The sequence below is a fragment of the Pithys albifrons genome, chromosome 6, assembly GCF_047495875.1.
Source record: "Pithys albifrons albifrons isolate INPA30051 chromosome 6, PitAlb_v1, whole genome shotgun sequence".
Classification (NCBI taxonomy): Eukaryota; Metazoa; Chordata; class Aves; order Passeriformes; family Thamnophilidae; genus Pithys; species Pithys albifrons.
Window position 1 is genome coordinate 58,220,005 of NC_092463.1, and position 71,409 is coordinate 58,291,413.

Here is a 71,409-nt window from a genome sequence, read left to right on the forward strand (position 1 = left end):
TGCCAAGTGGCTTTAATAGCAGGATGTTTAAAAAGATTGGGAAGGATTGTGGGCAGTAATAGAGATAATTACCAAGGAGAGATAAATGAATCTTCAATCTCAAACCAACTTGGCTTTATCATTGGGTCAGGAGAGAAGAACCACAAAAATTCCCTGTCTAAGACTAAATATGTTATAATAGTTTGGGATTTAGGGAAGTTGGCAGCTGTCAAGATTTTTTGAAAAAAACATCTTTTGAGGCTTAATACAGGTTTGCAATTCCATATAAAGGCATGAAATCCCCTTTTCACTCCAGGGATTTGGCATCATGAAATAAAAAATTTGGAGGTGAATTTTTGGGAGAGGAGCAGACAACTAGAGACATCCTGAACTGAGAGTTTTGCAGGTGGCACCAAGCTAGAAAAACTGCATATAAGGGGGCTGAGTGTGTACCCCAGCAGGTAAGGAGTGTTTTGCAGGCCATGGGGCACCTGCAAGGGGCACAGGTGCCCCCTAGGATGCCCCTCAGATGCCTCTGGACCACCCCACAACTGCTCCTTAGCCCCTGGAGTGGCTGGGAGAGGACAACACATGCCAGACCAGCTTCCCTTTCTGCTTTGGAAATAGCAGAGAAAGCATATCGAGGACATATTCAAGTGTATTTATTTATTTATTCATTCACCAGGGAGGGGAGGAGGTTGGAAGCCAACCATTTTAATGAGAAATTATCTTACCTTACCAGGCAGAAAAAGGTATTGCATGACACAGCAACTTTTCCGGTCAATCTTTTTAAAAATAAGTTGCCAAATAAAGAGTGTTGAAAAAAGAAAAACAAGGAGGTACTTCAGACAGGTCTTTCCTTAGGATCTGGGGGACTGGAGTGGAGTTTCAGCTTTTCTCCCTCTCTAACACCCTCTTTTTCCTTGCCTGGTGCCAGACAGTGCCTCAGGCTGCAGGACCCTTTCTGCTCTCTGTGGTCCAAGCTACCTGAGGTGACTTCTGCAAACACTCATGGGGCTTTTAAAAGAATTGGAAAAGGCATTTTAGAGAGAGAAGACTTATTTTTCAGCAAAGGCCTTACCCAACCGGGAAGTGGCAAGGACTTCTGGGATGTAATCAGTCAATGTGGAGCACTCATGGGGCTTTCATGAGAGTGGAAAAGGCCTTTTAGTGAATTATAACTTATTTTTCAGCTCAACGTAGGGCTTTTCCCAGTTATCCTCTTACTGGTCTACTTTTCTCCTTTCTGAAGCCTGTATTCTCAGCTATGGGATATAACATGGAGGAAACCCAGAAGAACTGTACAGGGAGAAGTCTGACAAAATGATTTCTCTTGTTATGATCTGAAAAGGAAACAGTGACCCATTTTTCCAAAAGCAATATTGAAAAAAGCAGAGGAATGTGACACAAGCAATTCAAAATGAGACATCTTTGGATTAAAGAGTCACTATTTCAAACCACCCAACTACTTCCCATGTTTGCAATTGCCCCCAAGAGGTGGATGAAAGCCACGAAAGAGGTGCATGCTTTGGTATGACAAATTCTCCTGTGTAAGCAGAGTCTAGAGGGAGTGTTGTTCTTGCAAGGTTTACAAAAACAAAACAAAACAAACAAAAAAAAAAAGGAAAAGAAAAAAGAGAGAGATCAAAACAAGCTGTGAGATAAAACTGGGGCAAAACCATCCCAAATGGAAAACTAAAATCCCATGCCAGCGAGCACAGCTGTGTCACCCCAAAGGAGAGCCTTCTTACTGGTATGGGAATTGTAGCCCATTCCCAGCTTAGGGATCTGTGTTTTCAGGCTCTCAGTCCGTCTTTGGGGAAGGGGTGCAGCCCCCCAGCCAGCAGGCCATCAGCTACCCTCACTGCTGCCTCAGGCTCCTGTTCACAGCCTGCTTGCCTTTCACATCGACATGCTCGCACTTGGCGGTATTATTCGGAGCTGTGGCTCTGATGATCGTATTTATATGGCTGACACCCAGACCTACTTGCCTATTCCTGTGGATTCCCGTGAAGTGCTGTCATGCCTTATTACCTGTCTATCTGCCTTCAAGCCTGGGTGACTTTTAATTTTTTGAAGCTTAATGCTGGGAAAACAGAATCGTTTCAGATTGGTTCAGTTCACCTCCTGCATGTATGGATTTATGGTATATAGTACTGTGGCACACACATCTTAGGAGATGGTTTCACTGCAATGGCCTTATTTTATCTGAAATAAACATTTTCAGGAGTATATCAGCAAGAGAAGGGAAAATACTTTTCTCAGATTTAGGAAACTTCCACAGCCTTTGCTCCGTGTTACTTGCCAGGCTGAGGAGCCCTTGTTCATGCCTCGGTCTAATCCAGAGTTGTGTATCAGAGCTCAGTGATAATTGGAAACTCTTCTCACTCCAGCATTTTCAGCTGTTGTAAAAGTCTGCAGCTAATGTCATAACAAGAATTAAACTGTCTCATCATATTACACCCATCTTAGCTGACTTCACTGCCTATTAAGGTGACAGCGCATTGATTTAAAATTTGTGTTAATTGTTTACCCCTTCTTGCAGAGGCTTTCTTGGGGGTTTTGTAGCAACCTGCAGGCTTTCTGTAGCTGTGGATTATCTTTCTGTTCAGCTTTCTATGGACTTAGAAAGATATCCTTTGCCTGGATCATACCATGTAATACCTCAGCCCATGGATTTCTTTGGCACATATATTCCCTGCATGGGTCATTTTGAAAACAAGCTAGTGGAGAAGGCATAGCTGGCCTTGCCATTAGAAGACTTTAAGAGGCTTTTTTTGTCCCCTCTCTGATATTTATTTGTATTTACTGCTTTCAGATTTTCTGGCTATTGATAGCAGGGGTGGTCTTTTAGATAATGGTATCACTCTGTCTACAAAATCTTTTTCTTTATGAGTTTAACAGAGAAAGGACTACCCAGCAAAACAGACCTTACAGCCCATCATCCTCAGGCTTCCACTTGTGGGTTGAATAAATTGATCCTTGTGTAAGCCCCTGGTAAAAAACTTTTTACCTAGAGCTGAGCATGAAAATTGGTTTGTGCCATATGTTGTCTCTCTGGCACAAAATGAGTATCACTCAATGGGAATGTGGTATGTTCTGTGATTGCAAGGCTGGAAAATAGGAGACATTCTCTCTTTTCCATGATCTAGTTCTCCAAATCCATAAGCGGTGCATTTTTTCACAGATATTTGGAAAAAAATAATCCCTTATTCTCTCTGAGACTATGAGTTTTTTTCACCCCCTTCACTGCAGTCTGAAATACTTCTCACCTTCTGCCCCACTTTGTTCTGCTTTCTCTCACTGGAACAGATATTGTATGGAAAACAGGAAGATGGAAACTTGCCTTAACCAAAAAATTGATTTAAGGGAAAAAGGTAAGTAACCAAGAAAATAATAAATATTTATTTGAGATCAAAATCCTGTTGACATCACCAACTACTTTTTGTCCCAGACATCAGGGACTTTGGAGCAGACCTGAGGCTCATTCTTGGAACATGACCTTAGCCAGTGGACATCTTCCTATGGAGACTCACTCTGCCTTCCCCTGGCAAGAAGTGCTAATCACATAACCAGCCCTTCCCTCAGCCCATCTCCCACTGGGTCCTTTTTGTGCTTTTTAGTTTGAAGAAATGAGCTTGTGCATGAGCTGCAACCAGATTTTACAGTTCTCCAGGGGCCAGTACATTTTACACAGTTTATAGCTTATTAGCATGATTGTGAATTGCAAAACTATTGCTGGTTTATTTGAGTTCCCAGCATTTATTCTCGGGGAAAACCAGAGTCTCCCAGCTGTCATTAGAGAGACCGCTTCATTAGAAAACAACATTCACTATTTATATTTTGAGCAGAAAGTGCCACTCACTTGTATGAATAAAGCATGTGCTTTCCCAGGCCCTACTGGCTGTTCCCTGCACATCAGTGGCCTCGGCCAGCCTCGGCACCCACACGTGGCAGCGCCTTGAAAACCGAGAGGGATGTGCTGTACCGGCTCCAGCAACAAGTGCGGGGTGGGATGGCCCCGAGGGCCGCGGGTGCTCTCCCATTAAAGCAGCGCCTGTGAGGTTGTCTATATTTAACGTGAACTTTTCTACCTTGGAACCACAGTGCTCGGTGCATGATAACCGCGCTTTAAAAGCCTTTTGTTTTGCTCCTGTTTTGATGAACTTCTTTCCCTTTGATGTTCATCTGAGGTTTAATAGTGATAAAACAAGCACAATGGTTAGATTGTGGAAGGGGAAAAGGTGCTGGGAGAGCACAATGCAGCACATTATCCGCTGGCTCCCCTGTGCCATTCCTTTGGCAGGCGGCAGCGAGAGTGAACCAGGGTGACAGCCTGGGCGTCCTGCTGACTCCCGCTGCAGTGACACCAAAACCGGGCTCATAGCAGAGGATCAGACACAACCAGGCCCCAGGAAGGGCTCACTGCTGCCGGCATCCAGCCCACAGTGCCTGTGTGCAGCTGTGACTGTGCAGGGATGTAGTGCAGGGTCAGTCCCAGTCTGGGGCATCCTCCCCAAAGCCTCCCCCAACCCCAGGGAGCAATGGCCAGCCTCAGTATGTGGCACTCTGTGAGCAGGATGCATCCCAGCTCCCTCACTCTGCATCAACATCCCTTATCACCATCCATGTCAGCATTTCCCACACCTCCTGTGCCTCTAGCACAGGAAGGTGAAAGTTTGAGGAAATCCCCTGCAAAGTACTGGGATGCTCCCAGCACGGGGTAGAACTCCAGCACCAATGCCAGCCACTTCTCAAACTGCCAGCACCCCTGTCTCCAACAGGTTTTCAAGAGCCAGATGGTACTTTCTGTTGTTTGGGGTCTGGCTCCCAGGGCCAGGCTCTTCTGTGGACAGCTTGGTTTTCCTTCAGATATACATTTCCAGTTCATCTGACTGGAAAGGAAATCCCCAAAAGGAGGAGACAGAGGGGACCCCTAAATATTTTATTTTTATAGTGTTTCCACAATTTTCTGAAAGGCACTGATGAACCATTTCATGGCAAGATGTGGCAGCAGGGCCAGCAGCCACCATGTGGCCCATTCAGACAGCATCGTGTCCACAGACCAGTGCTCACCTAAGCCCATTTCTCCCTGCCCATACCTTCTGTGGGTGTGAATCAGCACCCTCATGGCCTAAGTCTCTACAAATTATTTGTGCATTTTAATTCCTGGCACCACCCTCTTGTTCCCTGTCCAGTGACATCTCCCAACAGCCAAGGCTGGTGCTGCCTGCACAGCTGTCACCTTGCAGAGGTGCCCTGCGGTGCCCAGGAACTCCCATAGAAAGGGCGATGCCCAGGATGCACCCCCATGCCCACAGGGGCTGGCAGACCAAGGTGACCTGGTGACACCTCTGTGACTCAGGTATCGCTCCTTTCCCCTCCCAGCCCCAGCCCTGCCCCTGGGCACTGCTGTTCTCAGCCACGTCACAGCTCATGCCCTCTCTGGTCACATCCTGGGACATTGCAACGCGGGGCACATCTTGGAACACACCTGCCCTGGTCCCACCCTGTCCCCATGAGGCTGGAGTGCAAATTATGCACCCTGCAAGGCTGGGCACACCCCCAGAGCCTCCTTGCATCCCAGACCCCACTTCAGCTACCACAACCCCAATGCCCTGACAGTAGGCACAGCATATATTTGGGATATTTTAGTGAAACACCAACACAGTAAGTCATTTTCTGTGAAGCTCCTCAAACCACTTGGTAGCCCCCAGCACCTTTCCCCAGGGATGGCTGAGGGGGCTCCTGCTGTTCAAGTGCAGTTCTGTGGGGACTTGCAAGGACATGTGTCTGTCCTGTCCAAGCCATCCCACTGTCTGCAGACAATCCCTGTGCAAAATAAGGACAGAGTCCTAATGAACTCATTATAATCTCATTTCTCCTTAGATGGCCTCTGCCACCAACAGCAGTCTCTTAATAGGGTTTTTTTAAAGAATATTGTACATAGACCTTCTGCAAATATAATTTCTTACCTGAGAACAGGTTTGAGGCTTTTCAAGAATTCTTTCAGTTGCCATGTTTGGAAATTGCTCATTTTCTGTATTTTTGCTTAGATTTTTAACCTTATCTTATGACATCTGCATTCGCTGCTGGTCTGACCTACTTAGTGAAGTCAAAGATACTGGAGATTAAACTGAACAATCCACTTCCATGCATACTTATAATTTCAGGGTCCTGACAGAATTTGTTAGTTTCTAATAAAAATTCCTTGCTATTCAAATTGTAGTTGTAAATTTGCATTAAAAAAAAATCTTGTTTGCAAAATAAAATCTTTTTTTTTTTTTGCCTGAGAAGGCAACAACTGCAAGCTCAAATAACTTAACTGCACCTGAAATGTACACAACAATTTTTACCAACATTGCATATAACCAGTGTTAATGCCTGCCAGTGTAGACCCTGGTGTGCCACAGTTCCAGTAAAATTTAGCTTAACTGCAGTGAAAAAATTCTTTTTTTTCTCAGGAATGTTTTTCACTGCATCCCCAATTCAAACCCAGAAAGCAAACAAGTTGTAGCAGACTTTCTCTTGCAAAATGAATTTGTCAAGCTCTGCTGCATTTTGCTGAGGTGTAAGAAACAGAAATAAAAGCAATCCTAAAGTTAAGAAGCTGGTTTCAGGACAGAGACCAGTGGGGATTTCTGTGCATATATTCACTATTCTTAGGGCTGGAGGTGTGGATAGGTTTTCTTGTTTCCAGAGGAAATCATTCACGAGTTAAAACTTTCCAAGAGGGATTCTCTTTCCTATTGCACTGTGCATCTCATATTTTGACAATATTCTGCAGAAACAAGTGAAAATAGAGGATTTTAGGATAGCATCTGGGCTCTTCCTTTTCTCCATTACTCTTTTATATAATTTTTAACATATATATATTATATATATATATACCCACGCACACACATATATACACATATATCTATACACACACACACACATATAGAGATATAGAGATATAGATGTATATAGATAGATATAGATATAGATGATATAGATATAGATATATAGATATAGATAGCTATAGCTATAGGTACAACTATAGCTATAGCTATATAGATATAGATATAGATATAGATTATATATATGCCAAGCTTTCATATCCCATGAAAGTTGTCAGTGTTTAGCAGCTTTCAGGAGCAGGCATGCAAAGCCTAATCCAGAGCCTCTTCCCATCCCAGGGTAGGGGCACAAACCCTCTAGAAATTGGGCACAATGCCTCTGAAAATCAGGCACGAGTGTTTTCAAGCAGTTAGCGAGCATTGAAGGTTTACAAACACCTTCTTGCCTTGATACAAATGCTTTGAGTGCAACACTGTGTTTTCCTGGTGTTTGATGCCCTGGATTGTGCTTGGCAGAGTACAGCTGTGCTATTTAACGCTGCATTTTTCTAGCTTTTAATCCACATTATGAACCTCTCGCCAAAGAGCCTTTCAAAATAACTGTGACCATGGCATTAATGTTTGGAAAGCAGTTGCTGCCAGTGTAATATTTTTCTGTATTTTTACCATTTATGCACAAGCTGGAAAGCATTTTTTGCTGCACTGAAGCAGCCTATGTAAACTGCTGTTATTATTCAGCAGGTTTATGCTGCTGTGTGGGAACTTGCACGTCCAGTTTTCAGTGACCCCTTCAGACACAGGCACAGACCTGCTCTGCTATGATACCAGCCCTGAATATACTTGAGGATATTTGTGGATATGCTTTGCTGGGCAATAAAATTTAATTAAAAATGTGCAAAATTAGTGTGTGCAATGTTTTATTCCTAGAGGTAAAACCCACTTCAGCGTTCTACTGAGTGAGCGATTTTTGCTCAAAAATGCATTTCTGCAGTTTTTTCAATGAATTTCCTCAGGTGATTGATTTATAGGTGGCTGAATCACAGTAAAATAGAGTGCACACAATCATCATAAATTAGTAGTATTAAGCAAGTGCCAGATACTCAGAGATTCTTTAGTGCTTCCGAGTGTCTCACATCAGTGAAATAAAACTGTTTCATGTAACATGAGGCAAAAATTGTTTGCTAAACATCCTATCCAACCTAACTGTGTTCAGTTTATTTCTAAGCTCTGTAAAACAAGGACTGCTTTGCTCCCATGTTACCATCACCGTGCCTCAGATGTGCAACACAAAGGTTTTTGTTAACCAAAGATCGGTTACATTCATAGATGTTGCTTCAAAATTAAGGCACAGACCCCCTGAGCCTGCAAAAATTCAGATGGAGCCTCACCTCTGTGTTTAGCAAGGAAGCTCAGAACCCAGATGAAACCCCTTGCAAAAGCATGTGAAAAATACTTTTAGGAGCAGGGTCTGTAGAAGCCCCCTCAAGGGGGCAAACACAGCAAACACTGTCTCTCAGGGACAAATTACAAAGAAATTGCCTTAAAGCCTGGCTGGGCCCTCCTTGAGCTGTCGGAGGCAGCTGCAGGTTTCGTCCCACACTCTCAGGCTGAGACGGGTGGGCAGCACCTCCTGTCCCAAACAAACCGAGCTGGATCTGTGTGACCTGTGAAGAGGTGCCAGTCTGGAGCACAGGCAGGTGGGCTGTGGGTGACTTAGAGCTCGTGGGTGGCTCTGCATTTATTCCCCGAGTCTTCTCCTCTGAAGGATTCGGGTTTTGGAGAGTTTTCTGCGTTACAGAGATCTTGCCTTAGTTGCAGGGAAAGGGCAAATCACACGAACTGGAGCTTGCTTATGTAGCTGTCCCCTCCTGCTAAACAGCATTTTTCTGTCTGTATTTGACTGCATTTTTCTACCCCATCTCCTTCTGTACTACATAATCTGTCAATATTAAGTTTGATTACATTACACTTTACTCACTATTTATTCTTCCTCACTGACGGTTCCTCCCTTTACCATGGCTTTTTTCAGTGCTTTGGGTTGATTCAAACTGAAACAGCCAAAGTGCTATTTAAAAGTAGTGAATTTGGTTTGTTTACTATAAAGCGCACTATACGTATGAGTGTCATTCTCTGGGTATTTTTCAGGAAAATATAACACTCCTTTAATTTTATATCCTTTTTTTATCTTGCTTCAGGCATAGTCTCTAAGAGATGTGCATGTAACACAGATGCTTAATTTACTCCTCCAAATATGCAAAGAATATGGCTATGTGTAATAGACATCACTAAGAGCGTGGCTGAAGACCGGGGTGGGGGAAAAACAATAAAGCTGCTGTAAATTCTTATTATCTAAGAATTTCAACACCTATTGATGTGTCTAGTTTTCCATTGCACCCACATGAACTTCAGAGCCTGGGACACACTTATTCATAGATACAAGCTGTGTGTGTGTGCACTAACAGTACAGCAGGTTTGGAAACAACCATCTGAGGATGTTATGGTTGTTAGTCAAAATCAGACAGTAAGAGGGAGATTTGTGTTTGAATAGGGGGATTCAGAACGTGAGTCATAGAGAAATCATGCAGGATACAAGGGACTTCATGAAAAAAAACCTTAGAAAAACACACTATTGTCTGGATAACCTGACATAAAAGTGCAAAATCTGCAATATCTGAATCATATCTCTTTCCTGTTACCTGCAGATTGTGGCTCGAGTAAGTGACATTTACGTAAAACACTGAGCAGCAGAGAGGGAAAGGGAAGGGCAGTGGCTGAACTTCTATCAGCCTCAGAGAGACTAAGCTTTCGCCTGCACATCTTTAGTCTCTGATTTCCATGTCTAGGTGTAAATCTGTCTTTGAGCTATGATGCACACTTCTGCCAGACATAGTTAGTATTAATCACATATTATTTAGATCAATACAGATCTCTGATGCATGTAGCACTTTCTTGCTTCTCTGTATCATCTCTTTGTAATTAACAATATTAGATCCAAAGAAATTCATACCCAGGCAACAACCTCTTTACTCCCCAAACACCCACTATTACTGGTAATGTAAATACCTACAGCTCAAAAAATATAACATAAAATATTACAGTCCTGATTTTTTTTACTGTCCCATTAGTCCCACTGGTTTGACTATTCATGGGATTTTTCACATCACACTATTTTGAACTGTGTATGTGTACCTGGAGAATTGAGAGGTGAAACAGCAGCATCAAATACTTGAAATGTACATGTCTAGGAAAGGCTGTCTCCCTGTCTACACACACACATACACACACACAAGGATATGTACATGGCTTTCCATTCAAGTGCTTGAATCAGCAATGTAAGTAAGGTTGCTATTGCAAAAACATATGTAGCACAACAATATTGTCAAGTGTATGCTCAGACATGTGGCAGGAGGTAGCAACAATTTACAGCCATGTCAAATGCTATGGATTTGGCTTCCTTAAGAAACATTTCTCACACCAGAAAATGCAATTATTGTTCCACTGTGCCTTCCCACATGATGATCTGAAATGCTTCAGTAAATGAAGTAACCTGTCAATACTTTATCTATTGCAAATGAGACATCTACAGATAAGGATCAGTGTAATCCAGTCATTGATTTTAGGATTTTCAGTCCTCCAAGGACTGCAGCAAATCTATACATTGTTCCTGAGTGATAGGCTTTGCTTTTGGATTTCTGATTTCATTGGGGAAAACATGTAAAGCTAATATAAGCAAAGAGAGCTCTGCTGTTGCCCAGCTGGGGAGGCTCAGGTCCATGTGTGGGTCCTTCCAAAACCAACTGTGGTGCACAGCACTGATAAACAACCAGACAATTGCAGACAGACTTTTTTTTTCCCCTAAGACATGAAAAGGAGAGCGGTTTCAACGTTTATCAACTTCCCTGCTTTGCCCCAAATTTGCCTTGTTTTGGAATCCACTTGTATTGCACAAGCATAACTACCATTCCTGATGGGGTTTGGTGACCTGGGGATTTGAAGGAAGCATTTGACTCTCAGTGCCAATCAGTAAATCTTGTTTGTAAGAATGGACATACAGAAAAATTCCTGTCCTGATGTATCTTCATCTGGAATTTACTTGTGTGTGTTATCCCTTTGACATACTTGCCCCAAAGCAAGTTATAAACAGATAAATGTGTCCTTGTAATAAAAAGAGAGATTCTCTCTTTCTGAGAGACCCAGAATTTTATGGAGTCATGTCTGTAGGTGTGTGAAAGCAGACACACACAGGGTCCTTCAAATGTACACACTTAAACAAATGTTTTATGTAACTGAACTTCAACACTCTGCAAATGTTGACAAGCAAAAGTTTGCAACTCACTGGCTAAGGACAACTGAGTAGTTTGCTAAAGAAAGCAGGGGACAATTCACAACAATTACTCCAATTTCTGAATTTTAAACTAATCAGGAAAAAAAAAGGTTAAAAAGTATGAAGAAACATTCATATTTTGGCTAATTTTTAAGATTTAATACACACACAGATGACAAAGGTATTTGGGTATTACATTGAAAATCCATGTAATAGGTATAACCTGGAATTACTGGGAATTCCCACAAACACCCTAGATATTGTCATCAGGGTCTATTTCTGTCATTCCAAATGCCACAGCACCTTAAAGCTTTCCCTATTTATTGCAAGATGAATATATCAGTATCTATTCTTGTTTTACACAAATTTTTATCTATTCCCAAACCTAACTGGAAATAGCATGCTGACAGAGGTACAAAATGAGCAGTTTTCCAGTCTCCAAGTAAAGCCTTCAGTATCTGATCCACCACAGATGAATTTGCTACCACTGCACAAGGTATACCCCAAATACAGTGACTAACACAAACATCTAATAGAGACTGAACAACAAAATATTACACCTTAAAAATGTGACATATGCCCAGAAAAATAATTTTCAGTCCTTTTGGAAGTGTTAAATTTGCTTCTGTTCTGCTTGGAGAGGGTATTTTCTCACCCTTTGTTTGCTATGATGATTGTAATTGAGACAATCTGTCCCTAAAACTGGAGAAAAAATATAATATTCCATCTATGCACACTCTGAAAACATGTCTCACAAAGTGCATGGCAGCCTCATTGAAGAATTTTCTGGTCACTTAGACTGACCTGCAGAGCTGGGCTTTGCTGCTGTGAATCTCAGGGACATTCCCAGCTCATGGCCCTCCACAGACAACGTCAACTCAGAGTAACTCCAAGGAATAGGCTCTTCTGCACCAAAATCATCATTGCATCTACTCTACACCTCTCAAACTGTTCGTTTGTGCACCATCATTACTGCATGAAATACGGCTCACACGTGAACAGCGATCACGGCTGTGAGATGAACTGTTAAAGACACAGACCCCTTCACACACTTCATCTGCTCTCTGCTTTCCAGCCCTACCCAACATACTGCGCAGAAACCCAGAAACATGTAATTCATTCAAAAGGTTTTACATTCCCCACACTAAATAGCTGTAAGGACTCTCATATTTCAAGAGAAAGCTTAGGTTTAGACTATAAGAGGGGGGAAAATGTGTTTAGTGTAGCTCACAAAAGAAGAATAGCAACAAAAGCTGTGGTATTCAGTTATTGACATAAACACCATCATGCGCTGTATGAGCTGTGATTTCAGCCCAGTGGCCACATCACGTGGACCTGGGAATTTGCCCATCACATCAGCGAGCTTTGGATCAGACCTGTGAAAGCCAGAGCTGTATATATGACTTTATATCTGGCAAGGCTTGCAACTCAGAAAAGCACGCTTGACTTGCTTACTTGCTATGTAAACAAGTGCAGACCACATCACCAAAAAGGCTCCGAGATTTACCCAGCAGATCAGTGAAACATCTGTAGTCTTTCACATATTTCACAAAGAAACATTTGTCTGGTAACATGTTGCATCCTCTCTGAATGGCGACACGTGGGGCCATAGGCAGAGCAGTCAGATCACAAGGAAATTAAGTATTCTAAAAATCTAGATTCTATGTCTATATAGTCTTTACAGACTATAAATGCATTCTAGATATGGTGTTATTTAAATATATTTCTATTCCATGTATAATATAAATATAGTTGTAAATACAAAATATAGATATAAATTTATTATATTAATTGGTTTAAATAAATCCATTTTCTTTACTGTCTCTGATCTAAAATCACTATTGCAATTTAAGGCAGAAGTTTTTGTTTGCTGATAGGCAAATATGTATAAAAAGTTCTATATAAATAAGCACTATGAGCTTTTCAGAAGTATCTATAATCTGATATTGACCAATTAAATTATATACATAGGTTTTCCTGGATAACACATGTAATTTGCACAGTAACAAAGTTTTTAAACCTGAAATTATTCTGATTTTCTGCTAATGAAATTTTGACATCAGGGTCACTTTCAGAACGTGGGAAATGATAGGAAAATACAGGGCTAAAATTTGAACAGAGGAATGTTATGTTTGTTCATTTCAAAATGAAATAAGGGTCTAGGATCTGTAATGTGTTGCACATTGGCTCATGTGACCATACCTACTGACACTGGGCAACCACAAATCACAGTATTACTGGAAGCCCCAAGTCAATTGATTAAGAGGCATTCAAAGAGGTCTGTCTGAATAACCACCTTCCTGACACGAGGGCCACAAGAAGCAAAGACAATCTGCTCATGTTCCTTCACCATATACAGGATGAAATCCAGAAATTAGTAAGAAAATGCATTAGACATTCACAGGAGTTACTGCTCCTCAGGAAGGAAAAATGCAGCACTATCAAGAGAGGGTGTGTGAAAGTGTGAATGTGCAGCTGAAGTCAGGTGCAAGGAATGTGAGCGTGGATTAGTCTGTCTTTGATGTGTGCTGTGACATCTTTGGGGTCTGAAGGCAGCTGGGCCAGGTCCTGTCATCCCCAGGTAAGCAGAAGCACAATGGAAACCAAGGCCAAGACTGGACAGGGAAAGCATCACTTCTTGTGTCTATGTGTGTGAGAGAGGGAGCAGAGACGTGGTACAACCCCACGCGCATGCAATCCAAACACTCTGGGTGTCCATGCACTGCTCCCACGGGCAGAAAGCTCTCAGGGTTGTGAGTGCAAGCAGTTGCAGGGGGAACTCAAGAGCAGCTTCACACCCAAGGCCTCCTGTCTCCAGTTTCACCTTCCAGAGGTACTGAAGGTGTTGCAGACCATGTTGTGTCTTGAAGGGGAGACACCCCCCCCATTAAGGCGCTGGCTGGATTTTTATTGTGCTTTTCCTACAGAGGTGGAGTTGGGAGAGGGGAAGACAAAACATCCCAACTTAATTTCTTTTTAATGGTCTGATGGAGTGTCTGACATGTGAATCTTCACTGTTCCGGCTCTCCAGCCTGACTTCAATGACGGCTTTTAACGAACAGCCTCCCCCAGACAGGGAAATTCTGTTACCTTGCCCAAACCTGCTCAAATACTTTGAGCTCCCAGTTATACATTTAGCACAGGATTTTGGCAAAATGCAGGAGAGGCGCATTCTTTGAACTGGAGATAGACTTAAAAACAGCCCCTTGATCATCAATGATGTCTTTATCCACTGAACCAGAACTGGGTTTTATAAAACCTTACACCCATAGTCTCTTGATCTCCTCCAGACATGCCAGCCAGTTCCTGCAAACCGGGTCATTTTAAAAGAGTTCATATGCCTGTATTCCTGTAGCCCTGCAATATGCATTACAAGTAGCTTATCCGGAGCCATCAGTGACCACAGATAAGCAGGGCGATATTCCCTCTGGAAATCTTTGAGCCTCTCCTGCCTTCCCTCATTACGGAGGCTATCGGGTCTGCATTGCTTTGCATCCGCTAACCGAGGGGGCTTTGCATAAACTCCTCTTGGGCTTTCAGAGTTTTGCCTCTGAGCAGATCATGGACAAACGGGGATGCTCATTTTCAGCGCCTGTCGGGGAAGGGGAGCCCTGCTGCAGTGCCCGGGTGCCCTGACATCCCCAGGCTGGGCCTGGCTGCTGGGACAGGGTGGGCTTCAGCTGAGATTGCCCAGCACGGGGGCTTTGCTTCTTGTGACTTCTCAATGCCAAGTCCTAACTGGGAATTAAAAGCCTGTCCCCTCTTAGTCTTCAGGGGTAAATTTCAGAGGCTCCAACCCTCGATAATTAACAGGTTCTGTTGTTCCCATTGCAGTTGCACTGGCTGTGGTATTTTTAAAGCTTTTTATTAAAAATTAATTTCTTTATTTTGTTGGAGACCCATCACTCAGTCACGTGGCTCCCTGTCATGTTTCTATCCTTCCTACTCATATTCGAGTTATGCCATCAAGCTAATATATTGTGACTGCTCTTCTCTCTTGTGACAAAGCCTTGCAGCTGCCTCCAAATCAATAGATGTCAAAGAAATATGAAAACAATCATGACAGAGAACTTAAATCCTGGCTAGAGTCTGCATAATAAAAAATGTGCTTCTGTTCTCAAGGCAGCGGATTAATTTATCCTAAAGTTTAGTCAAATTTTATTCCGGTACCTTTTTCCCAGCAGATAGAGCTACATCTGTTGGGTTTGTAATGTAATTTGTAATTACTGCCCTTCATGTGGTCCAATGCCTTGAACCATCTTTAATTAAAAGCATAATTAAGGGAAGATCTAAAGGAAGACAATTACCAGATGGTCTTTTTTTTAGAAACAGTTAGTTGCATTGAGGTTGTATCCTGGTCCATTTCTGACTTGGATTAAAAGGCAGGCTGCCTCCCACACAATCTGCGAGGTGAGAGGCTGAAAAGGGGCTCAGGCACCCCGGGCAGCACCACAACCAATAACTGCGAGAGAGCCTGGGGAGAGCCAGGAGAGGACTGGGGGGGACCTTGGGACAGAGAGTCGCCCTGGTTCCATCACATTTCCCTGGGTAGGTGAGCCCTGCTGCCCTACTCCAGCCCACACCTCCGACAAAAACCACCTAAGTCAAAACCCCGCATCACTGGGGACACCCTACAGCTTCTGGGAAATATTTCTCCGGTGAAAATAGTAATAAACAGTAATAATAATAGTGATAGTGATATCGTAGTAGTAGTAGTAATAATAATAATTATAATAATAATTTTTTTACCCCCAGGGACCGAGTCCCAGAACAGCTTCCAAAAATGTATTATCATCTTCACCCCTGGTGGGACAGATCCTGATGAGGGGAGCCATGCCTGCCTAGTTCTTGCTCATCGTGGGAGGGGATGCTGAGCAAAAATCGCCCCTCAGGCTGCAGCAGCTGCCCCGACCTTGCTGGACTTAGTTTGGGAATCCCTCCTTGCCTTTTGGGGTAGTCTGTCCTTCCAGAATATTCCTCACACCCCGCATCTGGAAGTTTCAGAGATCATTAGTAAAGGAGAAAGGGCAGGAGGGGATGGGAAATAACCATGAAAATATGAATAATGCAACACAGTGTAGAATTCTGTGCAAGCACAAGATTTCTAGGGAAAGCTAGGCATAAAAAAGAGGAGAAAGAAACAGAAAAGGAAAACCTCGAGCAGTGGTGTAATGTAAATTAAATTTTTGCTGTATTACTAAGATTTCATTATTTGACTGTTTCTACTCAAAGTAAGGCAGCAATGAATTGTAATCATTTCAATTATCTTCAAGATAGTTTCTTTAGGACACAAGTTGTCAAAGATAAAAAAGTACATTCTTGCTGCTCCATGGGTCCATTTTCCAGACGGTTTGTCGTTCTTGCTGCATGATTTAGTCGGTTGTTGTTTTTTTTTTTTGCATACTCCGGCTCTCCCACACGCCCTCCGCGGGGGCGCAGACCCCCCTCCCTCCCCGTGCGGAGCGGCTGCGCAGAGCTCCGCGCCCGCGGAGCCGGCGGGGCTGACCCTGCCCCAGCGCCCGCTTCGCCGCCATCCTCTTGAATTAACTTCGCACAAGACGTTTTGGTTGGTTGGCCTTACCACTTTCCCCTCTTATTTTTGCGGCTCTCCCCGTCTCGTTTGCCCCCCCTCCCTGCCTCCATGGAATATTTCCTGACCCATTACTCCGATAAAGCAATAAATGCGGGGTGGGCGGCCCCGCACCTCGCCTGGCCGCGGGGCACCCGACGCAGGATCCGTCCTCGTCCCCATCCCCGCAGCTCTGCAAATACTGTTTTCTCCCTGCTGATAGGGTTGATTTGCAAGTGGGAGCTGCTCTCCGCCGGGAAGGCGCTTAGGTCTCTTTAAGCGCAAACCAAATAACATTTAAATGCCTTTTTACTGCCGGGGCATTATTTATTTAAGTGGCCGTCGGAAATCACAGCAACGCGGCTCTCGTTCCTCCCGGAATATTGTCCTTCCCGGTTTATTAGAGCAACTGGTTTAAAAGAGGCTCTTTCGGAATAAAAGGGCGCGTTTCTCCCCATTATTCATATCTAGGGAGTCCAAGGCCTTTAGTACATTAAAAAAGCTTCAAAAGGACAATTCGCCATCCACAGATATTTGTGAAATGTCCTTTTGTCGAAGCTTTTAACACCTTCTTATAACGAATCATTTATTCTTTTCTTTTTAATTTTGATAGACAATTAGCCATCAAATATACACCAGTTGACTGTAACCGAGCATTAAACTAGCCTTTATTTAACGCTAATTTAGCATAGCTGCTTTGTTTAACTTTGCCATACAAGAACCAGGTTTTGTAGCAAAAATAGGTGTAATTTTATGTGGGGCTTCATTTCTTTTGGCCCTCTATACAGCAAGCCCTCTCCTCTTTGTAACCCATTCTGCTGGGCAGAAACACCATTTCGGAGTGCCTAGCACCTGGAGTCTGGAAAAAATTAGCATTGATATAGATTTAGTTGAAATGTAATCTCTTAAATCTGTCCAAGATTCGGGGAGATAATTACACTTTCACTGAATTGACAGAGGTCAGCGTCTCTGTGGACCTGAGGAGTTGATTTACTAACAATAGTGTTACATAAAAAATGGTGTTTGAGATTATAATGTTAATAGATGCAGTCACTGGGGAAAGCAGGCAGGCTACAACTAATTCGATGGAACTTGGGTTTTGCTTTGCAAGGATTCAAATCACTTGCAGCATTTAATTTAGAGGAATGAGTTTGCCAGTAATTACAGCAAATGGAAAGGTCGCCTTGGAATATTAGTTATTTTTTCCCAAGTTGGGACTCGGGGTTTTGTGGGGAGGGTCCTTTTCCTCTGACCCTGGCGATGGTCGGGAGAGCCGCGGTGCTGCATCCTCTGCACTTCTACCGCTGGTCATCTCGGGCCCAGCATAAACCGTCTCAGACAAAAAAAAAAGGAGTAAAAAATATTTGTATTAGCGCTAGAGTCGCCCCTCGAGTGGGACCCGACAGTTTTCAGCGAGAATCGGGATTTGTTTCTGCTCTAGGGGAACTCTCGCCTGGCCGGAGTAGGTCGGCATCTCCTTGGGCAAAGCCACAACGTCCTGGGAAAAAGTGCTCCTCAGTTTCGTTTGCATTTTGGGGGGTCTCAACAGGAGCGAGAGGCTTAGGGCCGTGCTCCGGTAAGCCCGCTCCCGCTGCCCGGGAAGGGCAGATTTTACCCATTGACAACCAGATGTCCCAAATCCGGACATTGCCCCATCAGCCCCGGCAGGTCATGCTGATGAGTCTTTGTACACCCTGGAAAGCCCAGTCCAAACCCAAGTCATTGTGCCACGATGTGCCCTGTGTGTCATGCCCCTCCACATTCCCCACGCCCCCCTTTCACCCCGCAGGGAACGTTCGCCACTTCGACAGGACCTCGCAGGGACACATGGCCCTGCTGGGGAGTCACGAGTGGCCAAGAGAAGACGAGGGACAGGGAGGGAGCGGAGCTGGTGCCGGGTGTGGGACCCTGCCCCCGTTTCTCAAGGGGTTCCGCGGGGGTTGCCTCCACTCCACTCCTGAAGGGGTCCCTGCAGACCCGAAGGGCAGCGGAGGCGGAGAGCCCTGCCGGGCCCGGGCCGGTGCTGGCCGCGCTGCACGGGTGCGACCGGGTGCGGAGGGGCGCGGCCGCCGCCTGCTCCGCATTCATCCCCCGCCGAGAATCGCCGCCGGGAGTCGTAAATCCAAACCGATTCCCTACAGGACACACCGCTGCCAACCGCGCGCTGCATCCCGGGCCGAGTGGACAGTGGCTCGTCCCCGGGGAGCCCGCACACCTCGAGGGGATGCGCTACCTGCGCCGGGGACCCCGCTCCGGCCCCTCCGCTCCCCGGTCGGGTTGGGACACGGACAAAAAGGGCGGGAGCGGCCCCCGCCGGCTTGTTCCCCCCGGCCGGGCCCGCCGCCCCGGCAGGGCCCGCTGCCCCGGCAGGGCCGTGCCCGCGGGCGGGGGCGGCGGGGCGGCTCCCGGGGCCGCGGCTTCGGTGAGCGCCGGCAGTCGGGGCAGCGCCGACTCCGCATCCTCCGTCGCCCTCCGTCCCTGCCTGTTTATGTTTTAAGTCCACCCGATCTTATATGTAACAGCAATATATATGTTAATTGAAAACTTCTGAATTTAAAAAGGTTGTGACAAGTTATAATTTGTCTTGTCAATGTCTGGAATCCTTGTTTAGCTCTTTAGTTGTGTCTGCTGTTCGTGCCTGTCAGATAACAGCTTGCCTAACATGCTGCCTTCCTCTCTTATGGCACGGAAATGACAAATGTGCTGTTTTATCCATACAATTTATTTCATTATTGTTGCCAGCACGAAGCATCACAATCAATCATAAGGAAGTCCAGTTGGCAGGTGTCAATCTTGGTATGTTTTTGTACGTCTCAGTCTATATTTAATCCAATTACAAGGGTCATGGAGTAAGTGCAAATCCCCTTGTTACAACTCACATCTTATTCAAGATTTAAAGTAAAAAGTCAACTTGATCACATGGGCGCTTTGGGGGTCCTCCGATACCTTTTGATATGTCGTCCCCCCCCTTCCAAATTATGCAGAGATAGCATTTTATCAAAGAGTTATCGCGGGTCGGTTGGGGTTTGGGGATTTTTTTCCCTGAGTGTTTGTGTGCAAATGAAGTATCTTGTTATTTTGCTAAAGAAGAGGGAGGCTTTAATGATGGGAGATCTTTCCGCTCATTGCCCTTTCAAATACAATTGTAGATCGAACTCAGCCTTGTCACGTTGAGGAAAAGTGAATTTCTAACATCCAGGACGTGCCTGTCGACTTTCAGCGAATTGCATCCAATCACCCCCAGGGAATTCAGCTAATGTCTCAGTCTAAACCGGGATGAGGGGAGAAAAACAAATCAAACATTGTCCGAAGTCACGCTTATTATGAAAATGTTTTAAAGGATAGAGAAGAGAAATAATTCAAGACAGCCCAGAATAAAGTTTTCGACAAATTAATAGCATTAGGAGTCTTCAGGGAAAGGAAAAAAAAAGAGCGAGAGAGAGAAAACCCAGCTACAAATTTAAGGTATATAGAAATGATTTATAGCTATACGCTTCTTATTTTAAGCAAAACGCATATATTTAATCTTGGGGTTTTTTCTTCTTTTTGGATGAAAAACAAGGTTACAGCGTTAAAAATAATAGTCTTATTATACAGTCGGCTACAGTGGGACTCTTCACGAGGGAAAATGTTATCTTTCTGCTAAATTTCTGTCTTTAGGACGCTTCAGTTCACAGAAGTTTCTTGCAGCATCTTAAATTAAAGACCCCAAACACACACTAATCCCGCTTGTTACAACAAGTTTCCAGCTCGCCAAGGTTCACAGGCCGGGGTGCCCGTGTCAGCCGGCTCAGCCCGCTCTGGGCAAATGCTCAGTTGAAGGGTAGGTGCCACCATTTACCAGGTCGCAGGAGAGCCTCGCAGGCTGCCAGCCACACAACAGCCGGAAAGCTCTCCCAACTTTATATGCCAGCACACAAAAATCCATTTCAATAATAACTCAGGTATTTTTTATTCGAAGAGATTGAGCTACTCAGTTTCTATCAAACTACGAGAGGGCTGAGCCGACAGGACGAGATGATAAGAAAAAAACCCGCAACAATACAAAACATGAGCAAAATTACATTTCTGCACCAAGGTTTAAACGCAATCCTGGGGGCAAAAGAGAAATGTTAGACAAGCAAAGAAGCATGTGGGGGAAATAAAAATAAAGTATTTAAAAACACATACCTTGGACAAGGGCAAAATATCCCAGCTAAAATGCTAGTCAAGTGCCTCTTTCCTTGAAAGCCAAAACCACCGTTCTATCGAAATATTTTTTCTGTTCTAGAGCTTTTCCTTTGGTTTTTACCGTTTATTGTAGCTAGTCCTGGACCCTGCAGCCTGTGCAATGCCACAGTAAACAAATTGTTCTGATGTGCTTATTATTATTGCTCAAGTTCTGCTTGGATAGAGAATTAAAGCTCATTATTACAGTGTGTGTTGAGAATTGCTCAATCTATGTGAACACGGGGGTTTGGGGCATCCTCGGGAAAAAAAAAAAGGAAAAAAGAAAAACCCCACAACTTCGGAACGTAGTGTAAATCAAATATGTATAATGCTTATAAATTTGTAACACGTCGCCGTGCCCCTGCTCCTCTCCCCTACCCGGCGCGGCGACGCCCGCACCGAGCCCGCTCCCCTCCGCGCCCGCGGGGCTCCGCTCCGCGCTGCAGCGCGGAACCGCCTCCGTGCTCCGCGGCTCAGGAAAGGCTGCGGACCAGACCGTGACATAAGCAAAAATTAACGGGGACACACACAGGCGGGGCGGGGGACAGACATTTTGCCGGCCCGTTTCCCCGGCACCGCTCGCTGCCCGAGCCTCCCCGGCGGGACGCGGGGGCTCCGCACGGCTGCGCGGCGGGGGGCGGCCCCCAGGCACCTCCGCCTTGGTCCAGGGGTGACATCGGGCCTGTCCTCCGGAGCGGAGTTTCCCGAGGCAGCGTCCTGCAGGGAGAGGCGGTCGGCCCGGCCCGGCCCGCCGGCCTCGAGGTCCCGCCTGCCTCTGAGCGCAGCCTTTGCGGGTATTTTCCACTATTCTTTATTATCTTTTTTTTTTTTTGGCGATGTCCCAGCCAAATATGGACTCTGTTCCCGACGCTCCCCCACTTTCCTGCCTCGTTTCCCTCTCCCTGTCTCTATTTTTTTCTTTTTAGGAGATAAAAGGCAAACAGAGCGCTGTGGCGCTGGCGAGGGGCTGTTTGCCTGCCTCCGCCGAGGCCTGGCCAAGCAGACTTGGCTTCACGCCTGAGCAGTTTCTGGAGAGCGGCGCGCTGGAGAGCAGGGGAGGCAGCACCTGGCCCTGCTTTAGGAGCCATCTCCTTTTATTGACAGCCAGATAAGCAGGCGGGAGCCGTGGTGTTTCCAACGCTTCCCTGGAGGACCCTGCCGGGTTGCAGGGAGCCACAAACCCCTTAATGGCAGCGGCTCCAAACGCGCCGCGAAACCCCTTCCTGGCAGCACCTCCGGGGCCGTCGCTACCTGCCAACGCACGGGACTTACGCGGCCAGGTCGCGCAAGGGACAGGGTCACCCGGGATCCCAGCAGGCTCCTCGAGATCCCTGTCCCGGGGGATCCCAGCCTGACCCCGGCCCGCAGAGCCGAAGCAAGGCCCGGGGCTGGGCGAGCACCCCTGAACCCCGCAAAGCGCTCTCCCTGCACCCCCCGGCAGAGCCTGCTCCTAATGGATCCGGCAGTCCCCACCTCAGCCCAGGCGGACGGCGGGTTCATGAAACATTTAAGTGCAGTTCAATAAAACTATCGGCTGCGGGGGGGGGGCCTCTTTGCTGATGAATTATTTACCCTGACAAGTGTGTGCAAATAACGGCCTCTCTCCCTCCCTGTCTAATGGAAGAAGGTGCGGACAGCGAGCCCAGGCAGGACCCGCCGGGCCTGGATCACCCGCAGAGGCTACCACGGCGCAGTCAGGCTGCCGGGGCGGTCCACGCGTGTCCCGGCCGGCCCACGGCCTGCCCTTAGATCTCGAAGGGGCCAGCATCCCGTTTCAGCAGATCTGCGGCTGGGCTGGGAATGCCACAGCGTTTCCGAGGAGCCACAGGGTTGGGTCAGGTTTTGCGGGCCTCTTTTTACCCAAGCAAGAGCGTTTCTCCTTCAGAGCGCCTTTCAGAGGAGAAGAAGCCAAACCTCAGCCTAAACCTCGGCCTGGTAAGCCGGGGACAGTCCCGGCTGCTGGCGGTGCCGCGGCTGGGGAGAGCCGTCGGGCCGCAGCCCCCGCTTGTCGGTGGGCAGCGGGAGGAGGCAGCGACCCTGCCGCTCCCCGGGGGAGCCCCGTTCCAAGGGAGATCCGTCCTGCGGCGGAGCCCCGGGCGGAGCGGGGCCCCGGGCCGGGCCGGGCCGAGCCGGGCCGTGCCCGCCGACGGGGCGGGCGGTGTCCGGGCTCGCGCCGTTCGCGCTCGTGTCGCCTAAAATGTCTCATTAGCGAACTACTGTCCGCCGTGACGTCACCGGGGCGGCCCAGCCAATGGGGGAGGCGCTGGCGTCGATATTAAGGGAAAGTTAGTGCAAAGGCAGCACCCCTCTTTTGCTGTCATTGACATTTAAACTGTGTGGCAGGTTCTTGCGTGGAAATTGGCGACCGGAGCCGCCAGGTACCTCCTCCCGGCTGCGGGACCGCCGCGCCCGGACCCTCCGCGCCCGCTGACAGGTAATGTCTCCACACGCCCCCTTCGCCCCTGGCCGCTCGCCCCGACGACGGGCCGCTCCCAGCCGCCGGTCCAACGGGAGGGGCCGGCACCTCGACTCCGGACACCCCCACCCCGCGTGGAGGAGGCGAGGGGAGCGGGCCGGAGCCCCGCACAACAGGTGGGGGTGGGAGGAGGGGTGGGAGGGAGCGGCTCCGGCCGCTGCCCGCCCGTCGGAGGGGGCGCCCCGGGGCGGAGGGGGCGGCCGACGGTGCGAGCCGCTTCCCAAACTTCCCTCCCGAGCGTCCTGCGCAGCCCCCTCCCCTTCCCCCCGCCCCATGACCCGGGCCCCACTCCCGTGCCGTGACCTGTCTCAGGTGGCGGGGGCAGCCGCGGGTTACGGCGCCCCTCGGGCCCTGGATCGGCCGGCCCGGGCTTCAGCCCCGCGGGCCGAATGGACGGGATGGGATCCGGGCACGGAGGGTCCGGCGCGACGAGCCCGCACGCCCCCACGGAGGGGCGCGGAAAGGCGGGCTGACGGCGAGGCTGCAGGAGGCAAGCCGAGCCAAGCCGGGCTGCCGTCGGGGGCCGCGTCACAGCCGCCCTTCCCCGCGTAATGCCAGGGGCTCGCCGGTCGCCGGGGAAGTTCGGTCACCCTGCTCAGGCAGGAAAGCTCTGGTCGCTGACCACCTCTCGGCCCCCACACTCAGGCTTGCCTTTCCAACCCTGGGTGACTCTGCTAAATTAGGGCGTCCGTGGGAAAGAAAGGTACCGTAGAAAGGCCGTTCTTCCTCCGAAATAACACTAAACAAAATAACAGCGTAAAACCTAAACCACCGCTTACCTGTCTTCGAACACCTGCAAATATTCCTTACGGGGCGTTAGCGGGAATGCTCCTTCTGATGCTTCACTATAATATACCGGTAAATGGACATTCTCCTTCAGTAATAAATCAAACACCATCTATCTCAGATCCTCCTCCCTAATTAGAGATGTTTATTGGAGATGGTGTTTATCCAGCTGTCATGCCGAGAAAAAGCTGTGACATAATTACCTCTGACCAGATAGTCTTTTATATGCATATCTCGCTGACATATAAAGGAATCGGTTTGCATTAAAAATGACAAGATCAAATGTTGATTTAGCCGATATAATAATATTCCTGGTCGTTAAATTAATTGAAATTCAACTTTTAGGCTCTTCAAATTACAGATCTTGAGATTTAAACTTTTTTTTAGCAATTAAAAGAGAGGTTCCACCAAAAGGATGGGCAGAGGGAAACGTGCCCTACAAACTCACCGCGATGAATCAAATATGCTCAGCTAAAAGAAAAAGAGCCCTCGACCCCTCAGCTTAAGAACACAATTGACGTGAATCCGAGGAGTTTCTCCATCGGTTCCTCGTGGTTTGCCACGTTTAGGTTTTACTGCTAATTCGAGAGGCCGGCAGAGGTAGAGAGGCAAGAGCGGGACTCCCCCCTAACACTTTATTTTTAACCCCCGCACTTCGGCGGGGCCAGAGAGATGCTGGTTCATTTGGTTTCATGGCTTTGGCAGCGCCTGCGGAACCATCTGCGTGGGGCTGCGAGCGAGCCCTGATAAGCTCCGAATTACTCTGTAATTGAAAATACATTTTTGGGAAAGGCTGGTTTTACAAATATCAAGGGTGTAGGCTTTTGATCCTTTCTGCTGTCTGTGTCCTCCAGTTGCTAATAAAACTCGCATTGAGCTCCTTAGTGGCTTGATTAACAGGCAGATTAACTGTTACTGGGGTTTTGAACAGCTTGTCCCAATCAATAGCATTTAAAAAGCCCGTCAGGATGCGCTAAGCTTTAACTCCCCCCGTTCTTTTCTGAAGGCTTTTCGAGCGGGTCTGGTTGCATGACACTTTCCCCATATTTATAATCAAAGGATTTCTCGTACAGAAAGGTGTATGTTCGTCTTCCAGTTTCAGAGAGACTTCGGCAAGGTCCAGAAAGCCTTTTTTAATCCTGCCATATGAAGCTGTGCCTTATGCAAAAGGCCAACATAAAAGAGGTTAAATCGATTCCAAACTTTTTGCAGATTGTTTATAAACTAGAAAAGCTCCACTTAACTCAGTGTCCTGTGCATTATAGGTTTCAAACACTGTCTCTACATATACAAATAGGCATTAAGTGTCCTGAAGGCAAAAGCATTGTAGTCTAAGACGTCAGGATTTGTGTATCTCTTCAGTTTTAGACCGAACTGGACAAGAGGACTTTAAGCATTTTTCTGGGTATTAAAAAAGGTAGTTTGCAGCTCAGATATTAATACAACGAGACGATACTGGAGTCTCTAACTCAGCAGTTTCTGCTTTCAACACCTAACAAAATACGAAAGGGAAGCAAACGCTGCTGTTTAACACAAATCAATGCCCAGGCACGAGATCATGTAGAAAAAATGAAAATTATTTTAATTAGGAAAAACAAACAAAAACCAGCACCTTGCCATGTATAATAGTTACTTACCTTTCTTTTTAAACCATATTTATATTAAGCCCATTTTTTTCTTTTTGTTTGGAATAGTTAAAAAAAAGGGTGGGGAGGAGAAAAAAATCAGATGCCGAAAAATGCTAGTTACAATAATCCCGTGTGGATTTTAAAGTAGAAATCTTCAAAGGGTGCCTAAGTCCATGCCGAGAGCCAGGGACGGGGCTGCGAGGTCCCACGGCCGCGGGATCCCACGGCGCAGGAAAAGGGGGGGCGGTCTGCGCCTGCAGGAGGGCAGGGCTTTGGGGAGAGGGGAATGCCGAGCACCTCACAGCACTGCTGCTCCTCTTCTCTGATTACAAAGGCGGGAGGAGTAATTTTAAAAGTGGAAAAATCACTTTCTTACAAAAAAAAAAAAGTAAAACGAAAAGAAAAGGGGGGGAAAAAGAAGAAGGGAAAGCAAAACCAGGCCGGCTGGGCAGGGAGGGACAGCGGCGGCTAGAAATCTGCTAGATGGAAAAAGAAAAAAGAAAAAGCAAAACGTTTCCTTGGGAGGTATCCAGGCACGGCAGTCCCGGCAGGTCCAGCTGCCCGCGGCGGGGCGCGGCTGCCGGGAGGGCTGGGGCCGGGGGCGAGGGGCGTCGGACGGGCTGTGGGGAGGCGGACACGGGGCACGGGGGTGGCGGCGGCGGGGCCGGGCCGGTCCCGCACGGCCCCTCTGCTCCCGCCGCTCCGGGCGGAGGTAAAATGGCGGCGCAGAGCGGGCCGGACCCCGCGGGGCCCGGCGGGACGGGACAGGACGGAGCGGGCGGCACTGGTGGCTCCGCTCCCACGCGCGGTCCGGCCCGCCCCGCTGCTCTTTCTTCTTCCCAACTTTCGCTCGGGGCTCCCGCTCCACCGGCGCCCCCCCGCCCCGCCGTGACGTCACTGCTTCACCCCTGCCCTCCCCTCCCTGCCCAGTCAGGGCTTCTTTTTTTATTTTTTGGCTGGGTGGGGGCGTTAAAAGTTTTTTTGGGGGGAGGGAACACAAAGCCCGCTGCGCCCGAGGGGAAAATATCAACAAGATTACGGCTGCTTTATTCTGGAGAGGAGGCGTAAGAAGGTGCTAATCCAAGGGATGGCTAATTGAGAGCTTGTAAAAATGATATTTGCCTGCGATTTCGGACAAAGTGGTTTTTCTCTTTTTCCCCTTTAACACCCTGTGGACGACAGTAACGAAAAATAAAGATCACTCACTTGCTAGAGAGGGAGTGCAACAGGGAAAATACATCCCACAACAACAACAAGAAAGCGAGATTAAAAAAATCAAAAGCCACGGACACCACTGACTTCACTCCAGAAAAAGGACTAGATCCCAGCTTTTAAAATCCTTTTGGAACCTCCGAGACTGGTGCGAGCCTACAAATCGCAGCCTCTTTCTCTCGCCCGCAGGATGCGTGCGGTGGGACGCCCGGCCTCGGCCAGCGGCAACTAGAAGGGGACAGGCTGCTCCGCGGAACGGCTCACCGGGACTCACCCACCCTGGAGGGTCACACACGGGACACAGGTTCGTCCTTCATTTGGGACTTTGTTTCTTTACTCTTTTGTCCCTCTCAAAAATTTCCTAGGCACTCCTGAAACGATGCTTTGCCACAGGCAGGTTAACTTGGTGGCAGATGTTACTTTGGAAAGTTTTGGGGAGGAGGCGATGAGGTGAGTGCGGGGACCACGGGACTGTCAGGGCAGGGAAGATCCTAGTTTTGTCAGAGCCCCGCTTGGGGTACCCCGCAGCCTCAGGGTCGGGCTGACTTTACCTTCAGGGGAGATCCCATCACTCCCAAGTGCTCCCGTGTGTCCATCGCGATAGTCGGCTTCATTGCTATAAATACGCATGACTCAGGACAAAACTCAAACCAAAACAAGACGAGCAGGTTGCTTGAGGCCTGACCAACGCAGCAGAGACCCTCGCCGCTGCAGGTGGGGTCGGCCGGGTTCCGGGCAGGAGAGAGGCCGCTCTCGCTTCCCCGCATCCTCCGAGGAAAGGCTTTGCTCGGGCCGTTCCCGGGTTGGAGGGAGGGCCGGGGGGAGGTTGTCTGCCTCAGTCCCTGCCTCCCGGGCTTCTCCACAGGGCGCGGAGCGGGGTGGTCATCGCGGCACCCCGGCGTCGGGGGAAGGGTAGGGAAGCGAGGGCCGGAGGGGCAGGCAGCAGTCTCTTAAGAGCCCATTTTGTGCTATTAGGGAGCTGTGGCAGCTTCTCGGCGGGACCGAGGATGACAGTGCATGACGGCCGGGCAGCCCATTATCCCGCTCCCATTGAGGCGCCCTTTCACTCACATGCAAACTCCTTGGCAGAGTCGTTTGTCTCCTCATTGTACTTTATTTAAGAATGCAATGGTTGTCAGGGCTCTTATTCAATTTCAAGATACTTTATTGATGAGCTTTGACTTTTAGCACTTTTCACATGTCAAGAGAAGTCAAGTGTATGCGGCTACGACTTCATTTTATGCTTTGCGCGTTCATACTCTCCACTTTCCGCGGTGGCTCTTGGAATTCTTTTTCCTGTCTCTTCTTCTTCTCTTTCTTTCCTCCAAGCCTTTTTTTTTAATTGCTTTTCCTGGAGCAGACCACCCTTCCCCTCCCCCCGGCCCACTCGCCATAACCGATTGGGACACCCTGAGCTCGGACTGGTGCTCCCAGTGTAACCTTAAATGCATGCGCTGAGGGGTTGCTTTAGAGTTTACTGAGGTGTGTCTTAATAGTCCGGCATTCAACAAATGTACTTGTGGTGTGTGGTCAGAGCAGCAAAGTCATTTACTTACTTTCCCCCTTGAGTTTCTGGCAGTCAGTGAAGGGGGTCCCTTTGCAAAAGGAGAGGGGAGGTGGGGGGAGCCTCTTCGGACGGGCACAAAGCGGCAGCACTGCCCAGCGCCAGGCTCTGCCCTCTTTCAGTTCCTCCGTGGGATCTTTAAAAAAAAAAAAGAAAAAAAAAAGAAAGAAAACAAAAAAATGAGCCCGGCAGCCCTTAGTCAACAAATGGCACGTGGGAGAAGTTGGTGAGTGTTTGGTAAAGGACTCTTCAGGGCCTTTCACAAGGGCTCTCAATACACAAAGTAAATGGTGTATTTGCTCTGCTCTTTCCCGGCCGGGCAGAGCCTCTCCCAGCGCCGGCAGCGGGGAAAGGGGAGGGAGCTGCGGCCTCGGGGAGCTCCGAGGCGATTCACTGCCGACAAAGCGCCTGTCTCCCAAATATTTATGTCTTTACCATTTGAATGTTATTTTCCCCTTATCTCCATTGTCGGACCGGAGCGAACTGTTTAAATGCAAATTGACCTCCCCCTGTCCCCTCCTCGCTCCCCCTCCTCCGCCATCACCACCGCCACCCCCTCCCCCAGCCGGACCTGAGGACGCGGCGGTGCGCGGTGCGGGGCCGGCGGAGCGGTGCGGGAGCGGGCGCGGGGCCGGGACCGGGGCGGGCGCGGGCTCCGGGCGGCGGCGGCGGCGGCGCCGGGCCCTGCGCATTCATATTCAAACGCCTGGGCCAATTGGGCCGGGGCGGGCGGCGGCGGCCAATGGGCGGCGGGGAGGCGCTGGCGGCGCTTTGCATACGGCGATATTCGGGTGGGAGCGGGCGGCGTTTGCTCGGTGCCGAGTGATTAGTGGGTTTGAACCGCCGGCCCCGGCTTCGTCGCATTTCCCGCTCGGGTCCGGGCGCTGGGAGGAAGTGTTTTGCTGGAAGATGATGACAGAGGTCAGGCTTCACTAATGGGCCAGTGAAGAGCAGTGGAGGCGAGGCAGAGACCAAGGCACACACACATTAATACACTTGAACCATCACCAATCAGCATAGGTGTGCTCTGCCTCTCTCTCCCCACTTCACTCACACACTCTTTTATCTCTCGCTCTCCAGTCACTGACAGCCCATTTTATTGTCAATCTCTGTCTCCTTCCCAGGAATTCAAGATCACACAACCAGCAGCTTCAGTGGAGAAAAACTATTTTGCTGGCAACATTTTTTAAAGCACCATCATTTTAAATCAGTGCGCTCTTAAACTATTGACAGGAGCTTTGACAACAAGACAGGATGCCTCATAAAGGTGAGTCTGCTCATTTATTCTCCCAACTTCTCTCTCCTCGCATTTTAATATTTAGGCAGGGCTCTCTCTCTCACCCCTCCCCTCTCCCTCTCTCTCTCTCTCTCTCTCATTTTCCCATTTGCATTCCGGAGAGCTTCCCAGGGAACTTTCCAGCCCAGGAGCTCACAAACTTTCTGCCTTTCACATGAGCCCGTGTCCTCTGGAAAAGCTAAAGCATCTGACTCGGAAACCAATGCCAACACCAGCAGCAGTAATTCCCATGCAGCGTTTGCTGGTCAGGGAGAGCACAAGCGCCGGTGTCTGTGGTGCCGATGCTGCCGGTGCCCAGCTCGTAGGGGCGGCGGGACCCGAGCTGGGCTCCGGCCCCACGCCACGCCGCGTGGGAGGGAGAGAGGGAGGGAAGCGGCGCCTCCTTGCCCCGGGGGCGGCCCCGTTCCCGACTTCTGCTTTGTGTTCTGCGGTCTCAGTTAGGGAAGGCTCACCCCTGATGGTGGGGAAAAATACAGAACGAGCGGCCAGGAGAGTTGCGTGGGGGAAAAAAAATAAAAATAACCCACATCCTAGGCCAAGTCAGCTCCCAGGCGCGGTACAGGCGGGGAGCTGAGCGGAGCTGAAGGGCTGTCAGCTTTAATCAACCACCCGGGGATCTTCCCAACTTGTCCCTAGTGCCGGCAACTTTCCCAGCTCCGACGCGGGAGAAGCGCCGGGGGCGCGGAGCAGCCCGCACCGTGCACGGAGGGCCTCGCGGGCCGCCCCGCACCGCCCCGTCCCTGCTCGGCACCGGGGCTCGCCGTGCTTCAGCTTTGGGGAATATTTTTTACTCACGTTTAAAATCGATATGCTTCTTCTTTTTTTTTTTTAATTTAAAAAATCCTAATGTATCTTATTTCTACAAGACCCCCTTTGATCCACCTCTGCGATCCCCCATTACAGCAAAGATTTTTTTTTTTAATTTTTTGAGAAGTTGCAAACACTTCGCCATGCAAAGAAAAAAAATTTGCTCCAGAGAAACGCAGCAATAAACTTGATTTCCTTTTTTCCTCACAAGTGCAATTACAAAAAATGTCTAGGTTTGAATTTAACCTTGTAACGCTTTGCACGGAGGGGTAACATGGGCGCACAGAGCAGGAATCATTTCTGGGAAGTTTAAAAACAAACTCTCTCGAATGATGCAATGTACCTGATAAAGGCTGTTTTGGAAAACGATAATAACATGCTAGAGAAGAGAAGTGACTGCATCTTCTCCATTTTAGGGACATTAAATAATAAAAGTGGCCCTTGACAATAAATGTTCATAGCTGCTGACCTTCCACAATGCCTCATCGCAAACCGATTCGTTTTAATCTTTTTCTCATTTGCCTTGTAAACGTGAAACTTTGTGCTTAACGTCTAATTGCGGTTTCACCGGGAGAGAGGGAAAAAATGCTCTCCACCATGAGATTATATGAAGATTTCGAGATTAAAAACTGAGTATAAATTATGCCCGGTTTATTAGGACATGGCAAATTGGATCCCAGTTCTCGGAGGGTGCCGGCCGCGTCCCACGGGCCCAGTGTAGGTCCGCGGGCTCCTACGGGGCAGCAGCGAGTGCGGGTCACGGCAGCAGAAGGCGATTGCGCGCTCGTGTTGCGGGGCCACCGGGCCTGGCCGGGGCCGCCGGGCCGGTTGCTGGAGGCAGTGGCGAGTTGCTGAGCAGACACGCAGCTCCTTGCTCCACGCCTCCCTTACCTTGCTGAAGATCTTGGCTACACTCGCCCTCTATTATAAACTGCTTTCGGCTGTGCTTGGGTTTGTTTTGTTTCGTAGTCTTCTTTTTTCTTTTCCCTCTCCTTTTCTTTTTCCTTTACCCTCCTCCCCCCCTTTCTTTTAAACCCACTCGGTGTCATTTCTGAGGTCCGTACGGGTAAAGCTGAGAGATGGAAGTTTCCTCGCGCCTTTCTGGAAGGCTTCTTTAACCCCGTAGGCCCCACGTTTATGATTTGTGCATGAAATATAGGAGGAAATTGTGTCTGGAGAAGTGGATTTCCCATTCGGTGTGTGTCTATGCAGACGTGTTTGGTGTATTAAAGGGATGACTTCACGTTCAGTTCAGCTGAAGGAGATATCACGACGTCTCCATTGAAGTACAGTGTAGCTTGCTCTGCTGCTAATCAGGTAGCTCTCCAAAGAGTAGTAAATATTTACCAGTTAAAGTCTTCATGCTGCGAGAAAGTACTTGTTTGATGTTTATTTTTATGGATTTAAGATTACTAAAAGCTACTTAATAAATTATACCATGGCCAGTCCTGAATGGGGTAACGTGCCTCTTTGAATTCTCCATCATATGCAGGAAGAGTAAAATTAATATTCATTATAGGCGCAAAAGAAAGAGAATGAGTATTTTTAGGCGAAAAAAAGGGAGAGAAAATGAAGGCTGCGACTATTTCATTATTTTACCTCCTTTTTTTTAGCAACCCTTTGAATGGGCTCTTTATTGTAATTGTCCCTCCCCAATTGAGCACCCTACTGAGCTGTTGTATCTTTTTACAACCCCTAACAACTCGCACCAGTAACACAATTACCGCCAGATATTTATAACGAGAAATTACTTTTCCATTTTCACCGGCGACGATTTCAAATAAATACACGGGGACGCATAAATAAATAAATAAGTGGGCCAGGGGGTGGCTGGGGGAGGGAGATGGGTAGCGAGGAGAGGGGGAGAAGGAAGGAGGGAGGGAAAGAAGGTGGCGAGAGGAGGAGAGAGGGAGCAGTGGAAGGAAGGAGGGAGGGAAGGAGGGAGCGAGCGAGCGAGGGAGGGAGGGAGCGGGGGGGCTGTTGGGGGGGAGGCGCTGGGGACTGTCCAGGCGCTGGGTCAAGGCAGGCACTAATGAAGGGAGAAGGGGCTTGTTTCTCTGCTCTTTGTAAGTTGGAGGGTTGTTGGTCCGTTGAGTTGGGAAGCTGCGCGGCCGGTTAAGGAGCCTGGGTTTCTGCACTCGGGGTTTGGGTAGAGGAGCAGAATGGAGGCCATTGTTCGCTTTCTGTAGGCTTTGTTTAACAGTTCTCACCCCCTCCTGTTCTTACTTTTTAAAGCAGTGAGGCGAGGTAGACAGCGTGTGTCACAGTACAGTGAAAAAGGGGAAGATCTAAAGACCAAAAAAGAAGTTAATCACAAGACGGGGAGTTTGGGGAGAAAAAGTTGCCAGTGGCGCGGGAAAGGGAAAAATAAATAACTCGAGGAAATACCCGGAGGTAAAAATGGAGCCCCGCTCCCAACAGGCAGGACAGCCGGCGGAGGGTTCCCCCCAACACCTCCCCGCCCACTCCACCGGTGCCCGCGCAGCCCCCGCGCAGCGCCGCCTCCCCCCCCTCCCGCTCCGCTGCGCTCCCCCCGGCCTGCGTCCCGCACACCTTCCCGGCGTCTCTCCACACTTTTTAATGTACTTCTTCTGCTTTGTCCTAGAGGGAAGACTTTAACTAGTGACACGCAGATGTGCGAGTCCCTAAATTGTATGAGAGGACAGTCCACCCTGCTTTCAGGCAAGTTTAAAAACATGACTTCGGACCCTCTTTGTGATTGTTGTCGCTCCACTTAATACACCACCTCAGCGAAGGGCACTAACGACGAGGCAATACGCCACCTGCATGCAATTAAAACGAGAAACCACTTGGCGGGCTGCTTTTCTTAATTCCACCCCCCCAACCCCCCCCATCCCCCCACCCCCCAGCATGTTAGGGATACATATGTACATTTTTGCCTTGAGATATTAAAACCTTTCCAATCCTAAACTAAACAGGGGGGAAATGCCTAAGGATAACAAAATCAGTCTGTGAGATATTAGCCTCTCTGCAGCTTAAGTGTGCGCACTACCTCGCCTGATTAATGCCTATTTTATCACTGATAGACTGCTATAGGCGACCCCCGTGGGATACTGCTCTATCAGCCCAACATGCAGAACAGTAAGTGACTCCGCGCCCCTTCGCGGCCGCGGAGGGCAGGAGGGGAGGCCGCGGGCATGCAGTAGCGGGCCGGCAGACCGGGGTGGAGGGCTCGCTTCAGGCGGGGGAGGGAGGCAGCTCCGCTGGGAGCGAGGGCCCTTGCGCGGCCGGGAGCGCCGCCCGCCCCGTCGGAGCGCGGGTACCGCTGTGGGCGGCGGGGAGCGTGCTGAGAGCGCTGTCACAGATCCTGCGCCACTGGGGCTGGCTCGGTTCGTGGCCCAGGACCTGTCTGTGTCCCTACCTGCTCTGCAGCGGAAGCTGGGCAGGAAAAAGCCACTCCGTGTTAGGTCCTCAGCACTTTCCGAGTTTGTTTCCCGACTATGATGTCTTTGTGGATTATTAATTTTCTGGAGGGACTTTTTACTGTTGTTGTCGTTGACGTTGTTAAGACCTCGCCGAGAGGCCTGCGCGCTTCTTACAGGGGGAAGCGCTGGCACAAGGCAGGACGGAGTCGGGCTCTGTGGGCGGCGAGAAGTGGCCTCTCCTTGCGTCCCGGAGAGAGGTCCCAGACAGTCTGGAGTAGGCCCCATGTCCTCGGGACGTGCATCTTTCGCGGGGTGGGCTCCGCGGGAGCGCTTCTTCTCTGCGCGTGTAGCTGCGGCGAGGAGTGCAGGCCGAGTTGCGCGGCCTTTGCGCAGGGCGGTCGGCCCCCACTCTGGAGCTTCTCTGGAGCCTGGGTGGGGATGCGCGGCTCCGGGACACCTTTATCCATCCCACCGCCAAAATGGTTAATAAGTTGTCCCTCCGTGTGAGGAGCATTAGGAAAAACAGAGGTTTGGGGAATTTCTCAGTTATCCTTGGGTGGAGCGCTTGGGGTATTTTGGGGTTTTTTTTGAAAGGGTGTGAGTAGTGGGTGTTGATTTTTTTTTTCATTTTGTTTGTTCTGATGCTTGTTTGTGGTGTTGTTTTCCTTCTTTTTTAATTTCGGGGCCGGTACGTGTGTATCCATGCGATGAATTTTCATTTATCCCGAGTAAAAATTGAGCCTCTGCAAACCCGGGGAGGGTATTACCTGCGCCTCGAAAGGACAGTGGCGGCTGCCCTTGGCCGTGGCGTGCCGAGGGTTTATGGTAATAGCGGATGCCTTCACTCGGCCATTTGGGATCGCCACTGCAAAACGCAGAAAAGATATCATTCGGGTGAAGCCTTTATTTTGTTTAAAGGTCGCGGCGGGCTCTTCAGGCTTTGTGTTAATAACTCCTGGGTGTATATGGTGCAGAGCATCCAAATTGACACCATATGTTTTCCTATTAGATGACTAGCAATAGAATACAAGGCGCATAATCATTGCCACTGGGCGAGATCTACACCGCTCTCCAGGGAAATTATATAATGATTAAGGCTTAACCTTTTAAGTGAAACTTTGATTTTGCTTTCCCCGCTGCCATTTTTTATGTCGGCGAGGATCCCCCCCTGAAATGGGCTCCCCGCACGCATTTACGGGGACGGGGGGGACTCTTGCTGGGAACGGGGGCAGCAGCCGTAGGACTGCGTCCCCGGCCGCCCACCGCCGCCCCGAGCAGGCCCGCCCGCCGGGGCGCAGCCCCGAGGCCCCTGGGGCACAGGCGGGGAGGGATGCGGGGCTCCTCTCCCCGCGGTGGGAAGCGCAGGTCGCAGCGCCGGCCGTGCTGCTGGGCCGGGGCGGCAAATTCCCCAGCCCCGATGTCACTTCGAATCCATTGCGCGGGGAGCGCGCCCCCTCGGTGTGTCCGCGCAGAGCCCCCGGCTACCGCAAACCACAGCCTCCCTCGGAGGGAGAGCGAGTAGAGTTCAATCTAGTCTGAGTGATATCCAAATGCGGACAGAAAGGGTCGTTTTATCATGCTACTATTTGTCGTGACGATGCAATTTTCAAAAGCAGAGTACTGTCATAAAGTGACACGCCTGCCACAAGTGCTCCAACTGATCTTTTCAATTAGCCTTCCATGCATGATCCGGGGCGACTTCCGCCTATTTCCAGAAATTAAGCTCAAACTTGACGTGCAGCTAGTTTTATTTTAAAGACAAATGTCAGAGAGGCTCATCATATTTTCCCCCTCTTCTATATTTGGAGCTTATTTATTGCTAAGAAGCCTGGGCTCTTGGAGTCAATTTATCAGGAGGCTCCAAAGAGAGGAGAGCGGAGAGCGCGTAGAGCAGAGCTTCTCCAGGGAGACCCTCCAAAGCCTGGAGCTTCAGGTTGGGCACTGGCGAGGCAGCCTCTCGCTTTGCTTTTGGCGAAGCGAGCTGCGGCTGTGCGGATGCAGGCAGGCTCGCCTGGACTTGGGCTTTGGGGTTTTTATTTTTTTTCTTGGTGGGGAGGAAAAGAAAAAGAAAAAAGGCAAAGCAAAGGAGCCACCCAAGGCGATCCAGCCGGGAATATTCTGGTCTTTTGGGTTGGATTTGGGGGTTTGCCGCTGCCGCGGGTTTCGCAGACGGGGAGTGCGGCGAAAACGCATTTTCTGAGCCGTGGTGCCTCCTGGGGAGCAGTGGGTGAGGACGGGGCCGGGGTCGGAGCCGGGTCGGGAGCGGTCGCCCGTGGTCGGACGGAGGGACCGGAGCGACGGTGCTGCGCGGAGCGCTCGGTCGCCCGGCGGGGTCTGCGCAGGTCGGGCGGGAGCGGAGGGTGCTATGGTGGGCGCTGTGCTTCCCGTAGGTCACAGCGGCGTGAACCAGCTCGGCGGGGTGTTCGTCAACGGGAGGCCGCTGCCCGACTCCACGCGGCAGAAGATCGTGGAACTCGCTCACAGCGGCGCCCGGCCCTGCGACATCTCCCGGATCCTGCAGGTGAAGGCGGCGGCGCCCCCCGTCCTCCCACCGCTCCGTCCGCTCCGCTCCAGCGCCGCTGTGTCACCGCCGGGCGCCCGGGCGCTAATACGACCCCCCCACACCCACCCACACACCACCACCACCCGCCTTCCAGCCTAATAAAACGATCCATCTGCTTGATTGTTGCTGCAAATAGACCTTTCTACGCGTATATATATATATATATGCCTTTTAAAATATTTAAATTTTAATTTTTCGTTCCCCTTTATTTCCATCCGGTGATAACCTGCACTGTCGTTACAGTTAGTTTGCTGTAATAAACTGAATTATACGGCTCGGCATAATTCCAGTTTCCACTCCTTCCCTTCTTTCCCCACCCCCATTTGCTTATGATTTTGTGATATCTGTATGCATTTAGCGTGGCTTACTGCTTTTTTATTTTTACCTTTTTTTTTTCTTCCAAAAAGCAAAACAGAAAAAAAAAAAGCAGAGAAAAAATAGGGAGAGAAAAGAATCCCCTCAAAGCCACGCTGTTTTAGCCCGGGATCTGTCCTTACACACACTCACGCAATCTGGCGGAGCTCTGGGGTACTTTGTAAATGTAGGTCTTGAAAACGCCTCACTCACCCTGTCCCCCGCAAGTACTTAGGCTAAGAGCAGTGAGGAGGATGGAGACTAGTCTGGCTTAACTATTGTTCGCATTTAAGGAGTATTTTAACATTGATACTAAAAGAATTACGTTTTGACCAGATGATTTTTTTCTTCCAAATGTTTTTAAAGTATCACTTTTGTAGAGGGTAGGGCCAAGAATGTATTTTTTTAAAGAAAAAAAGACTCTCTAAGTAAGTTCTCATACCATTTAAGGTATATTTTTGTGTTATAGACCCATGCAGATGCAAAAGTCCAAGTGCTGGACAATCAAAACGTAAGCTTGTCATTGTTTAATGCATACTTAAACAATTTTATTTTTGTCTTGAAATTATTAATAATGTGATTTTCTGTCCACTTCCCTATCCAGGTGTCGAATGGATGTGTGAGTAAAATTTTGGGCAGGTATTACGAAACTGGCTCCATCAGACCCAGGGCAATCGGAGGTAGTAAACCGAGAGTAGCGACTCCAGAAGTTGTAAGCAAAATAGCGCAGTATAAACGAGAGTGCCCCTCCATCTTTGCGTGGGAGATTCGAGACAGATTACTATCAGAGGGGGTCTGTACCAACGATAATATACCCAGTGTAAGTTCATGAAAAAACCCTTCCCGTGTGCTGTGTACAATGCTGAGTAGCCGTAGCGAGCCTCTGCTTCCTTTGTTTTGGTATCAGAGGAGAGGATAGCAGGTTCACATCATTTGCATGTGGCAGGGTCAGACGCATTTTTTCATACAGAATCTGACAAATGCCTTTAAGGAGGGAAAAAAAAATAAAAAAACAATATGCGGGTCACCCCTGCGCCTGGTGCCTCAGGACTGTGAGCATCAGTCGAAGCCATCACTCTGGTTTTGCAGGGTTGGGTTTGGGGCTTTTTTTTTTCCCTGCTTTTTTTCCTCCCCCACCCCCGTGGTTTGTTTGTTTGTTTGCACCACCACCGCCACTAGCAGTGAGCGAGTCCGGGCGGCTGGGACACGGCGGTGAGGGGCGGCCGCAGCGCGCAGCCGGCGCTCGGGGAAGCCCTGACTTGTGCCCAGGTCGAGCCGCCCGCTGTGCGGAGGGGGCGCGGAGGGACGCGGGAGTTGCGCGGGTGGCTGCTGGGGAGCGCGCTACAGCACTACCATTGCCTTTCCTATTCTTTGCCTTCCAGGTGTCGTCGATAAACAGAGTCCTACGCAACCTGGCTAGCGAAAAGCAACAGATGGGTGCCGACGGGATGTACGACAAGCTAAGGATGCTGAACGGGCAGACGGGGACCTGGGGCACCCGACCCGGCTGGTATCCCGGCACCTCGGTACCCGGGCAGCCCGCACAAGGTAAGGGACAGCCCGGTGGCCGCTCACCGGCCCTGGTCGGCTCGGTTCGGTCTCGTCCGCGGGAGGCGGCCTCGACGCGGGTTCTTCATGCCCCCTTCCCGGCCACAGCACTGAGGACGGCGGGGGTCCCTCCCGCCGCCTCCTTAGGTGGCTGCGGCAGGAGGGTGAGGGGGTTGGCGGCCCGAGGGGCGTCCAGATCCGGTCCCGGCCCCGGCACGGCGGTGAGCAGAGGAGCTCAGGAGCATCCTCTGCCAACGCTGCATCCGCCGAGCTGCTGTGCCGGCAGCCAGACGGGGTCTGGGGCTGAGCCTTCACCTCAGTCCGGTAATTAGGGCTCCTGCTCCCCGCCTGGGCCAGCTTCCTGCTCCGGGGTCTCTCTCCAAAGCCGGAGCGATCGGTAACTATCTCCGTAGGGCTGATTATAATTCCCCCTCAATGGACCCGAAACAACTTTGTAAATATAGGAAACTGTTTATCCTGAAGATTAATAGGTATTTGTTGTAGGAATGACAAGGGGATAATATGAAGGATAATGGGATGTTACGTTACATACTTAAGATGGTTAATGGCTTCTTTTTGAATGCGGGCTCTGTTGAGGCTCAGCTCTCCCTGGCTCTGGTCATTCCTTTAGAAGAGGTGTCTATATACAACAACCTGCTTTTTGTTTTCACCCCGCAAGGAGAAAAAAATCGGTAACAGTGTGCGGAATATCTGGTACAAAGGATGTTTCTGTCACACGCAAGAATTTGTTATGGGAACAATTCTGTCGCTATGTAATTGCTCATTAGAGATCGTTTTGTTTCTCATTAAGGCGACATGAATAAGCGTCTAGTTGAAGGAGACAGCTGTAGAAATGTTCCACAGGAGACCTCTGGACACGATATGGCACCGCTTGCCAATTAGACATGTCAGTTTTAAGAGAAGAAAACAGTCTATGAAGGACACTAGAAAGATAGAGCGGAGTCCTCGCTTTCACCCACCCCCACTTTGGTGGTTTTTTGTTGTTTGGTGGTGGTTTTGGCTTTTTTTCACATTTTGTTTTGCCCGATGTCCACCCCAGGAATCGGGACGGCTCCTACCGCCACCCCCCCGCCGGCTCGCCCCTACCTGCGGCGCCCTGCCCCGGCCCGAGGCCTCTGGGCCATCCCGGGGCTGGGCGCCCTTCCCTCGCTGCCCCGCACCCGAAAGTCAAACGGTGCGTGGCGGAGGGCACCGCACCTTCCGCCCATGCGGCTCCCGACGTCCGGGCGTCCTCCCTTCCCGCCGGTGTTTGTTTTGAGTTATGTTGTTTTTTCTTAGAAAAGGAGTTAAACGGAAAAATCTAGGGCGCCCCTCGCCTACCCTCCCGGCCGCAGAACGGTGATCCGAGGCCCAGCCCCGTGCGCGGGTGCGGTGCGGGCACACCTGGGGCCGGCGGTCCTTGGCCGCACCAGCGCTGCGGCGGAGCCGCCTGTGCCGGAGGCAGTGGCAGTGCGGGAGTCGATGGCGCTTTGGGAGCCAGTTGTGGCCCCTTCCCGGGGCGTGGGGATGAGCGCAAATTCCGCAGGGGTGCGCGGGCGTCGGGCAGGAGCGTGCGCGGCGGGAGGACCTCGGGAGCCCCCTCCTAAATGGCAGCCGAAATAAAGCGGTGCGGGGCAGGGCTGGCTCGGGCCGGGGGTGCGTGTGTGCGTGGGCAGAAGAGGCGAGGGGAAGTCAGGCAGGCACTTAAAACATCCGCATGGCAAAATTAAAATTAATAAAATGGATTTCCACTGGAATATTCATGCTCCCTCTAATGTTTTTCCCTTGCAGGGGTATGTTACTGGATTTTAAGAGTCCATTACTCAAAAAGCATAAGGCGAGGTTAGGTCTCAGAGGGGTACAAATATGGTCTCAATCTGATAAACGCCATGCAGCAGTGAATAAAATAATGGATACATGAGGGCTGACAGAACAAAAAGAGACATCTCTATCCGGGAGAAATTCTCCAGTGATTTAGTGGTTTTAGGGATCACCGAGACACTGTTTCTTATCTTTTTTTCTCCCCTCCCTCTCTTATAAGACTAAAGCCTTCTATAGGATTTAGACACTTTCTCTTTCAACAGATGCTACAATGTTTTGATCCCGGCTCTATAGCTGAGAGGTGCCGCAATTGGTTTGCTATCTTTTTTTGCTTGTTTTCCGCCTCACTGATTAAGACACTAAGAAACTAAGGAATGATTTTATTTCCCAGCGTCTTTTTTTTTTTTTTTTTTTTTTTTCCAGGAAACAAATCCTATACCCAGCGTCAGATGGTCTGGCTATAGGATAATAGGGACGGACATTCACTTGCTTGCTTACGGATTAGGTCTGGAAGGTGGAACAGCCCTATTGAGATCGCTCCTTTTAGGGGCTTTAAAAAAAAATAAGGGGGTGTGTGTGTCTAAAAGGAAGATATCTTAATTGTCCGGGCTGGCGTTTGAAATGACCATAAGCGAGTTTAGGTGAAACTTTTAGCTGGCTGAAAGGTTTGGGGGAGATGAAGAGTGGCAATTTTTTTTTTTTAAAAGGCCTCAGAAGTTTAAAGATAAAGGGTTGGAGAGCAAGCCAGGCGCCGAGTTTGGGCTGCCCCGCGGGAGTGGCCCCACGGGTCCCTCCGCTCCCCGGCGGGAACTGGGCGCTTGGCCGAGCCCCGACGGCGCGGGGGGCCGGTGGCCATCCCCGCCGCCCCTGGGCGGCTCCCCCTGCCCGCCCCCCCGGCCCCCGGCCGGTGCGGGCCCGGCCGGAGCGGACAGTGATGGATGAGGGCGGTGGCGGAGGTGAGCGTCGGCCCCCGCCGCGGGCGGGCGCGGCCCCCGGCGCTGCCACCCGCGCTTGGCAGGGCGCTGCCCCGCCGCGGCGGCCGTCCCCGGGCCCGGGGCTTTGTGTGCCCTGAAAGGCGGCCCCCCCTGCACCCCCGCTATTCACCCGCCGCCGGCCGTCTCAATGGGGCTGCGGCCGCCCATATGGTGACCACGGCCGCTGAATCCCTGTGTTTAAATGGAGGAGAAAGTTCGGGTTTTAAAACATTTCAAAGTGGTTGAAAGGGTCCCACCAGATCCTGTCACAATTCTGCCCGAGCTTTGAAGGCCGGGGCCATTGTTCGCCGATTATAAATGATATTACTTTAAAGTTGATTTCCCACAATATTTAAAGGATGTCGCGGGAGTGTCGCTATTTATTTTTGGCGTAACTTTTCAAGGGAATTAGCATAAGTAGCCCATGCGTCCCCCACCCCAGTTCCCTCTTTATGCCACATCAAAACCCCTCGAAAAATATGCTTTGAAAGGAGAGGGAGAGCTCATTTAGGGACAACGACTTCTCTGCCTCGCCACCAGCCTCCGTCCCTCTGGCCCCGGCGGCTTGGGGTGCCCGCAGAGCCCCCCAACACCGTCCGTCCTGGGCCGCAGCCGCCCTCGCCCTCGCGCCGAGCACAATGAAACTTTCCCCTGTTTAATGACAGAAATTACATTAAAAGTGGTGGAAATGCCCTAATTAAAAATGTACCGCTTAAATGATATGCCAAACGCTCAGCTGCAGAATAGCGTATTTAGCTAGTTAGTGAACTCGTTACTATTTCCTTTAAAATTACATGTTAAAATTTTAAAAGAAATCTTACTTTTCTCTGGTGCAATACATTACAAAGAATGGACAGTCCTTTTATCTAAATATAAAATTCCATTTTCAGCAATTATAGCCTGTTCTTGGTGATGATATAATTACAGCTGTGCTCAGTAATAGGTGTCAAGGCAATGCACACTCATACAATAGTTGAATAAAACTGCAGAACAATGCAGGCACTTCTAAATTCACAACCTTTAAAATGAAATTGACTGTGCAGAATTCAAATAAAAACTGGATAAATATTTTTTTAAAAAGATTACAAGCTTGGTTTGGTTTCTTAATAGCATTTTCTGCAAACCTATCAACATCTAATTGATTAGATAGGAATTACTGATTATAGATAATCTGAAATACTGAACATCACTATTTTAAATATAGCAGTAGGTAAATAAATGCAGCAGACGGAGGAGACTGCCATGGCACTTCAGCAGCGATTCCTGGAAAGAATCACTTTCAGGGGAAAGTATTTTTATGCAGGTTTTATTCCAGAGGGAAAACAAAATGAAATTAAGACCAGATGATCGTAATTCTTTATCTCCGATGTTTACAATAAGGCTGGAAACTGAAATGTTTCCGTGTTACCCATGTCATTAGCGCGGTGTTGCTTTGATACCCGAGACATTTTTAAGGGAGGGTGTCAGCAAACATGGCTGAACTTGTTTCCAATCGCGTTATTTTTCTGATAGAGATCTAAAACAAGAGTACCTGCATTTCACTTTCCGACTCTCGTTTCCACAGATGGCTGTCCGCAACAGGAGGGAGGAGGGGAGAACACTAACTCCATCAGCTCTAATGGAGAAGATTCAGACGAGGCCCAAATGAGACTCCAGCTGAAAAGAAAGCTGCAGAGAAATAGGACATCCTTTACCCAAGAGCAAATAGAAGCCCTTGAGAAAGGTGAGTGACATTTTCCTATGGCTGAAGCAGGATAGAAAAACAAAGTGTGCCCCGACTACATTAACAGCTGAATGCGAGCATGGCATTCACGTGCCTTATGTATACGTATATTAAAGTCCATGGTTCCCTCTGTGCTCGTTTATTCCCTGAGCTCCCAAATATTCATTGATGGCTGTGGTATGCCCCAAAAAGCTGTTAAAAGGTTTCTCAAAGGGAAGGTATTCAGGGCACAGATCATACCAAAACATCGATGCTACACCCTGGGCTTCTCTCAGGGGAGATAAATCTCCTCCTGCCCACTGTGCTGCGTCCCTGGCCAGGCTGCATTGCTGTAAGCTGGGAAGGCGAGGGTAGGCAGCTGGGGCTGGCAGCAGTCCTCCATGCCTGCCCCCACACTCGCTCCCTATCCCCAGTGCCGCAGCTGCCCGGGGCTGGGAGCAGGTGCCCTTTTCCCTGGCCAGCCTGGGCGCACCTCGCCTCTGACCTGCTGCAGATCTTTGTTCTTATTTTGTGCTGTTATTTAGCGACGTGCCATTTCGCTTCTTGGTGACAGGGTCAGGGCTGCCTTGGGGACCCCCTCAGCAGAGGCAGAAGCCCTCACTGCTTCTTGAAACATGCAGCATTGCACCCAAGCCTGCCGATCCCCATAGCAATATTCCCGAGCAGGCAAGGCATCCTCCTTCCTAACACACACACACACAGCACACAAACACACACACACAGACAACAGACAGAAAGCGCAGCTTTGCTTTTACAGTGATGCTTTTTAAGAGCATTTAGAGCATAGGCAGCACAGGAACAACTCTGACTTTACAGTAAGTCACATTAACTCTTTGCAACTAATGCAAGAATATTTCCTTCTGCAGAATTTGAGAGGACCCACTATCCCGATGTGTTTGCAAGAGAGAGACTAGCTGCTAAAATAGACCTGCCTGAAGCAAGGATACAGGTACTGAGTTCCTCTGCAATTATAACTATCATTATTTTTACTATTACTATTTTTATTTTGTTATTCCTGGCTTCTCAAAGCACAGGGCAGCCCCTATTTATGATCAGGTATTTGTTCATATCCCCCTTTCAGGTTTTGCTTTCACCCGCTGCAAGCTGTGGCCTTGAGCTACATGGGGGAGGCCTCACTCCTCTAGTCCTTGTAAGGTCACTCACATCTCTCAAATGCTGTGTTTCCAGGTATGGTTTTCCAACAGAAGGGCCAAGTGGAGAAGGGAAGAAAAGCTGAGGAACCAGCGAAGACAAGCCAGCAACACTCCCAGCCACATTCCCATCAGTAGTAGTTTCAGCACAAGTGTTTACCAGCCGATCCCACAACCAACCACCCCCGGTAATGCCAAGAGCCCACTCGCATTCATCCATCCTCTTGGGAAAACAAGACTTTGAGACTGTATTGCCAGTTGTAATTGTGGTTAAACTAATGTGTTCATCTATCTGTCTATTCTATTATAGTTTCCTCTTTCACATCAGGTTCCATGTTGGGCAGAACGGACACGGCGCTCACAAACACGTACAGCGCGCTGCCACCCATGCCTAGCTTCACCATGGCCAATAACCTGCCTATGCAAGTAAGTCCGGTGCCACCACTGGGGCTCGATGCTCCCTCAGGACTCGGCGGCCCCCTGGGATATGTGGGAGTGTGGGTGCAGGCCTTTCCTCTGCAGGGTGAGGGGTTATGGACCCAAACCATGTGGTGGGGAAACCAGCACCAAAGGCTTCCTTGGCATCAGAAAAGATGCCCTTTTTGGGAACTGAAAGATCTAGTGCTCAACAAGTATTTTTTTCTGAATTTTAAAAGAGAAGAGTCCTCAAATTTACAAGGCAACAAATCTGGGGTGAAAAAATGCATTTTGGAAAAAAAAATCTGGTTAAACTATGGAATTCACTGGTGCCATATTGTGGAAATTACTGCCTGAATAAGCTGCTGGAGGGATCCAACATTCTGGGTGTAGGTAATGGGGCAGCGGCACATTAGGAACACCTGAGAGAGGGAAGGATGTGATTAGCATCAGTGGTTATGCCAGCTAAGCCAGAATTGCAAGAGCTGTCAATCCTCATGCCTGAAAGCATTAGCTGATCACCAGCTGGGTTAGGAAGAAATCTATTCCTTTGGGGTCTGTTTCTATAGACCTTTCAGATGCAAAATTCCTCCTTTTTTAATGGTGGGGTTGGCCTAGGAAGGTGCTGGCCAATTACGGGAGTTTTACAGCTTTGTCTGAGGCACACATCATTGACCATTGCTAGAGACAGGCGAGCAGATTAGAGAGCCTGACTCCTTCGCTGCGGCAATTACTATGTTACTAATTGCTGAACCAAAATTAACCAAATAAAGTTAGAGTCTTGCGAGTCTATGGAAAGAAATGATGTTGGGTAGGTCACTGTTCTGTGATGTTGGAGGCCGGTGGTGCTGCTCCCGGCAGCGGGCTGAGAGCAGATGACAAAAGATCAAAAGGCTGATACAGAGGGGACCCTTGGGAAAGCAGGAGGCCCTTGGTTCACCTCAGGGCACCTGGGCAGGGACATGGCATGTGTAAGCTTCTCTGGAGAACCCTGCCTATGTGGTCACCATGGCACAGTAGCCACAGTAGCCACAGTAGTTCAGGCAGCTGAACCATTGGCATCTCCCTGTGGATGCACGGTGTGTTGCTAGCTCTCCCAAGGCACAGTGTGTGTGCCCAGTAAGTGAGGCTGTCAGTATTTTTGGAGACAGTGTGTGTCAGGGATGTGCAGACAGAGGAAATATGTGCAGACATGTTGAGTCTCGTGTGATCAGAGCAGGAATTACTCATCCCGCTTCCTGCTTCCCCACTGCGTCCTGGTGTCAAGGTTGCACTGGTCCCACTTACTCTGCACCCTGGGGCAGGAGAAGCCCCTGCATGGTCCCTTCTTGGCACTGTGACATCCCTCAGCCCATGTCCCCAGCTGCTCTCCTCCTTGGCAGATAGGGATTTAGGGGCTGAAGTTTACGTAAATGGAGATGTTTGTTCTCCTGGGATCTTGCTCACATAGGTTTGGGGTGACTGTGGCTCTGATAGGGGATCAACGCACATGTATGAATGAGGTTTGGGGATCCCTCTTCAGAGCCTTGGTCACCCCAAACTCACATATCTTCCCTGTGTAGGTGCCCCACGCTTGCAGATGCAGGACCAGCCTGTGTGCCTCAGTGGAGTAATTTTTAGTTACACCCTTAACAATTTTTAGTTAGACCATCAAATGTAAAGTAAGATGTTGGCCCAGTCTCTGACTGAAAATGGTATGAGACATCTCTCTTTTACATGGGTATAAATGAGGGCAGCACTCGGGCTTAGGTATGTAACATCTCTATTAGCATCTAGATGTAGGGATCTGCTCACCAAGCATGTTTTAAAAAGTGTCAGTGACTGTCTACATCGATTTTTAGACCGAAAACCTTCATGAAGAGGCTGCTTGGTTGAGCTTCTAAATAGGGCTTTACAGTGGGGTCCCTAATTTTGAAACTGGAGCTCATTTTTGCTGGTGCACATTGCTTCTGAGGGCTGGCACATCTATCCAGGACAGCTTAATGTCACGTTTACCTCCACTGGTACTTACCACTGTTTTCTCCTTTGCTCCCATAGCCCCCGGTACCCAGCCAGACCTCCTCCTACTCTTGCATGCTGCCCACCAGTCCATCGGTGAATGGACGGAGCTATGATACGTACACCCCTCCTCACATGCAGACACACATGAACAGCCAGCCAATGGGCACCTCTGGCACCACTTCCACAGGTGAGTGACCCCGTGCTCCCCCAGCCTTCCTGCCAGCGTGACTTCGCATGTATTCACTGGGAGACTGGGAGAGGAGGCCTCTGTTGGGTTGAGTAGCTGCCGAGCCAGACAGAAGATGAAAATCTATAATCTTGAAAGCTAGAGCAAAATTTCTGATTTTTAAACTGCTGCTGGAGGGCTGGATGAAAGACAGCTGTTTAACAGAGGCGGCATCCATATAGAAGGACATTAGAAAGCTCTTTGGTGAGCCCCATCCTGCAAAGTTTTCCCCATTTAATTAATTTCTAAAGCAGCATTTATTTCAGCATTAGATTTTAGCAGAGCTACCCACATTAGTGAGTTTAAGTGTATGTGGAAGTGTTTGCAGAACAGGATGTATTTTTACTGTATCTGTGTCAGATGCTCTTTATTGCTAAAGATTTGAAGCTATTGAAAAGGCAGGGAACCTGGAGAAATATTACTCTATGCATAAAAAAGGCAAAGTGGGGTAAAAAAGGGTGTCAGGGTAAACAGGAGCAAACCAAATATGTTAAAAGAGAATAGAACTGTTCAGTGTCTTTTGGGCTGAATTCTCAACTGATACAAATTAGCTGAGGCTCTGGCTTTTATTTCAAAGCATTACAGTTTATTTATAACAACAAATCAGTGAGACATGCATAGGTTTTTAAAATATAACCCCACCACCACCACCACCTCAATCTGCAGGCTGGTAGATGGTGAGAGTAAATGCGTACTGGAATATAAGCACAAATCTGTGAAACTGTAAAGCAAAAATTGTGCTATGTATAGAAAAACTAAAATATCCATTTTCCCTCTGAATTTTCAGGTCTCATTTCCCCTGGAGTGTCAGTTCCAGTTCAAGTTCCTGGCAGTGAACCTGATATGTCTCAATACTGGCCAAGATTACAGTAAAACATGTGTTAATTGTGCAAATGACTATATGGACAACAGTTGGATGTTCAGCAGTATTTTATAAAGGAAGAATGGCTCTCAGAGTACTTCTGTACTGCAACTGTGCCCTATGCTGTAACACATGGAAAAGACTTTCACATGGACCTTTGTACACTGAAGGCATTATATCAGTTGGAACAAATCTTCATTTTGGTATCCAAACTTTTATTCATTTTGGTGTATTATTTGTAAATGGGCATTTGTATGTTATAATGAAAAAAAAGAACAATGTAGACTGGATGGATGTTTGATCTGTGTTGGTCATGAAGTTGTTTAAAAAAAAAGAAAAGGAAAAAAAAAGAAGCCATGATCAACAAGCTTTGCCACGAATTTAAGAGTTTTATTAAGATATATCGAATACTTCTACCAATCTGTTCATAGATTATGGATTGATGTTCCAAGTTTGTATCATTCCATTGCATATAATTAAACCTGGAACAATACGCACTAGATTTATGTAAGAAAAATATCTGTTGGTATTTCCAAAGGTTGTTAACGGCTGAAGCTATGTGCAAACAGGGGTTAAGAGAGAGCTTCGAGGGAGAAAAGAGTTTGATAGATAAAAGGTAGATTGTGTCTTCGATATAATCCAATTTGTTTTATGTCGAAATGTAAGTATTTGTCTTCCCTAGAAATCTCCCAGAATGATTTCTATAATAAAGTTAATTTCATTTATATTTGACAAGAATATTCTATAGATGTTTTATACACATTTTCATGCATCATACGTTTCTTTTTGGTCGGCAAGAGTTAATTGTTCTTAGATATAGTTGTACTACTGTTCACAGTCCAATCATCTTTGTGCATCTAGAATTCATTCCTAATCAATTAAAAGTGCTTGCAAGAGTTTTAAACTTAAGTGTTTTGAAGTTGTTCACAACTACATATCAAAATTAACCATTGTTGATTGTAAAAACCATGCCAAAGCCTTTGTATTTCCTTTATTATACTATTTTCTTTTTAACCTTATAGTGTGGTGTTGCAAATTTTGTTACTGTGTTAGGTTAATCTCATTAAGTTTTATTTTGAGTTTATTTTCAGTTTTCAGTAAGGAGGGATTCTTAAGAAATGTTTTTATACACTTTCAGCCCTTCCACTAGTCTGTAATTTGGGCTAACAAAAAGAAGATAGGTTCACGTATCTAATTGCAGCTGAGAGCAGGAGGAGGTTGTTTATTTACCTTGGGTTTCTGGGGATGCTCTAAATGGACTCCAGAATCCAGCAGAATTTCCACCAGGGAGTTTGCATCGTGCTAGTCAGTGGCAGAGACACGATGCACGCCCGTGTGTGTCTGTTGTAATTGTACATACAGACACATATACACGCAAATATACATTCCTGACTTCTAAAAATTGTTTGTGTTAGGATGCTTAAAAGGGAAAAAACCCAACCCAGCTGTGTTTTTAACAGGCTCTTTGGGAGAGTGAATACCATCCCTTTATATTGCCACACAGCACAATCTTAGTGTAATTTTCCATTGAACTTGTAACCTGGTTAATACCTCAATGCGCTTTGTGTGAGGGTTGTTAGTGTGGGCGTGGGTGGAGAGCTGCATGTCAAGGAATAATGAGAGAAGACAAATCAACAGGCAACAACAATGCGAGCTGGGACTGGCTAGTGAAAGCTAAAGGCCTTTAGTCACTGGCAGGGAAATCTAAACATTCCCATATCTATGAAGCTGGCTCATTGTGCTGCAGTTGTTACTCAGGATGCTGTGCTGAAAAAGGGATCTCATGATTAAAAAGCCAATGTGCAGGGAGTTTTGAGTCAAAGCACAGGCATCACAAGCAGCCTTTGTAAAGGAAAGATACCATCTAGGCTGGTTATATGTTTTCCTTTCGGCATATTTGTCACTGCAGATAACACTTCACTGTAAACTTGGGGTAGCAGTTGTGGTGCTGAGGTAGTAGCAGTGCTGCAGACGAGATTAAATGCACGTAAACTCTGCATCCTTTAGGCAAAAGAGCAGTTTTGCTTAAAGCATGAGATGATAGTAAAATGAAGAGCCCAAGCAAGCAAAAATGAACAAAAACATTAGACGTAGATTTCTTTTTAATTCATACTGGTCAGGTGTAAGTATATTTGTTATACCAGCATGAAATAGTTTTAATGACCTGGAGGTCATCCATTCACAAATATTAAAATAACACAGCTTAAAAAAAATTAATGCATATTTTTATAAAATCTGCACATTATATATTTATGAGATATGGATAGGTCGCATTAAACACCACAATAGGCAGGACCCCTCTCACATAGCTAAATGGATTCTGGGAGCAATTAATTACAAGTACAAATCCAGCATTTATATGACCACTTAGTGTGTTTATTCCTACTAATGTAGTTTGTCATCTAAATGTCAACTTCTGCTCAACTAGGAATGGAAAACATCTTCCCATCCCTTCCTTCCCCCGACAGCTTTTGTGCCCTCTTTGCTGTTCCTGCAGGTGCCGATGTGCGGGCAGAGGCAGCTCCCCATAGCTCTTTCCCACCCTTCGTGGGTTTTCCTGGCCTTGCAGCTCCACCGCCCGCGGTCCAGCCGCTGGTGGCCTCCATCGTGCTGTCGCCAGCCCTGTGCACCCGTCTTGGAGCTCTTCTCGTGGCAGGCTGTGCTGGGGTGCAGCCCCGCACAGCTCCGCGGCCATGCGGTAAAGCCGCTGCGTGCGCGGATGAACCTGGAGCTCATTTCGGTGACAGGCTGGCTGGCCGCGCTGGAGAAGAGACATTTCTGGCTCACTGGCTTGTTATCGTGCCCTATGGAAGCAGGTCGGCGGGGAAAAGTCCCTGGCTGGCTGCACATCGGGAAGAGCCGGGGCATTTGGTCCCCAGAGCGTTGGTTGCCTCCAAGAGCCGCTGCCGAGCGCGCCGGGGGCTCTGCGGGTCACGGGCAGCCTTGCCTCGCACACTGTGTCCACAGCCCTGCCAAGAAGCATTTCCCCGGGTGGGCTGGGGCACGGGGCCGAGCGTGAAGGGGTCTCACTCCTGGGCACCGGTGCAAGCTCCCGAGTGCGTGCTGGGGGTTAGGAGATGCCCCGAAGCAGCCTCAGCGCCGTTGTGGTGGTGTGTGGCTGTGCGGGGACGTGCTGCCTCGCCAGGCACCACGACCAGCAGCACACGTGGGGAATGAAAACCTTCAGCATGCTCTGGAAACCTTTACTATCCGTTTTCATCCTCCTTTTTCTTCCAGAGCTGTATGACTTGTGAAGACTGAAATCTGCTGTGATGTGTTGCTCAGTGTAACACAGCAATTTCCAAGGGTCTCCTCTTTTAACCACTGAAATTAGTGGGAGTTTTGCTATTGATTTCAATGGGAATGAGAGATTTCTGTGCATTTGGTTAAAATGTATTTCATAATAACACCTTATACTTTATTTATAAGCCCCTCCTAAGGCATTTCACAAATTATAGTCACACAAGAATTGATGTGTGAGTGCTGTCTTAATAACACTGTATTTTGTGTTTCAAATATTGTGTTCTAGATACAATATTTACATTTACAAGTGAAAAGGCTGCTAACCTAACAGTTATTGTTCAGAGCAGACAGATGATGAGCCATACATGCTGATGGTGAAGCAGACATGCATGCGATGACACACGTGTTGGAGCTGCCTTGCACCATGCAGATACCACATTTAAATGTTTTTAAAAGGTAAGCACGAGCCAGCGTGTGCCCTGCTCCAAGAAGGCAGCAAGAACTGTTTTCTCACCCAGGCTGTAACACAGGAAGGGGATTTCCCCTCTTTATTTACAAAGGGAGCAAAATGCTCCTGTAGGCTGGTTTACTTTAGGCAGCCTAACATGGGATTTGTCTGCGAGGGCAAGGCTGCAGTAGCAGAGAACAACCTGGGACTGACAACACACATGACCTCCCCCAGCCATTGGAAGTTCTATTTCATTCACTTTCCATGGCCAAAGATGTCTGGCTTTTTTTTTTTAATTGATTTTTCTAGTCTTACTGACTAATATCTATTATCTTCTCTGGGTAATATGTGCAAGTTTACAGTTATGCTGAGGTTTAAATTTGTTTTGTATTTCCATGGTATAAACAGTACTATGAAAACTGAAAATGTATCATTGTTTTAATTTTTTTTTTTCAGTTCACTTCTATTTGTTCCTGTCTTCAGCTTCAGCAGTTGTGCCATGTGCAGTTGATAAGCCTCCTCTGCTCTGGGAACGGTGCAGGATCTTCCTTTAAAATAACTCTGACAAAACACCTGCCTGCTTAATCAGCAGTCATGTTTCTAAACAGAAATGTGATTGGCACCTACAAAACTCTATACAAGTCCCCCCTCCCAATTAGAAATAGGCATGTGAATTATGGGTGTGAGAGTAGAATCTGTGATGGCTGTTTGGTCTTCTTCAGACAACGACTATTAATGTGTTTTGCTGGGGAGAAAAGGCAGCCTCAGAAGTGTTTCTGTGGCTGAAGAGGGTAGGAACTCCCAAAGCCTCGCACTACCTGGAGCAGTAGAGGCAGAGGAGATGTTCTTTCTCTTTGGGTGGAAAACAAAGAATGGAATATAGCTCCCTTTGGATTAATGCTGGAGGATGATGTTAGGGAACTCTCTCACATACGTTATTGTTTAGCATTTCTTTGAGAAAATAGCAGAGGAAGGAGCAACCTGCATGGTAGTAAAGATAGTACAGTTTGGATAGGAGCCAACTTGGCAAGTTCCTTGCTTTAGAACATATTTTAAATTAATTCCTCCCCTAATATTCTCTTAGATGTAAAGAAATAAATCCCCAGCAGACAGTTGGGGTGGCTTACCTAGGATACTTCACTATCCTAAGATAGTTTTCAAAAGCAATCATGTGGAAGATGAAGGTGTTTTCATAGGGTCTGCAAAAATCGAACCTCCAAGAAATGAAACCATTTGATCAGTCTGTTAATATGTACATTTGATGTGTTGTAGATTTCCATGAAACCTCCAGCTGCCTGTTGATTCTTTGCAAGGTGGTTCTTTGAAGAAAAGTCTTCAAGAAATCTTCCCTTTAAGTGTCACTATGAACCTCTGATGACTGTTTTAACACACTGAGAATTTTCGGGCCTCCTGTACTGTTCTCTTTCCCCTTCCTAGTAATATCCCTGGTGAGAGTACCATGATTTTGAAGGAGGTGGAGGTGAAAACGTGTGTCTGATGCTGGTGGGCTGTGTGCTGGGGTTGGTTTGTCCCCACAAAGGACCATGATGCTGTTTTTGTTGGACTGGTAGAGGTTTGTGGTTTTTTAGGTGCTGGAGCCTCACCTCCTAAGTTGAATTGCAGGTGTGTCAGATGGTGAGCAGAGGTTTTGTGAGTGACCCAGGAGGATTCTTGTTACCTTCAGGTGCCTGACAGAGCTGTAAGTTGCATGAAATCCTCCAGCAGAGGTTGCAATTGCCTCCAGGCACCTGACAGACCTCACGTACGCTCTGGCAGCTAAAACTGGTGAGGGTTGGAAATTGCAGCTCTTCCTCTCCTGGGACATACGAGCTTTTCCAGCTGCACCAGAGAAGTTTGTAGATTCACAGATAATCTCCTTCAGGTCAGGCCTATGCCAATGGATTTTGAGAAGTTTACGAACAGTTATTCCATAGAAATGACATACAGGGCAAGAGAAGGTCTCTGATTTACATGGAACTGCAGACAGTAGATGAACACTTTGAGGTTACAACAAATATATTAATTTATCATAAGCAAAGAAAATTTGTATTTCTCTCTGTAACTTCTGGTTTTACCCTTTATGTTTTTACCCTTCAGAATCACTCAACAAAACTGAACTTAGTCTGTATTCTGCAGCTTTGTGTTTCAAATACTGCAGGGGAGGGTTTATTTATTTTTAAACTTCCCCCTGTCAGGCTGGATTAAGTAAAAATTCTGTCATTTAAATTTTATAATTTTTCTGCTTTTAAAGAAGCAAGTTGTCCACTTTGATTTCTCTGAATCCAAGTCAACACTGTTACTTTGCAAAATACATATCCTAACTCTTAGATTCTAATTTAAACTAAGTTTTTGTTGGGTCTGATGATTTTCTGAGTTATGATTCAATTGCCCTGTGTGAACTGTTGTTGATTTACACTCGTGTGGGAAAGGATATGTTTAAAACTTCAAAGAGTCTTCTACAGTCAAGGGCTGCAAAGCAAGACCCCTGTTCAGCTCCTTTGCTTCTTTTGCTGTGCCTACCTCCTGTATTCTCTTGCTTGCACACAAGTAATTGTGGCTGCCTCCATATTGCTTGTGCTTCCACCTTCTTTGCCTGTGTTTTGTTGTGACAAGCTCTATTTGCTTGTCTGAAGGCAGTGCACTGATAATGAGGTTTGAAGCTCCTTGTCTGAGAACCTCTGTGAGTTGAGATGAACCCCCTGTTTTTGAGGTGCCTCCTGGGAAGGCTAGCAGGTGGGATACTACTCCATTGTCTCCATGAGTGTGCTGTCAAACTCCTCACTCAGGGAATTTTCCAGAATTGCTGAGCTCTCCTGGACCTAGGCTAGGAAGCACCATAAATGGAAATTTCATCATGCTGTAGAATTCTTCCAAATGCTTTTCTTTGGCTGCCACTCCCTGTTGAGTCTTGATTGCATTCAGTTCTATATTAGTGCTGTGTCCAGCTCTGGGTTCCTCAGTTACTAAGAGAGATATGGAGGTCTTGGAGTAGGTGTAGTGGAGGGCAATGAAGATGATTAAGGGACTGGAGCATCTCTCTTGTGAGGATGGACTGAAGGAGCTGGGCCTGTTCAGCACTGAGATAAATGACTGAGAGGCAGCTCATCACTGTCTGTGGGGGTCTGAAGGAAGGGTGTCAGAACACAGAGCCAGGTTTCTCTCAGTGGTGTCAGGCAATAGGACAGAGGCAATGGGCAGAAACCGATGCACAGAAGTTCCACCTGAACATGAAGAAGAACTTCTTTCCTGTGCAGTGATGGAGCACTGGAACAGTTTGCCTGGAGAGTTCTGGAATCTCCCTCACTGTCTCGACACAATCCTGTGCTATGTGCTCTGGGATGACCCTGCTTGAGCACGGAAGCTGGACCAGATGACCCACTGTGCTCCCTTCCAACCTTAGCCATTCTGTGTTTCTCTGATTAGCTTACCTTTTCCAAGTGCAAGGCCATGCTGGTGGCAGGAATTTCATTATACATGATGGACAACAGAGGTACATTTGTTGTTCAACCAGTTCTTCTGCTGGATTCAAGAAGACGTTGAATGAGCCCAGAGAGGAAATGGATATGCTAAAACTTTCCTGGTCAGGAATCAAGTGCTGCACCTGCAGTTTCCAGCCATGGCTGCTAGCTGGAGACAATGGAGCAAGAACTGGCATCAAGTCCTGCTAGAAGGATCCTCATCCTACTGATTTAAAACTGGTCTGGAAGAAAAATTTGTTTTGCAGTCATGCAAGTGCCAGGCCAAGAATGAAGCCCTGCACAAACAGTCCTGGCCTATGAGTAGCAGCTCTGAGACACTTCACTAATATAAATAAATCCATACGAAGAACCAAAGAAAAGTTTCACTCAAGCAACATATTTTCAACAAGTTGAGAGCTCTTTCTCCACACAATATGCTCTCTGGAAATATTGGCACTGAAAACTGCTTGATTTCATATTTAAACCCAACTCATTCATCCTTTCTGTTCTTCTGTAAGTCCAGTCCCACAAAATTTCAGCAAGAGGTTTCCTTAATGCATTTGCTTCAACCTGACTCCAAGAGCAGTACCTGAAAGTGCACCAAAATTCACCTGTTTGAAGACTTTTAAGGGAGTACCTCTGATACTGTAATTGCTGAGAACATTCTGAGGGCATGAACATTCAGACTCAAAATCTGCTAGGATAAAGATTTCTTTTTAAAAAATTCTGCTGTATTTCACATTTTACATATATCTTTGATGCCAGAAGACATTAGAATATTTTCTTTTTGTATACATAGATGTATAGGAATATGCATCTACAAATTCTCTAGATCTGTTAAATTGTAAAAAAGGTCCCCTAGTCCTTACCCTACGAGATTGCTCCTGTTCTAGACTTTTTAGATTAAGCTCTACAGGTTCAGAAAATCCACATGCAACAAAATGTGGAAAGCACAAAAGATGTCTTTGTTTTGATATGAACAGGAGGTCTGTAAATTAGTTTGATGTGCATAGTAGCTTTCAAAGTTGTTTAAAGGTGGAGTTCAAGTAAGCAGCCAAGTTTTCAGTTTTCAGCAGGTGCTCTGGGATGTTTGATGTTCAACACTCTGGGAAAATCCACATACTTAGATGCTGAAATACAGTTCTCAAAAAAAAAAAAAGAGGACTAACATTTGCTTATATTAGACTAGAAACTGAAAAAAAATAAAAGTGGTGGAATTTTTTTTTTTTTTTTTTTTGTTTTTTCTCCTGCATTTCAGCTTCCTTTTCTTTCTTAAGAGGAAGGGGATTCATGTTCATTCTTTTTTCCTGCACAGGTACATTTATTATTGAATAAGCACCATCACGTGCTCAGTGTGATTAAAAAAGAAATGAAGGCTTTGCACTCAGGTTGCTCACAAGAGAGAATAAAACCCTCAGGAGATGTCATGGGGGACAGTATTTCCTTTCACCAGCTTTTAAAGGCATAAAAGCATCTTTCCTATTTCTGTTGTGCTCTGTAGTTATGATGTTTCTCCAGCACAGGCAAAAGAAGAACACTTTACTAAATTTCTAATGTATGATCCTGGAGAAATACTGCTTTAATATGTGTGTCTGAGTTTAATACTTGTAATATACCTGTATTTTGTATGTGTATATTACAGTGTGCTACAACCTTGTGGTTTCAGAAAAACTTGACTAATTGCTCACTTTCCAATATCAGCATAGTAAAGGATTTTTTTAAGTTAGACTTTTGCATTTTTCCAAAAGCTGTGCTTGGAACAACATCACTATTTCATATTAAATTTAAAGATTAAAGCATTTGCATACTACCATAGGTATCACATCTGAAGTAGCTGAATGCCCATTTCCAGATATTTGTAGCTTCTGCTACAGCAAATTGAATTCAACTGCACGCTTGAAATGGCTTTTGAAATCTCTTCACAAACAGAGGAAAATATTTACCTATGATGATATTCCTCTCATGTTTCAGATACTTATATTTTGAAAATCTCAACATATCAGAAATTATATAAAGAATTCTTAGCTGACATATTAAAGGCACAACATTTTAATGTTTCATTACTGCTTTCTTGACTGTGTGCCCCAATTCTGTGGAGATCAGGTTCCTGTGCTGAATTGGGAATGTCTCCACTGGGATGAATCCATTGTTTCCCTGCTGAGTTTGGTGGTTTCAGTTCGTGGCCTGCTAAAAAGTAAGAAGTTCAGCTTAAAAAACTGCAACACACAAGAAAAGCTCATACCACAATCTCTGGAAAGGAGCCTTCTGAGCAAAGTGAGGAATGCACAGACTTTCCATCCAAGGCAACAGGGAGATGCCAAAGAAGTTGGTAGCACATTGCAACAGCCTGTGGAAGAGGCTGTGCCCACTCCTCCATTACCTGAGTGCACTCCTCAGTTAAATATTTGTCTTCAAATCAAGGGAAGAAAGAACTGAAGGATGTCTTGTATGCAGGAGCTTGAGGGTCACAGAGTGGTTATGGGGAAAAGGCATAGAAAATCACCATGGAAAAGCTCCTCCAGCTTCCCAAGTCAGAATTGCTTTTGGTGCAGTGACTGGAATCTGCACTGGATGTGCATTCCCTCAGGTAGCACGTGCACAGCACTGTTTCACCTATCAGTTTACTGGATTAGTCAAGTCACTGTCATATGTTGCTGTAACTGATATGATATTTTGGAAGAAAATAAGAGAAATCTTCCTCCATGTCTTTGCCTTAGGTAAACAACAGTGTACATCTGCATTCTCTAACACTTATTTTACAAAGCGTGTTTAGTGACTCAGAAAAAACACTAATGCAGATCTGCAGAAGGAGTTCCTTTCATTACTCAAAATATTTGTCAGCTTTAATATTAACATACTGAAGTTTTGGAAACTGAAGTCCCACAGATGCACAGGACACACAGATAGACATCTACAGACCTGGGATACACACACTGCTTGCTAACAATTTTCAGTTACCTAGAAATGGACTGTGACTTTTATGATATTTTCTCCTCTGTATGTTAAGTCAGTGGCCTATTTAAGTATGTTGGCAGCAATTTATGTCTTGTGACTTTATCTTCCACACAGAAATACTGTGTTTTGTGTTATTTACATTAGAAAGATGTACTATGTGAATCTTCATGTTTGTTAAAATCATTTTATCTCAAGTATTTAAATTATTTCATGGCTTCAAAAGGCACAATTAAGTATCTAAAGAGAACTTCCATTCAGTGTTACACATAATACAAGAAGAGAAAAAATGTTTCAGACATCAATGATAATATTTTAAATATGTTTGCATAGGAAAGCAGATGTCTTTTTTCTTCACTAAACTGACAGTTCAGTTGTGAAACTTTATTTTGAAAAGATTTAAAAAGGATTTGTGTCTTTAGAAATAAAAAATATAACAGGCATATCTAAAAAATATAGAAGAGAAAACCTGATTGTTACTACTAATGAAATAGCTGATGACAAAATAGTAGTCTTTTTGATTTTGATCACAAAAAATAAACTGGTAGTGACAGGATATGATGGATAGATTTGACATCCTGGCAAATCACTGTCATTGATTCAATTATTCTAATTCAGAATAAAAGCTGTATACAGTATGTGTTTATGCTACAGTGGAGTTTTTTAAGTGATTGACATTCATCATATTAGTTAGACAGTTTTAAAAGCTATGTCTTTGTTTTACACAGCGTTGTTGAGAAAAAAAAATAAAGTAGAACCTGGATTGCAGGGGAAGAGAAAAAAAAGAAACCACTTCACCAACTCTTGGTTCCAAACCCATCAAAATATGTTACCATTATTGCATCCTATTAACACGTTCTTTGAAGACTCAATTTCACCCCAGCCATGTAATACACTATTATAAAGACTAAATTTTGAAACTGTAATGCAATCTTACAGCTGGGTGGCTTGGAAGTTGTGCAGAGAAGAAGATATTACCTTTCAAAATGGAAGTCAGCCTCAGAAGAAAGAATGCAAACCACTTGAATTTACAGGTCAGGCTTGCTGTGCTGTTCCTTTGTGTGACGGGAGATACACAGAGATACTCACAGAACAGTTAGAAGTTCACAAATTGTGTATCTGAGGGTACAGAAGCCTGAATTACTTGTGTATTCTGCACTGCTTCAGACCAGCCTGCTGCGATATCCCTCCCCGAGCTCAGATGCACTCTTCTGGTTTCCTAGCATTAATGTAGCTGTCGGTTTGAATTTCAATCCTGAATTATGGCTGTTGACATAATTTCATAGTGCTGACTTCAATTGTTTAGGATTACTGTTTTGAACTACATAAGGAAATCAGTTCTTTCCTCTCTGGTTATAAATTCCATTCAAGTGCATTTTAATGCATGCAGTAAGCCATAAGGCAAAGTAATTATCTGTAATATATTCTGATTTAAAAAACAACCATTCTTAATTACTGGCATATTAGAATAAACACTCTCCTATGTATTTTAAATTTATTATTACATATTTAATAAACTATTATAAAGATTTCCTGAAATTTAAGCATGGTAATTCAAATTACAAAAACGAATGTTTTAAAAACTATGTAGTTTGCTTTCCAAAAAACACGTGACAATGAACTGCTTGGATCTATTCTTTTATTTCAATAAACCATCCAACTCATTATTCATACAAAATATTAAATGTAATTTTATAAAAATTCTATTGGACAAAATATCTCTTTATTTTTAATGTAAAAAACAAAATAGAAACGAAAGGGTAACAGCAATCTTCATATTTTAAGGAAAGCAACAAAATACTGTATGTTTCCAGTGGAGCAGAAAAATGGCAGGACCCAACATAAGAGAAGCTTTAAGGGAAAACAAAATCCAAACAAGACCAAAATTAGCACAAAGAAACCAGAATACAAAAAACAACAACAAAAAAAGAAAAAAAAAGAAAAAAAAAGAAAAAAAAGAAAAAAGAGAAAAAGAGAAAAGGCATCATATGACATGTATTTTTAAAGACTGCTGGGTCAAATCATTAATAAAAATATTTATATAAGTCATTAACACTCATAATTAGAGTGTCATACAAATCTGAGTGAAGCTGCTAAGTAGAAATCACTAGAAGTCCAGGTGCTTCTTGCCCATGGCCATCGCACCACATCCTGAGCTCAGCAGTTTGGCGGATCCTGCCAGATCCTGTTTGCTCGCGCGGCTCACTGTGTCTGACAAGTCTGGAGGCAAATGCAGCCGCTGTGGCAGGAGATTTGCAGGAGGGAGAGGGAGAGGGAGATGGGAGAGAGAGAGGAGAAAAACAGGGAGGGGAAAAAAATAAATGCAGTAGAATTAATTTTCCATAGCATATTTCAAAATGCAGTATTTTTCCTGACTGATCGGTGTTTACTCACACAAATAAAACACTTCCCAGACACTCTTTTAGGCTGACCTGGAAACAGTTTTGTATGTTTTCAATATATATTGGATTCTGTGAATTGGAAGAGATTTTTCCCTTATGAATATTTTCTAAACAAAATAAAATTTTGCTCAAGATAATTATTTGTGATCATTCTTCCTTTAAAAACAAGTGGTGTGCCTGTCAACCTCTACATCACATAATTTGATTTCTATATCACTGCAATATAAGTGCAGTTTTATTTCAAGCATGCACACTTGTTGTAAAGTCTGAACATAAGTGATGAGATGGCCAAAAGATGGAGAGGGCTCACCCTGGCTGCAGCATTATTCTGCCAGATGTTTTTTCTCCATGTTCTACTGATAGTTGCTAATAAAAACACACAGTGGTAGTAGTTGCATTTGTATAAGGCAATCATATATATTAATCCAAGCTTGCCCTCCCCAGTGAGTTGTAGGAACATTACACCCAGTTACAGATGGAAACAGAGACACTGGTTACATGGTTGCCCACAAACACACTGTCCTTGCATAATAAGCCTTATTTTTCAACTATGACAAAAATATTTCTACCCTCTCTCTGAGGATCTTTTATATAAAAGACATGACATTACCATTTAGCTTTTGTCAATTAAGGTGAAGAGTAATGTAAAGCTGAGGCTTTACTTGGTTAATTACTGGCTTGCTTTTGGACACAGCGAGGCACTGGAAGACAGTCAGATGAGGCAGTTGAGCATCTTCAGCACAGTGCAATAATTCATGAAACTGGTATCATGGAAGGAGCTTATTTCTTGAAAGATTTAGTAGGCACAGGCTAAACTGTGTTCTTCTTTTAAAATGCACAGGCTTCTGAAGGGAACAGGAGAACAGTAATGGCTGCAAAACTGTATCAGGAGGCTGTGTGGACTATCACTATTCTCAGTTTTTGCTACATTTTTGCTTTTATCACAACATGTAAACAACTGCCTTTTATTCAATACCTTTAAAACTTTTGTATGATAAGATAAGGATTCAATTAAAAAGTGTAAGGAATCTTTGTATTTACAATGAGCTGACTGTTCAGTTCATTGCTGTCTTTGAGACTGTGCAATTAGGCATAACTTGAGAGATGCTCTCGAGTGCCTCCTCCCAGCCCTGGCTGTGGGCAGCACTGGGGGAACAATGTGTGCTGGGTTCTTGTCTTCTCCAAGGGAAGGAATTACATCAAGTAATGCGTGAGGAATAGGAAAGCCTGTGTCCAGGGTGAGGTGACACCCCTCAGTGCTAAAATAGGAGAAATGTATGCATTTATTTACAGCATTTTGCCTATGAAGCACAATTTAAATATCAAAACCTGCTCCTCATAAATACCATATACTAATGTGCAGCTCTGACATATCACTGCATTAAATCAGTGCTGTTGTACAGGGTCCTTCACTTACAGTCCTGCCCTTATTCTGAGGAAGGTTAAGCATGGCTGTGGATGTGAGCTGCAGTCCATGATGTCTCATTTCTACAACACAATATAAACCAGGTCACGAGCCTATCTTGTTTGGCGGCTGAGAAAAACGTTTGCTGGGAAGAGCCAATGTACAGGCTGGATTGTAAGAGGGGGGCTGTAACCACTGAAAACAGAGGAGGAGGAGAAGCTGGGAAGTACAAGATAGATCTTTGAATAACATTTTCTTTCAAAAAAAAAAGTGTACAGTACTCTGCTAGCATGATACAGGGTATGTGGGAGGTGGAGAGACAAGTGAACCAATCCAGCCTTCTCCCACTCACTGCTGGCATCTCTCTGCCCTGAAAGGAGCAGGAGAGACACCTTCCTCTAGGGAACACGTAGCAATGCTGCCTTCTCCTGCAACTACTGACCCTTTTGCCAAGTCTGCCAAATGGATTCACAGCAAGGTGAGGAAGAGCAAATAGAACCAAGACTCAGCAAACTCATCTTACACAGGGACTAATACCACAGGCAGGGAACAACTGTAAACCCTGCCACACTGGCCTGGACTTAAAAGTGTGGCCAGAAGAAATCTTATATATTTACAAAGTCATTTGGTCAATGCTGTGTTCATTCACTAATATATATTATAAACAGAAAGTAGACAGAAGAAATATTTATAAATTTGTAAAGACTTCAATAAGAAAAGTAAAAAATTAAGGATCCTCCAATTGGATCTTGGAACTGAATTAGACTTTTAAAGATGTACTTGTTATGATACAGTATTTCATTATACAGCCATATACTCTTCTTCCCCCATCTTATTCAGTGAAGAGGATGCACACTGCTTATTTAGTGACTGGCCATTCAGTATTTTATTTTCCTGTCACTGTTTACTCTGAACTTTCCTGACATATTTATTGTACACTATTCAAACTTTGTTCTGAAGACAGAATGGCTTTTCAATAGCACATGTCAGAATATAGCACTTGAATGCTTCACAAACACCAACTGCGTTATTTTCCTAATATTCTTGTGAGAGAAGGCAGAAAATTTACCTCCATTTTAGAGACAGGGAATTGAGGCACATGAAACACATGGCAAAAGGTATCTACTAATTTGAGAAACACAGTCTGAGGCATTTAGCACTTGCTTTTCCAGAATGTTTAGCATTTTGCAGGATTTCATATAGTCAAATGTTAACTTCATTTGCAGCTGTGAGTGCTTAGTATTTCTTCAAGAACTCAAAGTCAGGCACTCAGAAAGTGAGAGACACAAAATAAGAGTATAGAAACAAAAATGATAGGTTGAAGCAACAAGATCACACAGAAGCTCAGTGGTATTGGCAGAGACACATCATACATTCCATGATATCCTTCAATTGTCTTAACTGCAAGGCCATCTCTCCTGCAATCCTTACCCTCTCTACAGTCCCCATTTTCAAACATTGCAACAAACTACTGGTTCTCCAGGAAGCATATTTTTCACTGCACATACCACATACCACATTCAGACGTATTCTGAACACTAAACAGCACTAGAGTCCTTTGGAAACAACTGAATATTATCCTGCCATTAAGATCTGAGTCACTGGACACTCACATGCTACCTCTGAATAAAGCCTGAGTAGGTATTTCAAAATATCAACGCTTACATTTTTTGTGTGCAGCTTAAAAACAAATACAGAGCTGAAAATATTAATTCTAATAAATATTTTAGCACCATTAAAAATATTCTAGATTTTAAACCACAAATTGGAAATTCATTGCATGGCATTATACAGACATCCACAGGTTAAACAACAGGCCTTTAATTTGGGCACCAATGGGGACACTGCAGCCCCTTGAATGAGGCAGTCATACAGTGAATAGGCTGTGATCCTTTTTGATCACAGCATCATGGAACGATCAGATATTTTCACAGATATTTGCTGACCACAGAGAAACAACCACATTTAAAGTCCCAGTAAAGGGCAAAATGCATTCTGGTGGACAGACTTCTCTGCTGTTTCTGAGGCTGTGACCTCCATCCTTTTCAACCCCTCTTTCTCTTATCAGTCTGATGATTCTGCAATCCTAATCTTTCTTATCCAGGCCTCCCATTCTGCAACTGGTTTTCATGAAAAAAGTCTCTCTTCTCTAGTTCAGCCTCTGCCCCTGTCTCAGCTTGCTGCTTCCAAGCTCTTCCTTCTCACTCCTGCCATTCTTGGGTTTTTCTTGCCTGTTTCTGCCATTGCCCAGGTCCAAATTCAGTGTCAGACCACAATCTTCCTTGCCTCAACCCTCAACCCCTTGTCTTCCTCATCCCCTATTTTGTTCTCCTCCTCCTCTTCTTTCCACCTGTTCTTGATCTGTCCTTTCTCCTGCTGGCAGTGCTGCCCCTTCCCACTTCCTGCCCCTCTCCCTTGTCCCGGTGCCCCTGCCCAGAGTGTGGGGACAGGCAGTGTCTCACCTCCTGGTTCAAAAAGCAGGAACATGCCCAAAAAAGGGTCAAGCTGAATAGTACTGGGTGTGCCAAGCAGGTGGGTCAAGCTGGTGGGTTTCCACAGGACAGCAAAAACCCATCCCTGGCATAAATGCCAGACAAAAAATTGTGCATTCATTTGTTCTTTTAAACAATTTCAGATTTTCACTGAACTATTCCCATGGATAAACACAAAGCTTCCTGTATCCAAGAGCAATCGGGCAGGGCAACAGTGTTTCAAGGGAAAATGGTCATAATGTGGCAAAAATAAACATGCAAGTGAAAATAGGATCCTGTAGTCACCTCCCAGTGATAACTTCCCAAAGAATGTATAAAAGGAAGGTAAAATTTGTCAGTGTAAAAACTAGGGGATGTTGGAGTAAACTTCCTTTGTGCAAAGTTAATTGTGTATCTGCATTATTACAGTGTATTTAATTACATGATCACACACTATTTTCACCCATGGAGGCAGTCAGAAATGTTTAAATTCAGGATCTTCAAAGTAAGATTCTCATTGACTTGGTGAAGAAATAACTGGCTGTGGAAGAAGGTTCTCCCTGAGCAAGGCACAGGCAGGGAAGGGGCAGGATGGGAGTGCTGGTGCTCTGTTTCAGGCAGCTTGGAAGGCTTTGCAGGACAGAACAATTACACCGAACCCAGCTAAGCACACAGCTCTAGGGCATGCATTACCAAAGGAAAACAGTTTAGACTAAACTTATTACATACTTTGCCTCTGCTCCTCCCTCTGCCTGGAGAAAACTTCTAATTACTTCATTTGTTCTCAATGGGGAAAAAGAAAAGGGCAGAAGTGGAGGATAAGAATATGTAAAAGGACATCTCAGAAGGGCCATGGAGCAATCAGTGAGACCAGTACCAGCGCAGAGGACCAAATACAGCACTGATGGTTTTCTGACACTGGTCTGCCATGTATGACTGGGATGTAAAGATCCATATCATGGCTGTTTTAGGAGCTTCTAGTGGGCTGCTGTGTTTGGTTGGGGTGCAATTTAGTTTTTTAAATCCTAGTATACAAAAATACTAGCAAGTGCTTTTGCCAGTGTATCTTACTGTGTCAAGGAGATTGTTTCAGAGATTTATTATAAAACTCTCATATTTCCCAATGTCAAGACTTTTTTCCTTTTCGGTATTAAGAAGACTGATCAGCAGTTTTCCTCAAAGCCTCTCCTGATGCTGATTGTACTTCAGTTACAAAATGCACAGAAACAGCATGCAGGCTCTAACAGACTATGAGAGGAATTGAAAATAAAGGAAAAACCATATGACTGAACTCAAGTAACCAATGACAGGTTAAACACAGAGTTAGCTACCAGAGCTAACACTAAAGAACTGCCTGCTGCACAGCTATACACATCAGATACACATATTCCTCTGAGGAACCAATGGCACTGCACTATGGAGGCAACTAGTGAAATCCAATATTACACTGACACAGTATAAAACCCAATCAGTTCAAAAATCACTTGTCAGAGTTGAGGGAATATGTGTCTGTACAGATTGTTTTTATGCTGGCTAAAATACACAGAAATAATTGAGGTAGAAGACACTCAAAATACAGAACAATTTCAGAAAATTAATTGAGGGCTACTAAAATCACATATTCTGTAAAATGTTTTAAGCAATAAAGAATATAAAATTGTTTAGCAACAATATGATAAGCAGATCTATATATGTTGGCAAAAATCTAAACCACAAGTAATTCCACATATTACTCCAAAATCATTAGTGTATTTCCATAGCTATTATAAGTGTAATACTGTAGCAACCAAATCCATAATAACATGAGTGATGCAAAATCACTCAATCTCATTAAAAATGTGATGGTAGTTTGTTCTTAATTTGATTCATATTAAAGTAATTTCAGTGAAGTCAACCTTGTGACTCTTAACAGTGACACGAAGCTTTAACAACTGAGCCCAAATTTCCCAAAATTAAACTTAAAAAAATTCTTTACAATTCATTTATTTGGATCTTTGACCAAAAAAAAAAGAGAGCTTATTAGTCTACTATGGCTGCAGCCCTGCCTTGGGGCAGGGAGATGGGTTAATGACCTCTCTAGATCCCTTCTACTTCCATTTGCTACAAGTCCATGAAGACTGAAGTCACCAAAGCCGAAGGGATTTGGTTTAGGGGGAAGAGGGGGGTGGGGAGAAGAATTTTAGGAATGCTGGGAAAATGAAAGATGCAGGCTCTTAGTTGGGGAGCTTTATATCCTACTTACTTCTCTTTGAAGCAGAACCCTTGCCACTCCATAAAGGCCACACAAGACAGGACAGAACAGTCTGTAGCATCAAGACTACTCTTCCCGCTTCTGTTTATGATGGCCACAATGCACCACCTTGCATTATTGCTTTCCCTTTCATGTCTTTTTATTGCTACCTCCTTTATAATTACTAGTAATAATTTCTATTATCATACCTAGGAAAAGACTTCAGCATTTTTGTAGGTGTCATGAAACAGGTGGGTTTTAAGGAAATAACACATTTCAGAAGCACCTCAGTCTTGCCAGTCAATGATTTTACTACTTTCTTATCTGATCATCACCAAGGAGATTAACTAATTGGTCTTGGCAAAACCAAAATACCACCTCTAGGCTTAATATAAACATAAAGATGGACAGGTATGAAAGGAAATTTCTTCTGGAGAGAAAGGTTTTTTAAAATATTTGACATAGAAGTTTGCTACAAGTTCTGGCTTCTTCTCTCACCAAGCTCACCAACTGAGAGACACCAGATATGTGTATTCTAATGAAATAAATTATCTTTTATATGACATGCAGCCTATCAGAGTGACATATCACTTATGTTGACATAACTTTGTAACAACTCACATACAAAAATATTGCTATGAAAAGATATGAACTTACTATTAATGCCACAACACCTAAAAACACTTTCGAGTTCAGTTCACTTCTCAAGGACTAAACAGTAAACCTGTTGCCACTGAAGACATCACATGCTATCTCAGCAAGGAGCAGAAAAGTCACTCTAACTGGCCTAGACCTGTGTCAGGCAGAAATCATATGCTAGTCATGAAATTTGGTTCACAAATAATGACAGTGTTTCACAATGGACAATATTTATCTCGTGGAGAGAATGGTGACAAACTATTCTCCCATAACTGCATTTTTGCCTCAGACAAACTATTTTTAAACTCATTTACTGTGAATCTCTTATGTTCCCATTCATGTTACAATTTTCTCAGTACTTTAACAAATTCACGAGATAAACTTGTTGGAATCTATTTTTCTGTACAATGGAAATGAACTCAGTTTCTTCTTGTTTTGCTACATTCACAGATACTACATTACCATTTTTAGACCTCAGCTATGGGTACCTTTTCAAAACTGGTTATACATACAAAAGACTTGACTTTTAAAAAGAACATTCCGAAAGTTTCTACTTTTTAGGTAACTGTGATTTACTTATAACAAATCACAATTATATTAACCCATGTTAAAATTAGCACATCAACCATATGCATGTCCTATTAATTTTTTTTAAAAGTTGAAGAATAATCCAAACCATCAAAAATAACCATTGCCAACATCAGGTGTTGACAGGCAGCTTCTACTTTAGCTGATAAATATACTTCTATCTCTATATCTCTGCCTGTCTGCTAAAGGAGAGATAATAATACTGAAAATATTTGCACACAATTCTAAAACTCTTGTATCACTTAGAGAATGTAAAATAGAACCAGGGCAATTTTCCCTTTCACCTCATTTACAGACATTGATCTTTGTTGTGGGTTTCCAGTAATACAAAGACGTTATTGAAACAGCATCTTCAAAGACACCTGGCAAAATTAAGAACCATTAATAAACATACTTCCTTTTGTGGTAGATATTGTAAAAGCTGTTTGACATTTCAGAACACTGAATCTTTATATGTGCCTCTCCTGTGCAGCTTTCCAGTGTATTTCCTTTACAGAAGGGATATGATAATATCCAGAAGAATTCAATTCAGCCTGTGCTGATTTGTTTGGATGTGTCATATGGTGCTGTTTCTGTTTTCTGACCAGAACTCTGTATTCCTGAGACTGAATTTAAAGCTTAGTTTTATAACACTGGCTGTTGTGAAGTGAAAATTTTTCAGAGATATTTGTTTCATAGAATCATAGAATGGACTGGGTTGGAAAAGACCTCCGAGATCATCAAGTCCAACCCTTGGTCCAACTCCAGTCCCTTTACCAGATCATGGCACTCAGTGCCACGGCCAGTCTCAGGTTAAAACCCTCCAGGGATGGGGAATCCACCCCCTCTCTGGGCAGGCCATTCCAATGCCTGATTACTCTCTCTGGAAAGAATTTTTTTCTAATCTCCAACTTAAATTTCCCCTGGCAGAGCTTGAGCCTGTGCCCCCTTGTCCTATTGCTGAGTGCCTGGGAGAAGAGACCAACCCTCCACTTGGCTAGAACTTCCCTTCAGGTAGTTCTAGACAGTGCTGAGGTCACCTCTGAGCCTCCTCTTCTCCAGGCTAAACACTCCCAGCTCCTTCAGCCTCTCCCCATAGCACTTGTGCTCCAGTCCCTTCACCAGCCTTGTTGCTCTTCTCTGGATCAGCTCCAGCCCCTCAATCTCTTTCCTGAACTGAGGGGCCCAGAACTGAACACAATACACCTCAATTCTGTACATGTTTGTGTAAAATGAATCCCTTGGGGTTTTTGGATGGCTGAAGAAGTTCCAGTTAGATGTGAGTAGAGGTGAGTGGATTTAGATTTACCCTTTCTGATGCCTGAGAATGCCCAGAGTTTGGCACCACAGAGTACTCTAAATCCCACGTACAGGTAACAGCCCCATTTTGTGTTACAGCTGCAGTCTCTGGACAATGAAGAAGCTCCCTGGGCTGTGCAGGGGCTGGATCCATCAGCGATGTTTATAGGCTACCCATGGACTACAGATGTTCAACTGCTTGTCTGATCCAAAATTCAGAGAAATACAAGGTAATCTGATCACCAGAACTGGACTAAATACTTACCTAGCACACTGTAGTAATACTGATACAGTTCTTATCACACACATTTTGAAAGAGTGTCTCTGTTCTAAAGAGTTTACAGTCTGAGTATGCAAAGTGGCTAAAAAGGAAGAAGTGGAAGACAGAAGGAAAAATGTCATGATATATAAATACTATATTAATCCAAAAGCTTATTTTTTTACCTTCTAACTGGAAAAATATTGCTTAGAAAGGTGAGTGAAAGAGAACAGAGAAAGGAAGAAATTAAGTGGCAAAGGGCGTATTATAGTTGAGTTTGGAATGCATTGACTAAATCCTAAAGGGAAATACTGTTCCAAATTCAAAGAGTAGCTCATGAGTCTGATGTTATCATCTCTGTCCAACACAAGGAGAATAACATTTCTCCTGTGGATCTGTTCTTTTTGCTGAGTTTCTCCTCCCTGAGTTTACGTAAGAGCAGTGTGGGACTTGTGATGCAAGTCTGAGTAATTCCAGGGCTCTCAGGACAGTCTGATGTATGCTGATGTTCATGTCACATTCTCTTCCCTGATGGATTCATTCAACCTAATTGCAGCTGTCTACAAGTCAGCCATTCAGACCAACCTGTATTATATACTTAGGATGAGATGAATTGTCCTTGCAAGTACTTGTCCATATCTGCTGGTTATTCAGGAAACCTGAGTGATTAGCTTAAACTAAATTCTTAACTTGGGGTGTAAAAGGTCAAGGGGAGGAATTCAGTCCTACAACTACATCAGGCTTCTCATTGAGTCAGTGCCTTCACTATGTCTGCTCTTCCTTTGAATGACATTTGCAACATGCCACAGAGTACAGATTTTGTATCAAACCACAGATGGCTCACTGGAAATGTTCCAGTTGCTGGTGATGCCAACAATACTCTACAACTTGAGTCTCTCTACTGGGAAGCTTGAGAAGTGTTCAAGGCACTGTGTGTACAAACAAAAGCTATGTAAGTGAGGAGGAGGGAGAAACAGCACTGAGAGCAGAAGCATCTGTTCTAGGATTACAGTGTTATTGTCACCCCCTAAAATTTCAACTAAATTGAAAAAGCTAAACAAATATTTGAGTTTGCATCCAAAAATATCTGTTACAAGTTCACTGTAATTTATCAGGCTTCTGTCTCAGTTCCTGTCACATTTCAGAACACTCATTAATACCCCCATTTAAAAACCACTACTGAGGGTGAGCAAGTGCACTGAATAACTGATAAAACATACTCTCTCTCTTGGTAATACTGTCCAGACAGATTTCAACCCCTCCCAGAACGGTTCTGCTCCAACACAGGTAACTCACACTGGCAAGTCTCCACTACAAGTGCATTTCAGTGACTGGCTTGCAGGAATGCAAACAGATTTCTGGATTGAACAGTTCTGCCAGGTATTGCTAAGATCACCTACAAGGTTCCACTGATTTCCAATATTTACTCTATAGTTCCAATGAAGTGCTTTCCTAAGAAGAGCAGCTCAGCGACTGTGGACCTGCCCAGCTCTGGGTTGCCTGGATGCTGCCCCAGCAGTTTCTCTAGGTGCTGTGTAGATTGACTGTGCTGATTTCCCCCTGTACATCAACGGCAGAAGCTGTGTGTACAAAAAACACACCCAACTGGACAGGAGTTCCTGATAATGGCTGATGGACAGACTCTCTCCCAGACAAGCACTAGTGCTCTGGAAGGCACTGAGACAGTGTGAGCCATATTGTTTTACATTCAACTACATGATGCAAACCACCCACACAATATGTCCCTGAATGCCTCTGTTTCAAGTCATTGGCAAGTCATTGGTTATGAAGAAGAAGCATGAAGGGGGGAAAAAAGTAAATATTAGGTGGGGAAGAGGGGATATTTTTGTTTTATACTGGGAGTAGCCCTATGCTCTGCAGCTTATTTACTTTTTGAGGTCAGCTAGAATTAGAAAATTTCCATTGCTAGGCAGCCCAGCACATCTGTGAAGCATTTCTGGGTGTTCAGACCTGAAGCATGTGCTGCCCAAAGGGAAGATTCATTACCCTGTGTCACAGAGCCCATCAGTCCCTCCCCCAGACTGCACGAGGGCTTTGGCAACAGCAAAGTGCCTAAACTTTGTGCAGAAACACATTACATGACCAGAACACGACAATTAGCACATTTGTAAAGCTTCAGGGACAGGAAAAATTTAATAGCTTTTAAAAGCAGACTAATTTTCTAGAGCTTTTTATCCCTCTGTTTTAAAAAAAATTATTTTGCTTTTCATGCATGGACAAGTTCTTCTTTGCTACAGGTATTTTCTGAGTCTGCCTCACGGGATTATTATGTGTGGAGAAACACAAATTATTCAATCAC

At 46.0% G+C, this 71,409-nt stretch overlaps 2 protein-coding genes and 1 long non-coding RNA gene across 7 annotated transcripts in view; 2 read left to right on the forward strand and 1 right to left on the reverse strand.

Moving 5' to 3' along the window:
* The first annotated feature begins 29,419 nt into the window (after positions 1–29,419).
* Positions 29,420–33,352, forward strand: LOC139673728 (uncharacterized). The gene is made up of 3 exons (XR_011698188.1): positions 29,420–29,507; positions 29,711–29,853; positions 33,296–33,352. It is a non-coding gene; the product is annotated as an uncharacterized lncRNA (long non-coding RNA).
* A 389-nt stretch (positions 33,353–33,741) lies between these two features.
* PAX6 (paired box 6) lies at positions 33,742–47,888 on the forward strand. 5 transcript variants are annotated; one of them, XM_071559529.1, is made up of 11 exons: positions 33,742–33,792; positions 36,467–36,597; positions 37,463–37,504; positions 37,598–37,813; positions 38,376–38,541; positions 42,901–43,059; positions 43,926–44,008; positions 44,248–44,398; positions 44,521–44,636; positions 46,665–46,815; positions 47,642–47,797. In XM_071559529.1, the coding sequence occupies exons 1-11, from the start codon at positions 33,783–33,785 to the stop codon at positions 47,725–47,727; spliced, it is 1,311 nt and encodes a 436-aa protein (XP_071415630.1). In that variant the 5' UTR covers positions 33,742–33,782; the 3' UTR covers positions 47,728–47,797. The 5 variants fall into 5 exon arrangements, with proteins under 5 accessions (XP_071415630.1, XP_071415631.1, XP_071415626.1 ...); XM_071559530.1 differs by having other exon boundaries at positions 44,539–44,636; XM_071559525.1 differs by lacking the exon at positions 37,463–37,504.
* An 11,551-nt stretch (positions 47,889–59,439) lies between these two features.
* The window catches only part of ELP4 (elongator acetyltransferase complex subunit 4), a 139,469-nt gene continuing 127,499 nt past the window's right edge, over positions 59,440–71,409 (reverse strand). Inside the window, exon 10 of the mRNA XM_071559065.1 lies at positions 59,440–60,056. Within this exon, the coding sequence (XP_071415166.1) occupies positions 59,925–60,056 (132 nt within the window). The 3' untranslated portion in view covers positions 59,440–59,924. The remainder of the gene's footprint in view (positions 60,057–71,409) is intronic.

Excerpts from the sequence above, each read along its gene's own strand:
- PAX6 (XM_071559529.1), top strand. Across the intron at positions 37,505-37,597 it reads AAGTGCTGGACAATCAAAAC|GTGTCGAATGGATGTGTGAG; the intron begins GTAAGCTTGTCA and ends TTCCCTATCCAG. Across the intron at positions 37,814-38,375 it reads CCAACGATAATATACCCAGT|GTGTCGTCGATAAACAGAGT; the intron begins GTAAGTTCATGA and ends TTTGCCTTCCAG.